At 45.3% G+C, this 71,133-nt stretch overlaps 2 protein-coding genes, 1 long non-coding RNA gene and 3 pseudogenes across 3 annotated transcripts; 4 read left to right on the top strand and 2 right to left on the bottom strand.

The window, feature by feature from the left end:
* The first annotated feature begins 9,646 nt into the window (after positions 1–9,646).
* WEE1 (WEE1 G2 checkpoint kinase) lies at positions 9,647–24,919 on the top strand. The gene is made up of 11 exons (XM_075546091.1): positions 9,647–10,483; positions 11,769–11,974; positions 12,451–12,514; positions 12,729–12,901; positions 13,575–13,696; positions 16,855–17,001; positions 20,989–21,084; positions 21,172–21,257; positions 22,214–22,384; positions 22,472–22,617; positions 24,433–24,919. Exons 1-11 carry the CDS (start codon positions 9,908–9,910, stop codon positions 24,584–24,586), a joined length of 1,941 nt encoding a protein of 646 aa, XP_075402206.1. The 5' UTR covers positions 9,647–9,907; the 3' UTR covers positions 24,587–24,919.
* Positions 24,920–33,840: 8,921 nt separating this feature from the next.
* LOC142446699 (uncharacterized) lies at positions 33,841–46,927 on the top strand. Its single transcript, XR_012784045.1, has 3 exons — positions 33,841–34,521; positions 44,989–45,093; positions 46,053–46,927. It is a non-coding gene; the product is annotated as an uncharacterized LOC142446699 (long non-coding RNA).
* On the top strand, positions 42,294–42,684 carry LOC142446698 (SRA stem-loop-interacting RNA-binding protein, mitochondrial pseudogene; annotated as a pseudogene).
* A 2,418-nt stretch (positions 46,928–49,345) lies between the features above and the next one.
* On the bottom strand, positions 49,346–49,669 carry LOC142446697 (small ribosomal subunit protein eS26-like). The gene has a single exon (XM_075548446.1). It carries the CDS (start codon positions 49,667–49,669, stop codon positions 49,346–49,348), a length of 324 nt encoding a protein of 107 aa, XP_075404561.1.
* Positions 49,670–57,094: 7,425 nt separating this feature from the next.
* On the bottom strand, positions 57,095–57,289 carry LOC142446696 (cyclin-dependent kinase 2-associated protein 2 pseudogene; annotated as a pseudogene).
* Positions 57,290–58,485: 1,196 nt separating this feature from the next.
* Positions 58,486–58,950, top strand: LOC142446695 (sterol carrier protein 2 pseudogene; annotated as a pseudogene).
* The last annotated feature ends 12,183 nt before the right edge of the window (positions 58,951–71,133 follow it).

Below are 71,133 nucleotides of genomic sequence, written 5' to 3'. Positions count from 1 at the left end.
TAGCATGTGATGGACTTTTGATGACGATGCTGCAGGGTAGGTAGAGTAGACTTTCCCGGGAGCCCACCCTTTACAGACTCCAAGGCCAAGGCCATCTCTTTGGAGAGGCTTTCCTTGATCACACCATTTAAAACAGTGCTAATTGTGCTTCCTCCCTCTTAAAACACGTACACTCACACACGCTCATACACACATGTGGTAGTAACATAATCTGGTGTCAATTTGAGGATTAAGAATGAAAGGGTGGAGTCTACCCTGTCAATAGGGTCATAGCCAATGGAACTTCTGTGTGGGCATGGCTTTCCCTTAAGGATTCTGGGAATTCCCGATATTTCCTCCTTGGAGGCGGAGACACTCTCTCTCTGCTCACTTCCTCGAGACATCCCTGAGGAGAAGCCACATGGACCTACTCTGATGCAGCCCACCGTGCTGGAGCAGTCTTGTGGAGACCCCTGCCAGTGCTGCTGAGATGCTTACAACACCACCAAATCCAAAGACTTTCTACCCACTGGCCTGTGATCGTCCTGCCTTGGATGTCATTGCATGTGTTTTGTGAGTCCGAAGATGACTTTATAGATTGGTATTGGACATATGGGTTAATATGGACTTACGGGCTTGGACTGGACTGGGTTGGGATGCGCTCTTATGTACAATTACCCTTTATATGAAACTCTCTGAGGTACAGATGAGTCTCCCTGGATTTGTTTCTCTAGTGTGCCCGGACTCACACACCATAGAAACCAGTTGCCTGGAGCTGATTCTGATGCCAGGTCGCCCAACAGGTCAGGAGAACGGTGCCCCGAGGGTCGTCAGTGGCTGAGTCTTCAGCAGGAGAGCACCAGCTCCTTTATTCCAAGTTGCTTCTGGGTAGACCAGGAATCTTCTGATGAGCAAGTGTGTTCATCTTTTTTGGCACCCCTCCAAACCCCCTATTACTTCTTAACCCTTTATCTGCCTTTCTCCCATCCCATTTACTTTCTATCTATCTATCTATCTATCTATCTATCTATCTCACTGATCGCTACTGGAAGGAGTCCTGGTGGCAAGACCGTTGACAGCACTGGGCTGTTGTGTCAGGTACTGTCAAGTTGGTTCTGGCTCATTGTGACCCTCCATCCAAACACCACCCAGCCCTGTGTCATGCTTGCAATTGTGATGTTGCAGCCACTGTGTCAATCCAACTTGTCCAGGGCTTTTCCTCTTTTCCCACTACCTCTCTCTACCAAACATGATGTCCTTCTGCAGGCACTGGCGTCTCCTATCATCCAAACATGTGAGACACAGTCTCACCATCCTTGCCTCTAAGGAGCATTCTGGCTGTACTTCTTCCAGGACGGATGTGTTCGTTCTTTTGGCAGTCCATGGCAATTTCTTCAGTCTTGCTAATTCAGGGTCCAACTCTCCCGTGTATCTGAGGTGACTGGAAACACCGTGGCTTGGGTCAGGTGCACTTTAGTCCTCGAAGTAACACCCTCGCTTTGGGGCCAGTAACGGACACCTCGGGGGTTCAAGCGCATAGGAGAAGATGAGGCTGTGTGCTCGGGTAGACGTGGAACGCGGTGGACAGCCCGGGAGCAATTCTACTCTGCTCCATAGGGTTGCCATGGAGCAGAGTAGATATGGATGATCATTTTTTGACACTTACTGTCCATGCACTTGCTTCCGAGCGTATTGTCTGTCTTCATCATAGGCCTCAAGCTTCATGAAAGCCATGATTGGTTTTCACTGTGGAGCTGCCCATTCCCAGAAGCGTGCCAGGCCCTCAGGAGATTCTTAGTAAGTACTGACTGACTGAAGCCACCTGGTGATAAGACACTCTTACAGGTTTTTACATCTGCATAAATGTGTCAGTAGGATGGTTGTAGTCAAGGAGTACGGATACTTCAATTGTAACACAAATCATCTTTTTTTTTTTAATTGATCAATTTATTCCCACCTGGTAAGACTTCAGACAGCATTTTCCCATACCTGCCATGAGACTTTCTTCTGGGAATCTTCCTCTGGTTTAGGATTTAAAATACATCCACCAGGGGCTCAAGTGGAAAACAAATGTTTTGAGAATGATGAGGGCAATAAATGTACAAATGTGCTTGACACAATGGATCTATGTATGGCTTGTGATAAGAGTTATACGAGCCCCCAACAAAATGATTAAAAAAATAAATACAATAAAAATAAAATACATCCAGAGATTGAGAACTGTGCCACTGGAAATGGAGCGAGAAGACAAGGAGCAGCAGCAGAAATGGGGCGGCAAAGGCCAAAGACCGCGTGAGACTAAACAGTGGGCTTCTTGGCGTTGTGGGTCAAGGGCCAGAGGTCAAGGGCCAGGAAAAGATGTGCATGTGAGCACTAACAGCAAGTGGCTATCCTGAGTGAAAACTTGTTTCCTGGGTTGCTTTTTACTTTGAATCGTGGTATGTTACTTTCCTAACAAACCAGTGATCTGGGGGGTGGGGGGGGAGAGGAATGGGTGTGCATGTGTGTTGTGATCAAACAGAAAAGAAGAGGGAAGGGAAGCTGGGAAGAGGGAGCTGATAGCATTGATGATTGTGTAACCCCGCCCACTGGGACTGAACAACTGAATTGTATGTGAATGGATATATTAGAATGTGTAACATATGTCAATAAAAATAGTATGTAAAAAAAGAAAGAAAAGCAGAAGCAGGCGCGTCTGTCTGTCTCAGGATCCCCCGTCCCTCCTTAACACTATACACACAGACATGCCTGCTGTGTGCCCTGCTGGCTGGAGGACTAGACATCATGTGACAAGGAATCTGAGCCACCAGTGGGGTGTGGCACCTCCCCCACTCTTTCAGCCCCAACCTGAGTCAACCAGCCCAGTGAGACTGAGTGAGTCCTTGAAACGGGAGCTCTGAATTACACTAGTTCCATGACTAGGACTGGGCGTTCGTAGAACTCTGGGTTTTGTCTGAGGAGGTCTGCTGGCACCCAAGAGTCGGCAGTTCAAACTCTCCTGCTCGTCCGTGGGAGAAAGACATGGCCGTGCACTCGATTTCTGTGAAGTTGACAGCCTTAGAAACCCCGTGGGACAGTTCTACTCCACCCAAGAGGATCTTGCGGGGTCAGAATGGACTTGACCACAACGACAGGCTTTGGCTTTGCGGGTGTGTGTGTGTGTGTGTGTGTGCGTGTGCGTGTGTGTGTGTGATGTTATTTTGTTGGGGGGTGTCATTTTCTTCATCTGTATAATATGGGTAAGAATGCCCTGTACCTGCTCTTCCTCGCTTGCTGTGAAGATTGAATAAGAGCTAATCGCGATGAGAACCAGGAAAAAGAAAATGTTCTAAGATTGATTGTGGTGATGAGTGTACAACTCTTTTTGATATGACTGGACTATTGAATTGGATGATCTGTTAATTGCATGTTGAGAGAACAGTTTCAAGAGAGAGAGAGAGAGACAGACAGACAGACATAAAGCTCCTGACTTGGTGCTACCACCCCAGGGGCTCCAGGAGATTGTGGGAAAACGGAGTGAACAGATAAGGAAGTTTGCCATGAATTTTTTGAAGGCCCTTCCGCCCGCCACTACCAAAACCTAGCTTCTCTTTCCCAGCTCCTGGAACACCACCTCATTTTAGCCCTGGGGACATTTCTCATAGTCTGACTTGTAGCGAAGTCCCCTGGACTGCCGCAGGATGTGGGGGACATTTGCACACCAGAGTCACCCGACAGTTGACTGTCCCGTAGTCTGATTTCTGCAAGTAGGGCCTCATTGTGCTTTGGGGGTAGGTGGTTTTCCCATCCACATCCACACCACCAATCTGCTGATAGTATCTGACTCCTTCCTGCCCAGTCAGCGCCTGGATGAGTTCATCTCTGTCCTGCCTGAGCTGCCCCAGAACTTTAAAACTGACTCACCCCTGAATCATCAGGAGAGCCGTGTCCAAACACGGTTGTTGCTGCGCAAACAACTAGCAAGGGCTCTCTGCCTTCCCTCCCCCATGAGGCAGGCCCCTGACTCACTGCAGAAGTCAGCTGCCTTTTGCGCTTCAGTAATCCACCGGAGCGGCCAACAGAGCTGGTTTGATGATCACATGGTGTCCGCCTGGTCATCCAGGCCGTTTCCTGTATGTGCCACGTCCCCCAGAGGAGAGGCCATCAGTCCTCCTATCACAGTGTTCAGTGCGCGCCTGCATCCTGCTGAGCAGGCACTTAGGGTGCCCTCTGTTTACAACACGGCTGCGGAGGGATCTTTTAAATGACTGACGCTCAGTAGAACTACAGAGAAAAACAGCCTTTTCTTAGTCAAGCAGGGGAGAAAAAAATACTGAAAAAACCCCCAAGAGGGTGGGGTATTCAGTTACACTCGAGTAGCCTTATGAAACAGCGAACTGGCGCAGGCCTTCAGAGCTCGGTTTAAATTTGCCGGGTGAGAAGGACCCTTTTATCTTGCCACTGTGCTCAGTGGTCAGTCCTTTCTCCTGAGAAAGTTCGTGTCATTGCCACAGGTCTGACCGACCCAGTGGACCAAGTCTGTCAAGACCAGGGGCCTTCGGAGAGGCTGAAAGGCCCCAGGGGAGGGCTCCCTTTCACGAAGGCTGGGTAGCAGATGCAAGTTCCTTCAGAGCTAGAGACCCGGGCAAAAATGGAATGAGAATCTTAAATCCCCAAACATTTTGTATTCCCTGCCATTGAGTCAATTCCAGCGCACAGTGGCTCTGTAGCACTGAGCAGAAGGGCCCCTGTGGGCGCCCCGGGCTGTCAGTCTTTGTGGAAGCAGGAAGGTCTCCCTCAGCATGGCTGGTGAGTCTCAGCTGCTGACACGCAGTCCATAATCCACTGTGTCACCAGGGCATCTTCCAACATTTTGTACCTCACTTTGAAATGGACACACGCTTACCCAAAGGGCATGATTAAATTTGCCCTTGTTCTGTCTTCCATAATTGCTAGAACTCCACTGACTTGGAGTGGATTCAGACTCTGACTCTGGCATGACATAGGGCAGACTAGGACTGCTCTTCCCAGATGGGGGACGGGGCCCAGACAGCCTCATCTTTCTCCCTCAGAGCCCCTGGTGAATTTGAACTGCCAACCTTACTGTTAGTAGTCCACTGCCCCACCAGGGCTCCTGTAAGTGTCAGCAGGAAATGATACGTTAGTAGTCTCTTCCACGGGGGCAAAGTTGAAGCTTTCTACTCCTGTCAAGAATTACTGTCTCTGGAAACGGACAGGGGCAGTTAGTTCTATACTGTCCTACAGCGTGGCCAGGAGTTAGGATCATTCAATGGCAGTGAGTTTGCTTTGGGTTCGTCTCTTACCGATGAAGCAGCAGGCATGGCAAGTATAAAAACACACGAACTCATCCTTCTCAAGTTCTTATTCCGCTTGGTACTTCCTCGGCTCCAATCAGATGACCATAGGAAGCCTACTTACCTGTATATGTGTGTGTGTGTGTGTGTGTGTGTGATGGGGTGGCGTGCGCGGGGAGCATCAGGAGTCCGACGTTCATTTACTGGCTGTGAAGCCATTAACAAATGTGGATTCCTCAAAACAACAGCGCCATTCCTGAAAGCACACGTAGCACATGGATTGAACACAGTGCCAGGGACCAAGGGGCCCGGTGGCATCGTGGGTTACCTGCGGGGCTGTAACTGCCAGGTCAGCAGATTGCACCATGAGAGAAAGATGTGGTCTTCTACGCCCTGAAAGAGTTTCAGTCTCTGAAACCCACAGGGCCAGTTCTGCCCTGGTCCTACAGGGTCTGGGTGAGTCGGAAGACAAGGGCAGTGAGTTTGGTTTTGTTGTCTTTCATTTGCCTGGATAATACTAGGCGCCCATTTAAGCCACAGAACAACCAGGGCAGAATTGGATTGAGTTAGACCATTCTCCCAGCATCATCTGATAAACATGGGGTGAAAATGCCAAATGACCAGCGCCACCAGTGACTCTGAAGGCAAGGGACAGAGTCGTCGAGAAATCGAGTCTACACCACATTCCAGTCTGAGATCTGGATTCCCAGAGCCAACCGGCAGTTGGTAACAGTTGGAACTGGGTTGCAGCGAGAGGAGGTTTGCTGAGAGAGCAAGCAGAGGGAAAGGTATCAATTGCAGACGAGGAAAACAAACAAACAACCTAGTTGAACATAAAAAAACAAAGTCCTTTTTAGCATATTTGGTTTTACAGTGGAAACCAGATATGAGCCTGGTGGCTTTCTTCTTCTTCTAATTATAAAACTATCAGAGTGGGTTCTTATTTAGAGAAAAATGACCATTTCTCCAGGAACAAAAGCACGAGTTAGAAAATTCAGCTTTGGGTTACGCTCTGTCGAGTCCATGAAAGTTTCCTGTAGATGACGTCATGGAGAAAAATGAGTGCCTTGTTCTGAAGCATCTTTCATTCAAAAGTGCAAGGGTCAAGTTCATCAGAGTACTCACAGGCACTCATGTGCTGTCTATTAAACATATTGTCAAGGGTGGCTTATAGGAATCATAATTATAAGCCTCCAGGCCGGGTCCCTAATTATATTCTGGCTAAGGTAGGTGCATGATGAGACAACTGTGGTTTAGAAAAAGTCTCTTTCTTATAAGCTATTGGCTAAAGGGGATGCCTGGGTTTTAGTTTGTTCTCCAACAACGATTGGCCACCAGATTTTCCCTGTTATGATAATGTCAACACAAGTGTGTTGGTTCTGTAAAAGTTGCTTAGCAACCTTACAGTGAGAAACAGCAGTGGGTGGGAAAAAGGAACTGGGAATTTGAATGAGATGTCCTGGGGCTGGTGGGTGTGACCAGTCTTCTCAGTACAATGTGTCCTGTACTGGAGGAGCCTGACTTTTAAAAACCAGGACACTCTCTGGTTACAATTGGGTCTTGCTGACCTCAAACCCTAACACTGTGTGCCGTCTCTTTGCAGCCCGAGGAGCCAGGCCTTTGAGTGTCTTCCTCAGCTCGTTGGAAAGCTCACTCGATTTTCACTCAGTTATTCTAGAAATATTAAGCATAGTCTCTGGGCCGGGGCACGGTGCCAGGTACTAAAGTTGTTGGGTGCAGCCCTGGGGAGAGAAAAGCTAGACAAACCAACTCAGAAAGGGTGTTGGGGACTGCTCGTTGGGCAGGGCGGGAAGTCTCCGGCAGGAGTGTTGATTTTACCTGGATGTGGAGAAAACCAAGGAAAGTTTCGTGTAGGAAGTTGCTGGTTTCGTGAAGGAAGTTGCTGTAATGCTGAGACTTGTTTGGGGCTTTTCCTTGATTCCTTCTTTCTCCCAGTCATTCTATCCACTTGCTGGGAATTTCCCTCCCCCCTTATGTGGTTCTGTGTGAGGGCCTGTTTGCTGGGGAGAACTTAACATTTTGGGGCTGTGGAGCCTCTTCCCTTTCCTCCCAGAATCCAGGCCTCTTTGCTCTTGCAAATACCTCATGGAGTTTCCAGTTTAGGGAAGCAGACAGGTGGCAGAGTAAAAGTTCAACTCAAACAAAAACAAACAAAGAAAACCAGTCGAGAGGGTTTACCTCAGGAGAAGGGAATGTGGATTGGGCGGGAGAGTGAAAGGGTAACTGGGACACTCTGGGCCCATTTGAATTTAGAGCATTTGAGAGCAAACGGTAATCTTTAACTAGACCTTGGAAGAAAAAAGTGATAGAAACATGCACACTGCTGACTTCTACAAACTTCCGATGAAGGCAATGGTAATCTTCCGTTCAGAATCTCCAGCAGGTGGGGACTTATCTGCAAATGTGTCAATTTAGGAAGCAAATTGGAAGCTATTTAAATGAGGACCTATTTGTCATTGAACAGTTATGGGACACCTAAAATACTGTCATAGCCCCCCAATAAACAAGCCAGAAATGCTCTCTACCCTCAGGGACCTCCTTTCCTAGAAGGGGGTAGTAATAAAACTACAGATATACTCTTAAGACCAAGCCTGTGAAGGAAATAAAGCAGGTGGTGTGAAAGGGGTGGGGGTGAGGGACAATGTGAGATTGCCAGGCAATAAAGAGAGGCTTCAGGAGTCCCCCAGGGCAGCAATCTCCTTGGGGAAAGGTGCCGGAGGGGCCTTGAAGTTGGAGTGCACTTAGGAAATACACTTTTCCATACAACTCATGATACAGACCAAGAGAAACGTTTGCCAGTTATTTTTATTTACACTTCACATGAAATTGAGAAAATGACAAATGTTCATATCAAAGACTCAGGGGTGACAGCCAGAGGAGGGACTCAGAGGGCAAGTGCTAACTAAAATCCTCTCCTTGGTTTTTAAGAAAGCGCCAATGGCCAATGTCAGTCTTTCGTTAAAATGAGCAAAAGGGCAGAGTTCTTGTCTTCCAAGAGCTACAAATGAAACTTGGAATGATGTACAAAAAGGACACAGTTTTACACCTGTTAGGAAATAAGACATATGGATCACTGAGTCTTCTGTTAATGTGTTTCCCTTAAAAAAAAAAAATCAAGTTTCTAACTGGTGGGAGACAAAGTTAATATCCATAAAAGCGCTACAATTAGAGACAATAGAAATAAAGGTATGTCCATTAAAGCCCATAAATACTAATCCTACATTAATAAACATCAAAAACACCCATGTCCAGAACTTAACAAGAACATAATCCAATCCACGGCCAGTTAGACATTTTTTTTTCTCCCCTACCCACTCATGGAGTTTACAGTTCATTTCCTTAGGACAAATGTCACTTTTAGGAATTTATCCTAAGGAGAAGAGGGAAGAAAAACAACCAAAAAACCACAACATGGGGAAAACCTGCAGGATAAGGTTAGCCCTGGTGAAATTACAATGGGAAAATTGGGGGCAAAACTCCCACAGTTGGGATTGATTAGAGAACGTGGTTTTACCGAATGCTAGGGTTTTTGTTTTTTTTCTCACGTTGCATTTAAATTTACAGTGAGCTGTGCCAATCGGTTTTTGCCAATGCTTGCCCACGTGCTGGCAAACAAATATCAACACCGTGGTCGCGTGGTGGGCACTTGGCTTTGTGTCCGGGCCGAGGGTGGTGCTGTTCACTGTGGACCCGTCTGCGGTGCGGCCCCGAGGGAGGGGGCGTCGGACAGGGCGAGTGCACCCATCTGCAGGCCGGCCCCGGCGTGTGCTCGCTCTAGCACATGTCCATGTTTGGTCTCACAGTCGGGGACAGTCCCGGGCCTGACTCATCGTTCGGCCTCCAGCGGGCCTGTCCGTGGCCACGCCCACGACGCCCGGCGGCCCCGGCCTAGGGGCTCCCTCCTCCCGCGGGCCTCCCAGGGGCAGGGCCCGGCGCACCGTAGCACCCCGCACCGCAGCACCCCGTCCCAGGCTGCAGAGACTCCGAGACGCCCCAAGCCCCGGCGGAGCAACGAGGAAGCCGCTCGGTTTGGGCACGGCCCGAGCGAACATGGCCCCCTTCATCCCTCCTGTAAGGTTGCTCCCGCGGCTCGGCCGGCCCCAGTCCCGGCGGCCCCGGCCCCACCCCCACGACCCCCCGGTTCACCCTTCGGTCCGCAACGCCCCGCCCGCCCTGGGCCTCGCCCCGCGCCGAGCGGGGCGGGGCCAGCAAGTTCGCGCCAAAATCGCGTAGCTAGTCCCGCCCTCGCGGGCTACGTCGCGCCCTCCTTTTTTTTCAAACCCGGGGCTGGGCGGGGATTGGTGGGCTGGGCGCTCACGTGATTAACGGTCGCGGGAAGCCGCGGTGCCCGAACCTGAGACTAGACCTGCGGAGACCCCAGCCTCGCCGCCCGGGCCGCCCCGCCTCTGCCGGACGCTCCGCGCCGCCGCCGCCGCCGCCCGCAGCCCGCAGCCCGGAGCGCCTCGGAGCCGCCGCCGGGCGCGGCGCAGGCCTGCAGCCGCGGAGACCGGGCGCGCCCAGCGCACGTGGCAGACCCGCCCCCTGCTCCAGCCCGTGTCCGGCTCTCGGTGGGCAGCCGCGCTCGGCCGCGCAGCCCCGGCGCCTGGACGGCCATGAGCTTCCTGAGCCGGCAGCAGCCTCCGCCGCCCGGCCGCGCCGGCGTCTCGTGCACCTTGCGGCAGAAGCTCATCTTCTCCCCCTGCAGCGACTGTGAGGAGGAGGAGGAAGAGGAGGAGGAGGAGGGCAGCGGCCACAGCACCGGGGAGGACTCGGCCTTCCAGGAGCCCGACTCGCCGCTGCCGCCCGCCCGCAGCCCCACGGAGCCGGGGCCCGAGTGCCGCCGCTCGCCCGGCCTGGGCCCCGGCAGCCCCGGGGAGCTGGAGGAGGACATGCTGCTGCGGGGCGCCTGCCCGGGCGCCGGCGGGGCCGGCGGCGCGGCCGAGGGCGACTCGTGGGAGGAGGAGGGCTTCGGCTCCTCGTCGCCCGTCAAGTCGCCGCCGTCCGCCTACTTCCTGGGCAGCTCCTTCTCGCCCGTGCGCTGCGGCGGCCCCGGGGACTCGCCCCCGCGGGGCTGCGGGCCGCCCCGGGCGGGCGAGGGCCCCTGTTCGCCGCTGCCCGACCACCCGGGCACCCCGCCGCACAAGACCTTCCGCAAGCTGCGGCTCTTCGACACGCCGCACACCCCCAAGGTGAGGACGCCCGTCCGGGGGCGCCCGGGCCCCGCGCCAGCCGAGCCTTTTAAACAGGCCGCGGCGCCCAGCGGGGCCCCCGCCGCCGGGTTCGGTTACATAACCGCCCGGCCGCGCCCCCGCTCGCCTTCCTGCCGCAGCCCAAAGTTGGCAGCCCCTGGCTGGGGCCCTGCCCAGGAGTTGGCCGTTGAGATTATGTAACTGAACCATGCGCCTCGTCTGGAACTTCTTCTGCTCTCCTAGGGGCTGCTCGGCGCCGCCCAGGTGGCCGCCCCTGCAGCGCCCGCGGAGTCGGGGCCGCCCCGGGGGGGGGTCCCCCAGCAGCGGCTTGGGGAGGATGCCGGGGTGGTGCTGGCCTGGCCACCTGACAACCCCGGCGCCGCAGCCAGATGGTGCCTTTTCAACGCCGGGGTCGGCCCTGTAATTTGGGCGGCGCACGCAAAAGGAATTCGGTTAAGGTTTTTATTAATCTTAACCCCGCGTGTCGTTTTATGTCATATGGCGATAAAGGGCACAGTTGTGCTCCTTGAGCGATAAGGCCGAGCTTCCAAGCACTTAACAGCCCTAAAGCCTCATGAATAACGCACAGTAGCATTTAAACGTCTCTGGACCTAGTATTGGGTAAGCGTTTGTGGATCCCTGGGGTGTAGGGCCCAAGTGTGGTCGCCCCAAGGGTAATGTTTTCGTCTGCTGCTGCTGCGGCCTGGAGGAGAGGTGTTAAGCACCTATTTGTCCCTATCTTAAAACGGACACTGCCCCAAATAAAGACAAGTAGAAGAGCTGATAAGAGTAACAGGAAGATGTTACTACCACCCGTGTTAGAGAGCCGACTTTCTTATTCATAAACCTCCGGGATAGTTTGCGTCTGAGCTGACATGACTGATTTGCCCTGGCTAAACCCACTGGCAGTGAAGGAATGGGGGAGCCCAGCGGACAGTGTTGGTGGCTTTCAAAGCCCTATTGAGATGGAAGGGGCGGGGCATGCCGACAGACTGCTCCCTATTTTTAGTTGTATTGAAAGGGTTTCCTTGTTAACTGCTAGCCACTATAAAGAATTTCAGTTTGCATATTATTTGGGGTGGAAACCCATTTTACTTGCTTGTCCTGTTGGTTAGCTTAAAACTTCAGGACCCTTAGCCATTGTTTATTTTGCTTGAGATAACAACAAAAGTTTGTGTGTTGTGTTTTGACCCACAATCAGCCAGGTGGAAGGCTTGTTGATTGTGAGGTTGAGAAAGCTGACCACAAAGCCTAAAAACTCCTTTCTCCGCCCTCCCTTCCTTAGAGTTTGCTTTCCAAATCTCGAGGAATCGATTCGAGCTTTGGTAAACTCCGGGGTGGATCGCTATTCATGAGTTCAGAAAGATCAGGAAAAAGGGAATTTGACATGCGACAGACGCCTCAAGTGAATATCAATCCTTTTACTCCGGATTCTTTGCTGCTTCATTCCTCAGGACAGTGTCGTCGAAGAAAGAGAACATATTGGAATGAGTAAGTCATTTCTTCCTATCCCACAGTTTGCCTCCACCCAGCCACTCACAATTGGCTTCTCAGGCTTCTGAAACTTTAGTTTTGCTGGAATGGCACGGAAGTTTGCACTCTGAAATGGGGTCTGCTGCTAGCACTAACTTCTAAGAGCTGGGCGAGGGAAGTAGTCAGCTGTGGAAAAGAAGGAATAAAAAGTCTGACAGCTTGCAGGAAAGCTGCTGTTGGAAAACGAGGCCAGGCCGGGAGCCTACACCTAGAAACTGGTGGGAGGGGTTGCTGTTGGTAGTGCCTCCCTCTGGTCAGTGACTGATTGCAACATGATGTTTTCCTCATCTGGGCCTAGTCTTGTGATTGCACAAGTAACAGTGCTTTTCTGTTTTTATCATTGACAGTCTGTTTTCTGTATATCAGATAAAAGTTTTATTTCTCTCCTTGATATGCATGTCAGACATTGATGGAGCAATATTTTCCCTTCCCAGTTCCTGTGGTGAAGACATGGAAGCCAGTGATTATGAGTTGGAAGATGAAACAAGACCTGCCAAAGTAAATAGCTAGCTTCTCTCACCCCCACCCCCACCCCCGCCTTTATGCTTTTGAAACTTGGCTTTTTTTTTTTACATCTTAACAAGTTCACCATATTAAAAGCATTAAGTGTAAACACAAGGTAGAGTGGTTTTTAAATTTCACACACAGACCTGTCAAACGGCAAGAAAATCATGTCTTTGCATTGTGCACATGGATGTACTTTTTATTACAGAGAATTACAATTACTGAAAGCAACATGAAGTCACGGTATACAACAGAATTTCATGAGCTAGAGAAAATTGGCTCTGGAGAGTTTGGCTCAGTGTTCAAGTGTGTGAAGAGATTGGATGGGTGCATTTATGCCATTAAGCGGTCCAAAAAGCCATTGGCTGGCTCTGTTGACGAGTACGTATTACAGTTGGTCCCTTTCGGTGTTCTAGACGTGAAATCTGTAGGTGCGCTAATACTGAATGTTATCCTCTTAATGTTTTCTTTTTTAACCATTTTAGTGGGGCTCTTATAGCTCTTAAAACAATCCATACATCAATTGTGTCAAGCACATTTGTACATATGTTGCCATCATCATTTTCGAAACATTTTCTTTCTACTTGAGCCCTTGGTGTCAGCGCCTCATTTTTCCCTCCCTCCCCTACTCTTCCACCCTCATGACCCCTTGATAAATTACAAATTATTATTATTTTCCTATATTAAACCGTCTGCTGCCCCCTTTACCCACGTTTCTATTTTACATTAGTGGTTCTTAGTAGACTGGGTAAAATAATTAATAATCTTATGTGGGGAGCCTACTTAAAAATGTGTTTTTATCAGCACCCATGAGTTCATAATAAAGTGGACCTTAATCTTGAGTTTAGAGCCAACAAGATTCTTGCTTTCAATGTTGTCCTATCATGGAAATCTTTACAGAAATCTCCGTTTGAGTCCCCTCCTGCAACCTGTAATTTAAGCAAGTTCTTCAGCATAAATGTCAACAATGTAGAAGTTAGTTAAATTTATCTTAAAGCTGGTAGAAGGTTAAACAGAAAGGACATGACCATTGTGTTGATCTCATTCCCACCAGGCAGAATGCTTTGAGAGAAGTCTATGCTCATGCAGTGCTTGGCCAGCATTTTCATGTGGTGCGGTATTTCTCTGCCTGGGCAGAGGATGACCATATGCTTATACAGAATGAATATTGTAATGGTAAGTCATGGAATGAAATGTTCTCTAAACTTGTACACTTGAGAAAATAAATGCTGAGGAAATGTTGATCATCATTTAATGGCTTTATTTAGTTTTTATATTGTTAATGCAAGCATTAGAGGCCTAAGGTGATTTCAAGTACAAACAGTGCCTACCTGTATGATTAAAAATGGAAAATCCTGTCTCTCCTGAAGCACTTTGTACATGCATACACCTCAGTAGTACTGTGCATATTACTTAGGTGTCTGTAAACTGGACTTTTTGAGACGACGTGAACCTTGCTGTATATAATTTGGTGTACTTTTATCACCTCATGTAAGGAGTCCTGTGGTGTAGTGGGTTACATGTTTGGGCTGCTAACTGCAAGATCAGCAGTTCAAAACCACCAGCTGCTCTGAGGGAGAAAGATGAGGCTTTCTGCTCCCATAGTTGTACAGTCTCAAAAAAATTAATAAAAACGTGCAGTTTCAGAAGCCTCAAAGGGCAGCTTTCTGTCTTCTTGGGTAGCTCTGACTCTGAATCAACTCGATGGCAGTGGGTTTGGGTTTTAGCACCTCACATAGTGTTGTGGGGAGCACATAATTGTTCAGATGGTTTAGTTGAATTCTTCCTGCCCCTAACCTTTTCCATTCTACTTTGTGCATTGCTGGTGCAGATGTTGATTGTTCATAAAATGGCAGTGGGCCTTTTTGCTGCTAAATTCAACCGGTCATTCAAGGCATCTCAGCCCACCCAACCTAGTTTACCACTAGAACCCACTAAGTAGTTAGGCTTTTCAGTTCACTAGGTGGTTGGTTGTTCCCTTCCCTCAATCCATCAATTAACCCGTCAAAACAAACGAAAAAAAACGCAAAGAATGTGTAGGTTCAATTTCAACCAGCTCTTCTGTGGTCAGTTAGATATCTCTCTGCCCGTGAAACCTTTACCAAAGTTGTCTGAATTCAATGCTTTTAGAGGTCTGATCTCTATATACCATATATACTCAAGTATAAGCTGACCCGAATATCAGCTGAGGCACCTAATTTTACCACAAAAACTGTGTTTAAAAAGTGCTGGAAAGCTCAGCTTATACACAAGTTGAGTACATATGGTATGTAAATCTTTGTTTAATATATAATGAATATCACGACTGTCTCCTCTGGAATTTAGAATATAATGAACAGTTGAGACAGGAAAGGTGATTTTGTTGATTCTCATTTTTTCCTTAGATAAACAAAAGCAACTCAACCCCAATCCACACCCACTGTGTTGAGTTGATACCGACTCTGTGAGCCTACACCTAGCTCGTGAATAAATAAGGAGTGTAGGTATTGGATATTTTCATATCGCCCCCTCTGACAGTGTCTCCTAGTGTGGTTCCCACTCTGACTGATGCCCCGGAGGAGGCCTTGTCTTCTTCAGGCCCTTTTTGGTTAACTGGTTTTATCTTATTGTGACTAAATGTCTTTAGTATTTTAAAAGGTATTTTAAGCCTTTGAAACGTGGTGAAAAATGTAATTTTTACCCTAAATAAAGAAGTATAGGAAAAAATGAGATGGGGACAGGGGACGGGAAGCTGAAGTGTTGGGCTCGTCTCACTTGGCCCGTCCTTCCTGCCACTCTGCAAAGGAACGAATGGAGCCAGAGCTGCTGGACCCACGGAGAAGGGAGACTGGGAAAGCCAGACTTGATCTAAAGAGTTAAAGATTTTGTGGGTCAGCTCCCATCCATAACCCTCTTTTCTCCCAGTTGAAGATTTATTTAAGTTGTACAGGGAGAGCATAATTATGCTTAAGAAACCTAGGTGTGTGTTTTTATTTTTAAATACATTTGGCACTTTTGATAGTCAATTTTGCTCAAATTGTAAGACCTCTTTTATTGATTTTATTACCCTGCTGGCTCTGGTTTTTTTAATTCTGAAACTTTAAGCCAAAAGTGTTCTTTTGAGATAACATACCAACTATCTATTATAAAGCATCCTCCTTACCCCCTTGGTATAGAGATTTATAAAACTTTTTAAAGTATAAGCAGATTAGCTGATTGGTTTGATTATTTCTATAAAAGCAGGTTAGTATTTTCTTTTGTTCTGAGAATAGTATAAAATAACTGAGGGTACTCTTTACCTGTATAGACCAGCGCTTCTCAACCTGTGGGTCGAGACCCTTTGGGGGTCGATGACCCTTTCACAGGGATCACCTAAGACCATCGAAAATATGTATTTTCCCATGGTCTTAGGAACCCAGATACTGCTCCTCTGTCTCCAGGTGGGTCCACCCACATGCAGATATGCCCACGGACGAGTACCTGGCGTGAAGACTGTTACTCATACTACACCATGCTTCAAGACAAAATTTCATTTATTTGTAATTAGAAATACATATTTCACAATATAGAATTACGTATTGTTTTTGTGATTAATCACTATGCTTTAGTTCAATTTGTAACAATGGAAATCCATCCTGTAGATCATATGTTTACATTATGATTCATGACTAGCAAAATTACAGTTATGAAGTAGTGACAAATAATTTATGGTTGGGGGTTTACCACAACGTGTGGAACTTCATGAAAAAGTGGCAGCATTAGGGAGGTTGAGAACCATTGGTGTAGACTGTTGTGTAAGGTTGTGGGGAAACAGGTTCTCATACACTGATGATGAAAGTATAAATAAGTACATGTGTCCCTTCACCCAATAATGACATTTCCAGCAGATAAAAATACCTATGAAATGACTGGCGCATAGGCTTATTTATTAGAAATAATTAAAAAATCTCCAACTCTAAGGGCTTGGTTACTACATTATCATTCAATTATATAATGGTCTTCTATGGAGAAAAAAAACGTAGTTCTTTGCATGTTGGTATAGAAGAGCTAAAAGATCATGAAAACCTGTTCTCACTCGGGGGAAAGATGTAAAACTGACAACACAGACTGGCTCTGGGAGGGAGAGCCGGGTGGGTTACAGGATGTACAAGAACGAAAGACTAAATTGTATCTTGTACCATGTTATTACCCACTGAAAGGATAAATGCAATTTTTGTTTGACAAGCCGGTTGAAGGGGGGAGATGGTTTTAGGAATAATAACTTTCTTGGTTGACTTTATGGTCATTTACTAAAGGGGTGAGAAAGAAAAATCATTGAAGAAAGACAATATCTTAACTTATTCTGTCTTTGTAAGGTGGAAGTTTGGCTGATGCCATAAGTGAAAACTATAGACGCATGAGTTACTTTAAAGAAGCAGAGTTAAAGGATCTCCTTTTGCAAGTTGGCAGAGGCTTGAAGTATATTCATTCAATGTCTTTGGTTCATATGGACATTAAACCTAGTAAGTATCGCGGATCTTTTAACAGTTTTTTATTTTTAAGTTCCAAAATAAGTTCCTTTTTTTTTTTTTTTAACACTTTCACATGTATACAATCTGTAGTGACGTAGTATTTTACATGCTGGGCTGCTAGCCCTAACGGAAGAAGGATGAGACATTCTGTTCCTAGGAAGAATTACACTCGGAAACCCACAGGGGCAGTTCTGCTTTGTTCTCTAGGGTTGCTGTGGGTTGTTTTTTTATTAGGTTTATTGTTAGGCGAATGACTCATTTATTGTTAACATTTTGTGATCTCTATTTGCCTCTTCCCCCAAATGATTTGGAATGTTAATTATTTGTTTTATTTTTAATCATTTTATTGGGGGCTTGTACAATTCTTATCACAATCCATGCATACATCCATTGTGTCAAGCACATTTGTACATTTGTTACCATCATCATTCTTAGAACGTTTGCCTTCTACTTGAGCCCTGGAATGTTAGTTTTTATTAAAAATTAAAGTTGGAAAGAATTATTGCATGCCACAGTCTCAAAATGGCACTCGGCTGGCTACTGAGCACCTTTCCACTTGGCTACTGAACCATAGTTAATGCTGGTGTCACCAATGATCACTGTCGGAAGATGAGAGCGGTGAAAATGTTTCTGAAGTAACCCAAAACCACACCCACTGCCATTGAAGTTGATTCTGACTCTTACAGACTCTAGATCAGGCTTCTGAGACTGGGCATCTTCACGGAGTGGCCAACTTGTCTTGTCTGCTTGGAGCAGCGCATGTAGTTGTCATTTAGGACCTTGCTGTTAGCAGCCCAGCGCCTAACTCACAGTGTCGTCACAGTGCTGTCTATACAAATGGGACATTGTTTCCATCCGCACAGAAACAAATGTTACATGACTCAGAACACGAAATGGTGCATATACTGTGACCACTGCATACAACAGACTGGAAGTGAATTGAGACTGGAGGGCATAGGCATGTAGTAGTTTTAATTTACTGTTACATCATTTTTCAGCTAAAAATGCCTAATGATTGATATCTATATATAACTAAGTTTGGTAGGCATTATGCTCTGGCTTAGGACAACTTTAGTCTATTAAAATTTATTCAAAGTTTAGGAGATGAAGGAGCAGTAGTGCTGCAAGGTAGAGGCTAAGTGGAAGCAAACATTTAGTGCTGAAACAATAACAGACCAGATTTGAAAAAGAAGAAAACCCCACTCTATGAAACTGTGCTGATAGACTCACTCGATCTGCCGAAGGTGCAGAATACTTGGGAAATTAAATATTGCGCAAAAAGTGGTATTTCTAGCCTGTAAAAGTTGATAAAGTTACTATATAGTGCACAAAAAGTCACATGCATTATGACTATAGCTGCATTTTAAAAAATTATTTTACAGGGGCTCTGACAGCTCTTATAACAACCCATACCTCCATTGTGTCAGCACATTTGTACATATGTTGCCATCACCTTTTCAAAACATTTTCTTCTACTTGAGCCCTTTGGTATCAGCTCTTTTTTTTTTCCTCCCCACCCTCCCATCCTCAAGAACCCTTTGTACATTATAAATTTTTACTATTTTCATATCTTATAGCAACTGCTGTCTCCCTTCACCCATGTTTCTGTTTGTCCCTTCTCTCATTTTATAAAATTAACAGTGTACATGCTATTTTACTACCCAGTTTATTATAGTCAGTTCTCCCTGCTTTTCCATTTCAGAACGTAATCACCCTTTCCCTGCTCTCTAAAAATGAGACTTGTTGTCTTATACAATGTTCTGGCTTCTGGATTTCACTGCTCTCTGCCTTGTGCTGTCATTTAGCGTTTTTCCTTTTGTACTGAGTTTTCCTATAAACAAATTCAGGCTTAACATTTGTAAGTTGAATTTAATCAATATTTTTAATAAAAATGTTGATTCATAGAAATTTAGATCATTTTATGAGGTTCCAAAGGGACTAGTTACCAGGCATCAAAGAACAAAAAATCATCATTGGCTGCACACCTCCACGATAAACGATTGCTGAGGACAAACGGGTGCATAAGCAAATGTGGTGAAGAAAGCTGATGGTGCCCGGCTATCAAAAGGGATAGTGTCTGGGGTCTTAAAGGCTTGAAGGTGAACAAGCGGCCATCTAGCTCAGAAGCAACAAAGCCCACATGGAAGAAGCACACCAGCCTGTGCGATCATGAGGTGTCAAAGGGATCAGGTATAAGGCATCATCCGAACAAAAAAAATCTTACAATAGTGAATGAAGGGGGAAGTGCAGGGTGGAGACCCAAAGCCCATTTGTCAGCCACTGGAGATCCCCTCGGAGAGGGGTCTAGGGGAGAAGATGAAGTTAGTTAGGGTGCGGTGTAGCACCAATGAAGAATACAGCTTTCCTCTAGTTCTTTAAATGCTCCCCCCTTCACTATCATGATCCGAATTCTACCTTGCAAGTCTGGATAGAGCAGAGGATGTACACTGGTGCAGATAGGAGCTGGAGGCACAGGGAATCCAGGGTGGATGATACCTTCTGGATCAGGGGTGTGAGTGGTGATGCTGGGAGGGTAGAGGGAGGAGAGTGGGTTAGAAAGAGGGAACTGATTACAAGGATCCACATGTGACCTCATCCCTGGGGGATGAACAACAGAAAAGGGGTGAAGGGAGACGTCGGACAGGGCAAGATATGACAAGATAATTTATAAATCATCAAGGGCTCGTGAGGGAGGAGAGGGGGGAATAGAAGAGGACCTGATGCAAAGGGCTTAAGTGGAGAGAGCAAATGCTTTGAAAATGATTAGGGCAAAGAATGTACAGATGTGCTTTACACAATTGATGTATGGATGGATTGTGATAAAAGTTGTATGAGCCCCTAATAAAATGTTATAAAAAATTTAGATAATTTTACTCAATTTGTCTTAATCCAATGAAGAATTTATCCATATATGAATTGAAGTTTATGGTTTTACAAAGGAAAAGACTATTTGAACTGATAGTGATAAATGTGAATGCACTTGCTCATAGCTGTGTTAAAAATGCCTGTCACAGATCGTAGTGTTTGACATGTAAGGTACAGGCAGTGCCCACATTGAATGAGATCTGTTTCTAAGTGTGTCTCTAAGCTGCACGTGTAGGTAGGTAAGTCAGAACAGATGCCTTCTTTTTATGCAAGAAAAGTCTCAAAGCCTTTTAAATTATTTAAAAATTGCCTGTGCAGCAAGTGAAGACAAGTGTAATGAACAATTTGTTGCTAGTAGGGGTGGTCCAGTCATTCCTTTTAAAAATAGGAGCAAGTTTCCCTGAGGGCAAGTATGAGTTGTTAATAAGTTGGATGATTGCAACCTGGGAACTGCCTGTTCAAAATTTGAAAAACTTAGGAGATAAATTAATTTTCAAATCTTAAACTGATAAATGTCACCATAAGATCCATGAGCCAATGAATAAACTATCCCTGGGACAAGAATGTCCATAAATATGACATTTGTATAGTTAGTACTATATTGATAAAACTATTGACAGGAAATCTGGTATGAAAACTGTTAAATCATGAGCTTGCTTGGGTTTGAGTGAAAAAGATGAAATGTGTAATAAGCAGACAGCCATCTCTGGATGTCAACGTGTACGGCCAACTGAACTCACTAGTTAGGTGACTGCTTTTTCACTATTAAGCTTGCAAGAGAAGATTAAAAATTGTATGTTAGCAACATCACAAATGATTAATTTGTGACTTCTGTATTGTTCATAAGTCACTAAATGTTGAAGGGCAATTTGGAAAGAGGGTCTGACTCAGTGGGTTCTAAATGCCCAGGGATCAGAGCTGCTCTAGGAAATACCTGCAGATAGGAGGACCACATCAAGCAGAATGATAAAATTGCTATCAGTTTCCAAATATAGGATTTTTTTTAAACTTATACTTTTAAAAGCTTTGCAGGTGATTCAGGTTTTTGGGTTTCTTTGTGAACTGTGCTTCTGTTAATATTTAGTGTGACTTACATGATTAACTATTTAACAGGTAATATCTTCATATCTCGAACCTCAATTCCAAATGCTGCCTCTGAAGAAGGGGATGAAGATGACTGGGCAGCCAACAAGATTATGTTTAAAATAGGTAAGAAAGGTAACTTGTAATTTCTTACAATAAAATGAGAAGGTGGCTTTTCTTTTAACGCTGCCGTCATGTTTTCAACACTTTTAGGTGATCTCGGACACGTCACAAGGATAGCGAGTCCACAAGTGGAAGAGGGTGATAGTCGTTTTCTTGCGAACGAAGTTTTGCAGGAGGTAATTTTTCTCTTTCAATAATAGGATTTGCTTGATACACCACTTGGTCAGAGAATGTCAATTCAGGTATATTAACAATTTCAAGTTAATGATAAGTAGAATGGTAATATAAAGTAGAAATTAAACAAATTGAGAGCATTTAACAAGAGTTAGTAAAGGCAAAGATTTAGAAAACTCATAGTGTTAGGGTTTGATTCTTATGCAGAACTACTGATGTAAATTTAAAAGGAGCAGGTCCTTTTCTGAGATAAAAGATTCCGTATGTTATGAACATGTTAAAATTACATACGCTTCTGACTCAATTTCCACTTGTAGGATTCTTCCTTACAAAAATGTTCACACAAGTTGAGAACAGCATAAATAAGAATTTACTATTAATGAAATGATTAAAAAGTGAACAGGGGAGCTGATATCAGGGGCTCAAGTGGGAAGAGAATGCTTTGAAAACGATGATGGCGGCATATGTGCAAATGTGCTTGACACTGGAGGAATGTATGGATTGTGTTAAGAGATGGAAGAGCCCCCAGTAAAATTTTTTTTTTAAGTGTAACAGTGAGAATGGAATTAGTAAACTAAATGGTATAGCCCAATTGTTCTTTTTATGTGTTTTATTGTGTATATATACATTAGAAACTTGCTTGGGTTTTTAAAAAGGTTTGCATATGAATGTCCCTAGAGGGATAGCCATTTCTACTGAAAATTGAATAGGGTTGGTGAGGAAAGAAAAGGCTTTCACTTCCTTCAGGGTGTATTTTACTTAGTAATTTTTTTTAACTTAGTAATTAAAATACAAATTTCCCCATAGCTATTATTTTGATTCTTTGACTACATCTTAAATATAGATGGTTGTAGAATGTTTTACTTAGTCCCATTTGCCATCTACATTCATACTGTCTTGAGATCATATTCACAGCGCCTTTAAAAATGGTTGGCTGGTTGGTGTTTTGGTCTTGCAGAACTATACCCATCTACCCAAAGCGGATATTTTTGCCCTCGCCCTCACGGTTGTATGTGCTGCTGGTGCCGAACCCCTGCCCAGGAATGGAGACCAGTGGCATGACATCCGGCAGGGGAGGTTACCCCGCGTACCGCAGGTGCTTTCCCAAGAATTTACGGAATTGCTCAAAGTAAGCCTTTTATATATGAAATGTTTTACTAAAATGCCAATATCTGATGAAGTTGCATGTTTTTACCTTGACTTTACTTGTTGTCAGGTTATGATTCATCCGGATCCAGAGAGGAGGCCGTCAGCAGCTGCACTAGTAAAGCATTCGGTTTTACTTTCTGCATCCAGAAAGAGTGCAGAACAATTGCGAAAAGAATTGAATGCTGAAAAGTTCAAAAACTCACTTCTGCAGAAGTAAGAGTTGGTTGATTTTGTTTTCACTTTCTCATTCTTTTTTTTTTTTTTGAGAGACTTCGGTTTTCTTTCAGCAAAGGGTGGGTGTGGTGGGTTTAGCATGTTGTGTTGTTAGGCAATGAAAATTTAAGGACTCAGATTAGTGTTTGACCAGTTTTGTTTTATGTAAATTCTGAAATGATGTGTAGTGATAAATCCCCAAGACCTAAAATCATAGCTAAAGTTAACTGAGCTTACACCAGTGTCCTTTCCCCCATGCTGTTATATAAGCCAACATTTTTCTTACATCCTCCTCTACATGTTTTTTTTTCCTACTCTACATATTTTATGAAAGGATGATAACTGAATATTATTAAGCTGGTTCTTATTTTATCTGAATGACCTTTGACATTAGGGGAAGCCAGTTGGAGTGCCATAGTTTATCAAAAGGGGGAAATATTGGCAGGGGTTAAGCAAATGCAGATCAAACTTCTAATTATTTTGCTTTATTGCTATCATTTTCATTTTAGCAAATGAAAAACTATCTTGAAATATTTAAAAGTTCAGTTGTTAGTAACAGCATCCGCCTTGTTCATGCAAAGAAGTCAAATTTTCTTTTACTTTTTTTTTCCCCCTCCTCCGCCCCCTCCTTTTTGTCCCTTATTTTACTCTTTTTATATAGCTCTTTGAATTTTTTCTGATGCTAGGAATAAACAGCATACGTCAATTTAATAGTTTCTTTTTAATTAATAAATACTTTCATTGGGGACTCTAAACATCTCTGTCAAGCACATTTGTACATTTGTTGCCCTCATCATTCTCAAAGCATTTTCTTTGTATATGAGCCCTTCATATCATTTCCTCTTTTTCCCCACTGCTTCCTCTGCCCTCCCCTTATGAACCCTTGTAAGTTACAGATTATTTCATATCTTAAATTGTCCAATTTAATAGTTTCTACATGTAAAGTTAATTCAATGACATTGATTGCAGTGTTTTCAAAAACATGTGATTAAGCTCAACACTGCCGTTGAGTGACTCGATTCATAGAGAGAATTGCCTTGTGTTTCCTATTTATGGGAATAGACAGCCTCATCTTTATCCCGCAGAACAAACTGATGGGTTCAAACTATTGCTCTTTCAGTTAGTGACTTAAAGGTATAACCGACTCTGTCACTGGGACTCTTTTTGTATGTGTGTGAATTGGGTGAGGGTTCATAGAGCCGATAATCACTTTTACATTCAACAATTCATACACATTTTGTTTGAACTCATCCACTGAAATCCCCTCATATCCATTCCTCCCTCTTAATGCCTCTGACCTTTGTTCCTGGGTAAATGCTGTCCTTTGAGCTTAGTGATTGATTCCAGGGCCACGGTTTAGGTGATTTCCCCCCATCTTCTAGCCAGCTAATAAACATGGTCTCTGATCGTGACATTGGTGATTCAATTCCTGTGAGCTGTGCGGCCATTGTATATATCTATTATGTAAAGCCAAACTGAAGGATGAATTGTAGTTTCAGCTGAAAATTTTTGTTGTTATGACCCTATCGTTACTTTTTTTTTTTAACCTTTCATTACTTTTATGTGTAACACTGTAGTCAGGGATATGTGGGGTTTTAATCCTAAAAACGCAGAGTAAAATGTTTTCATAAATTTGTTCATAAAGTTTTGAGGAGACGCTGGCATTTCCTGTTGTAATTTCCTTCCTTTACTTCGTCTGCACCTTAGGATAGTGGCTAAGATCTCCTGTCTGGTAATATAGTTTGACGTCTTAGGATTTCTTCCTAGGTTTAATACAGTAAGCAAAAAGTCTTGTTTCCTACTTTTATGTTCCAGAGAACTCAAGAAAGCTCAGATGGCCAAAGCTGCAGCTGAGGAGCGGGCACTCTTCACTGACCGCATGGCCACCAGGTCTACCACCCAGAGTAATAGAACATCTCGACTTATTGGGAAGAAGATGAACCGCTCTGTCAGCCTTACTATATACTGAACTACTCATGTCCCACCACCCCAAAAAACTGATGAGGAAGCGAGGTGGAAAGCACTGCTAGAAGCCAGTTTGCAATGACTTTGTTGATTGCTGTCAGTAGTTTTACTGAGATGCCATCTAGGACTTTGATTTGTGAATTACAGTTGGAAGCTGTATTTGGGCTGTGGTTTACCAGGCTTGCTTCGCCTTGTCTTACCAGGTGGTCTGTCTCGGTAGGTTGTCAGTCACTGTTGGATGTTCCACCAGCCTTTCCAAGGCTAACCGCTGTGGTGGTTGTGCTGCGTAGTGTTTCCTGCCGCAGTGTAATAAAACATCTTTCCCTTTGGTGACTCATCACAAGGACTCAAGGGCTTTATTGCAAACATCACCTCCCTTAGAAAAGGGCGGTGCTAAGAGACTCAGTACTACCCAGCCTTCTGTGTGTTGGTCTTCTGTTCTCCTTTTGTAATCGTGAACTTGTCTATCCAACTGGGAGCACTTTGTAGGCATTGCGTGAACCGTGGAATGGTAATTCTGTGGACATATGCCTTGTGAATTTGCTGCTATTTTAGTTTTGTCTTTGCTGTAAAATTGTAGCATTAAACAATCATCGTTGTTAATAGGCTTTCTTTGGAAACAATTATGTGAAATATATAAGCTGCTCTTGACAAGCAGCCATTTGCCTTTTTTTCCTTTGAAGCTAGTGCATTGGAAAAATGCACCTCCCATCCCCCTGCCCCTTTGGAACTCTGTATTGTAGTATAATTATTACTGGTTTTGTAATTTTTTTTATAATGTCCTTCCCTGACTCTTTTTAAAAATGTCTTGTCTCCTCCCAAGTTTTGTACTTGATTGTATTATTACTCTGTTTTTAAATGTTTTGCTTGTTTTTCCTTCAATATTTGTGTATATAAACTGATACTGTATATAGTTTGAAATGCCAGAATGACTTCTGACTATTCCAAGTTTTTCATAAAATATATTTTTTAATCTGTGATTAGCCATTTGACATAAATATTGGCTAACAGATGTTGAAAAAGTAAAATTTGACTTATTGCTTGTTTCCCCATTAATTTCTGGTTTAAAACATGTTTGCACTTGTCGGTTTGACTTGTGTTCTATTAACATTGATTGGCATATTAAAAGTCACTCTGAGCTTAGCTCCATTGTCTCAGTCTTTGTAGTATCTGTATATTTTTTAACTTGATAGCATCTCCATTTTCACCACTTTATAAAATGTAGGGTATAGTGTGTATAAAGTACAAGAGCACCAGGCACTTTTTTCATATATATGAAACTTAGTGTGAATGGTGGGCTTAGTCCATGTGAGGTCTTACATTCAAGAATTTATTCAACAAACTTTGATATTTAAAATTTGCCGCTGTAAATATTTAATACTTATACATCTTGCGTTTTATGCACGTGACTTACTAGGAATGTGCTCAAAGTAATTCTAAAAGTGGCTATAATAGACGTAACTCTCACCTAGTTGGGTGTTGTAGTGGGTTTAACGTTGGACTGCTCCTAGGTCAGAAGTTCAAGCTCAACAGCTAGCTTCTCTGCAAGAGAAAGATGAGGTTTTCTGCGCCTGGAAAGGTTCACAGTCTTGGAAACCCACAGGAGCAGTTCTATCCTATAGGGATGGCTCCTGAGTTGGAATTAATTTTTTTTAATGAGTTGGAATTAATTTTTTTTAATGAGTTGGAATTAATTTGATGGCAGTGAGATAGCAATGAAGCTTTGAAAGTAACTGCTAATTCTGTGCTATCTTGGCAGTTGGGCACCACAGTACACAGTCCTGGAACAGAAAACCAGAGTGTTTGAACTTGGACTATGGGTTTTTCATTGGTTTTTGATTGGAGTCTTCCTGCTATAGACATTCTTAACCAGTTGGATAATTTTAGCTTGTTAGCTTCAATAGGCAGGGGTGGGGAACCCTTGTACTCCCAAGGGCCAGATAATATTTGCAGGCCGTACTGGTCAGACAATTAGTGAGCCACCGCTAATGTGATGGCCGGAACTACTGCTCTGGTAAAGGTGTGCAGTGTCAGCTGGAATTGATTTTACAGACCTTAAATGGCCTGTGACTGGACATTTCCCCACCCCGGACTTATTGGCAAAAAGATGTGGTGTGTAAACCCACACAGTACATACAGAAGCTGGTAAGTTTCGGTGATAGGTTCAAAACCTGCCTCTGTGGGAGCGGGTAAACATGCACACGTCAGTCGCCACTGGAGACAACTCTAAAAAGTGTGGTCACCTGTTCATTATGATCACCTCAAGTCTGTTTGCATTTTTCAGTGCACTAGCTTCAAAGAAAAGTTCATTTTTTCTTAAAATTTGCAGTAAATTTGTCACTAGAATAGACTCCTGGTATTCAAAGGGTTAAGCCATCTGAAAGCTGGTAATGAGACTTCAACTTATGATGAACCCAGCATACTTAAACGGAGAACAAAAGCCAGTACTAAGTAGTCCTTGCTAGCGAAAGACTAAGAAAACAGAAGAGCACTTACTGTATAAACAATGGCAACAAACACGGTAAGTGTTGGAGACATTGTGTAAGGCAGAGTGGTGGCTAAGAACAGTTGGGGAAGATAACTTGGTGGTAGTCTGCAGGGAAACGATCCAGGATTGTGCAGAGTGCTTCAAGGTCATTGTAGGAGTGCACAGGAAGAGTAAGGGCCTGTGCAGAGACATCAGAAAAAGCAAGGACACTTGGTAGTACTGGAACTGTGTGAGAGAGAAGCTGAAGTGGAGGCTTCATCTTGAATCTGAGGAGGGACACATTTGCGGAAGCAGGAGGTAGGTAGGCGATAGTGGGTTCAAGTCGGGTGTTTCATCGGAGCTTATTGGTGTTTCCTCTGAGAGTCTATGTATTAAATTGGAGGGAGAGCATCTTCGGAGATCAAGTAGGGGATTGGAATAAGACCAGAGAGAACAGGAACCTCCACCTTGGAAAAACCACCTCATTGCTATACATTAGCAGTCCTAAAGAACTGGGGAGCCCAAGAGGAGCATAGAGATGTCTACAGTCTACTTCCCACCAACTGTTTTAGTAAAAGCATGCTTATTTAAATAAAATTGCAAAGGTGGCCAAAAAAAGGGCCAGAACTAGAGGGTCTGGGAAAGAGGAAGACCAACAAGAAGACGGATTATAGCGGATGCAGCTCCGGGCTCAGACATTGTGAGGATGACTCGGAGCAGTGTTTTTTTTCTCTTGTGTACAGGGTTGATATATGAGTTGGAAATGACCCAGCAACACCTAATGAGAGTAAGCAGGGCTGAACTAGGTTTCTTTGATGGGAACACAATAGGATGGGGCAGAGGTGCAAGTGCAAATACTGTATTGAGGCATTGAAGAATTCCTCAGAAAGTTTGAATATAAAATTACTAAGGAAAATATTAATTATGTCTTTGGAGTGACTACAGGATGCAACTGTTGCTTTAATTTTCTGCCAGGAGTTGCACTGGAGGCATAGTGGGGTACACTTTGGGCTGCTAACCACAAGGTCAGCAGTTCAAACCCATCGGCTGCTCTGTTGGAGAAAGACAAGGCTTTCTGCCCTATAAAGATGTACAGCCTGAATTGTATGATATGTGGATTATATGCCAATAAGTCCTTAAAAAAAAGATGTACAGTTTCAGAACGTCATTGGGGCCATTCTACTCTTGATTCTGGGTTGGCAGTGAGTTTAGGGTTTTCGAGGTTAAGAACCTGGGAGCACCCTCTCTTTACGAACGAGCAAGTGTCTTAAAGAGCATGTTCTCAGATTTTTATTTTAGTGTCAAGAAACTATGTCTTTAAAAAAATTTCCTGAAGGCTGAGTTAGGTAATGTTTCAGGTTACTCCCAGCGCAGCACACTGACATCTGCCTAGTTTTTCTCCCCAGTTTCTCTCTACAAAGCACCTCACTATGTGTATCTCATCAAAGAAATTGCTGCATCTCTTATGGGCAATTAGCTTGTGAACATGTCAATGGCCCCTTAAAGCAGAGAGGGTGGATCCACTGAGAACGGCAAAACTGCTGTGGATGCTCTCAGTGCAGCCTAGTACTAGGAACTTAGAGGGAACGCCTCAGTGCTTTGAAGGCACTTATGTAACTCATGGAGCTTCACTGATGGATGATGGCCTGGCAAACCAGGGTGCTCAAGCCATAGGGCTCTTGGTATGTGCATGTGGCTCTGAAGTAAAATGGAAACCTTTATAAGAATATTATTCAGAAATGGTGATTTCACTTGTAAAAATAAATGTATGGCTCTAGAGTAACTTTTAAATTGTGAGGGACAGGTTCGCCCTTCCATCTCAAAAGTTTGCCAACCCTTGATCTAGAAGGTTATGCAAATTTAGTTCCCTCATTGGGATTTCTCAGAGTCCAGCAGAGTAGATTTTTAGAAATATGGAACATTAAAAAACACTGAAACTGTCCTCCCAATGTGTATCTTTCAAAAATTCTAGCAGTATCCAGCTGAATAATTTTGAAAATTATTTTTTTTTATATGTCAGATGACCCCAATTTTCAGTGCCGCTCAGAGATGTCTGGAGTAAGAAAAAAAATACGTTACAGACGTACCAGAAAAAGATGGCATGCCACATCCGAACTTCATTCGACTAAAACCTCAACCAGGCCATAAAGAAACATTTATAGCATAGTTCCTATTGTTTAGCTAGACAGAGTTAATAAGTACTTTGAAGAGTATGCATTTGAGTAGTAACATTTCTATGGTATGAGATGAGTTCCCAGACCAGGAGTTCCAATTTTTACATAATCCATGATGCATCTGAGAAATATAGGGCCAGTGAACATGCCTGAATTTAGGATGACTAGCCACATGAGATAGGGATTGACTAAGAACTCGGTACGTAGTATAGCCAGTATTCCAACTCACATCTTATAGCAAAGAACCATGTTTTTCTTTTGAGACACGTGAACCAGAACCCACTGCAATCCAGTCAATTCTGATTCACAGAGACCCAAAAGTACAGAGTTAGAGTTTGGGTTCAAGCCCTTTTGGGTTTCCGAAGTTTTAAATCTTTATGGGAGCAGAAAGCCTCATCTTTCTCCTGAGGAGTGGCTGGAAGGTTTAAACTACTGACCTTGTGGTTAGCAATCCAGTGTTTATCCACAGCATCCCCAAGACTCCTTTAAACATATGAGAGTGTAGGGTAAATACTAAAGGACAGACTGTGTGGGCAGCAAAAGGATGGAGCTGTCAGTCATGAAAACTTGAAAGGACTTGACATCATGGGCACCAAAAAAAAAAAATTGAAGAAGGTATTGTTCACATGTGTGATAGGTAGATTTATCGTGCCAACCTGGCTAATAGGAACACATGGGCTTAATAAGGTCGCAGTTTGATTGGAAGGTAAAGAGATAAATGGCTCTGCAAGGCTCGCCCCCCTCGCTCTTGCTCTGTTTCTGGTGTTCAGAGTTTGCTGGAGGGTGCTTCTGCTTTAGCTAGTTCTTTACCTCAACCTGTGAGCTACACTACCTGTGGGACAGTAAACCTGTGGGTTATGTGTCCAGAGCTTGGGGTTCCTTCGAGACCTGCTACACCACGCTACTGGTGTGTACATCGCTTGAGCTTGAGGCTGACAGATCCTGTCATCTTGTATTGGCTGAGTTTGATATTCCATCTGTGCCTGCTTCCTTAAGCTCCTGAGCTGCTGGCTATTGGTGACCTGCCCTGCTGTTTGCTGCTTGTGGCCAGGGGAAAACTCAGCTCTCTGCTTCCTTCCTCTGTTTTCTTTTTTAAAATAGTTGGTTAGTTTTCTGTTTCTTGTACCATGTATTAATCAGTCACTTACACAGATGACCAGAGTAGATTACATTAATATGAACTAAAGCTTGGTTCATCCTGAAAATCTCAGATTACTCGAACCCCTGGATCTCAGTGGTACCCAAGAGAAACCAAGACAATAGGGGCTAGTTTGCTCCTAGCCGGGTTGGCTCACCAGAGCTGGAATCTCCTGTTCCCGAAAAATTTCAGTCCATTGATATAAAACCCAGTGCCTGTCTCAAGGAGCCCACTGAGAAGTCTAGGCACTTTCCTAACTTATCTTTGGAGGACATCTATTTTTAGTTTTCTACACATGGTCTGGAGTTTTCCTGTACTAAGCTCAATACCTGCGATAAAGCAAAACCCAGCTCTAAACTCACAGATAAGCACACACCAACTGCCTAACTAGACTCTGCTCCGTGCTCCATGACTCATGTCAGCTCTGCCAGGCTGGGCCCCTGGCCAGGCTCAGCATTTCCTCCTGAGCCTCTGGGGGAGGAGAATTGATGCTTGAGCAACTCAGGACCTTCAGGGGAAAATAGGATTATAAATGTTTTTACATCCACCAACTTGCTGAACAAAAGGAATGCTTGAGACATTTCAGTGCGTCTTAAAACTGGGACTTAAATAAGTCCCGTTCACGTTTCTTCTCTCCAGGGGAGCGGCAGCATCTGCTAGACTTGTACAGACACTGCCATCTACGGAAGGACATGGTGCTTTCGTGAAGAGCGTGCAGGCTAGGTAACAGAAAGTTCCATTTTAGATACGCTGTGATTAAGGTCCCCAGAGACACACGGATGGCAATACCCAGAGGTCAATCAGGTGTACATCAAAGGGGCTTGGCATTTGGGTGACGGTTTGAAGCCTGCTTGTGGGATGAGGTAATCCAAGAGGAATTTGTAAAGTGACAGGAGCAGTAAATCCGGATAGAACCCTGGGAACAGCAACATTTATGGGGGGCGAGAGAGGAGGGATAGAGGAAAAGGAATCTGGAAGGTAGGTGAAGAAAAAGTTCTCCAAGGAGATGGAAGAAAACGAGGGATGATGAGGATGTGGCCAAACTCAAACACATCTCCATCGAGTTGACGCTGACTCATAGCGACACTACAGGACGATAGAACGGCCCCTGTGAGTTTTTAAGACTGTAACTCTTTATGGGAATAGAAAGTCCCATCTTTCTCCCACAAAGCAGCTGATGGTTTCGAACTGCTGACCTTGGGGTTAGTAGCCTAACTTGTTACCACAATGCCACCAGCGTCTCTTAAGTGGTCAATGGAGAGGCTTAATGAGACCTTGACAAGAGTACTTTAGGTTTGTTTGGTTAATTAATTAATTAAGCACTTTAGTCTTAACTCCCTAGTGTTGCTATAACAAGGAGCCCTGGAGGTGTAGTAGTTACATGTTGACATACAATCCTTAAGGTCAGCAGTTCAAAACCACCAGTTGCTCTGTGGGAGAAGACAGGCCTTTCTAGTGCTGTGAACAGTTACAGTCTCGGAAACTCCCAGGGGAAGTTGTACCCTATCCTATAAGATCACCATGAGTTTCAGTTGCTGTAACACAACCACATCACAGTTTTTCACAGCATGTTGTGAATTCCTAGTGTGGCTTTCAGGGGACTTCTTTGTCTATTTCAGCTCTAATAGCTGCCAACAATCCTTGGTTCTCCTGGGTGCTGTAGCCTCATTTGTCTCTATCGTGATCAGACAGAGCCTGACTGCTCCTGGAGTCTTCAAACCTGTGCCTAATTTGCTCGTTTGTATCTCAGAAATGATTTAGATTAGGACATACCTTACCTGATAAGGATCTCATTAACATAACCAAGGAAACCGGATTTCCAAATTGGATGACATCCACAGAGATGAGCTACTATGATCCCAACAAAATTTGGGGAATACACAATTCAATTCATAACAAGTGACATTAAGCATATGCCAGTGGTGCAGTGGTTTCACCCCTGCTTCTACAGCATGACAAGTGGTGTGACAAAGGCTGGAGGTGCCAAAGGACTGAAGTTGGAGACCTTGGCACCCTAGCTGTTCAGAAGCATGTGGTAAAGAGCAGGTGGGAGAATAAACAGGATGTATAGTAAAATATGGAAGGGAGAGTTGCGAGGACAGGAGGCTGTGTTTGGAGACTGGAATTTTGTAGAGTGTTGTTTTAGGGGACAACAAGGGCCAGAGTGTGGCTCCGGGGTTGAGAGGCCACAGTGGTAAGGAGTCATTGGAGACCAGGAGTCCAAAGACTTTAAGATTAAGATGTTGAATGTGTTATCCACAAAGATGGCTGTGGTGTTCTACTCAAGGCAGCCCTGTACGATTTCTGAGATTACAAATCTTTCTGTGAGCAGAAAGCCTCCTCTTTCCCCTGCGGATAGGCAGGTGGTTTCCAACGCCCCCCAAAGCTTACCCACAGGGACACCAGGGCTCAGCTCCTTCTCGACACCCATATATACAAACATATGTGTGGAGCTATAGCTGCACGTGTCACTGCCATCGAGTCGATTCCGGCGCACAGCGACCCTATTACACAGGGTGGAGTTGCCCTGGTGGGTTTCGGTCACTGTATCTTTTTCTGGGAGTAGAAAACTTCTGCTCTCCCCCTGAGCAGGGGCTGGTGGTTTCGAATTGCTGACCTTGCACAACACGTCACCACTGCTACCAGGGCTTGCTGGGGGCATGGACATATATGTAGAAAAACTTTTACCGAGAGAGGAAGAGGGGGTGCAGCGACAGGGAGCGGAGCGAGAGAGCTTTGTTTGCTCAGTCTCATTCCTTTTCGTTGAGCTCAGCTTCTATTTTTGGCTCTTGGTCCGTGTGCAGTCCAGCCCCGAGCGAGCAGGGAGCAGCTCCCCCACTGCAGGCCCCCGCGGCTCCCGCACCCGGAAAGCCTCTGGTTTAAGGCGCAGGGGAGCAGCGGGCCTCTGCGGGCAAGGAGGACTGGGAAACCGGGGCTAGGGGGTCCCCTTGGGCTGGCCCCCTCCTGCTCAGGTCTCCAGTTTCCCCGGCCCCACGTCTCAAGTATCGGCTAGCGCCAAGCCGGTACCCCAGCCCAGGGGATGGTATTCGCCCGCCCCGTCGTCGTCTCTCCCTCCCTGCACGCTGCCTGCCCACCGCTGCTTGCACACGCACGCACACACAGATAGTATTCACCCGCCCCTTCGTCTCCCCCCCCCACGCTGCCTGCCCACCGCTGCTTGAACACGCACGCACACGCACACATACACACGTGCGCGCTGCCTGCACACACACACAGATAGGATCCACCCGCCCCTTCGTCTCCCCCCCCACGCTGCCTGCCCACCGCTAGTTGCACACGCGCGCACACGCACACATACACACGTGCGCGCTGCCTGCACACACGCACACACACACACAGATAGTATCCACCCGCCCCTTCGTCTCCCTCTCCGCACGCTGCCCACCGCTTCTAGCACGCGCACGCGCGCACGCACGCACGCCCCGCAGATGGGGTCTGGGCGCCGGGCGGGCGTCTTGCCCGCAGGAAGCCGGGGGCCGCGCGGCCGGCAGAGGGCGCTCGCCGGCAGGCAGCCCTCCCCTGGGGCGCGCCCTGAGCCGCGGCCTCGGCGGCGCCGCGCCGCGCCTTTCTGGAGACGCGCTGTGAGCCGGAGTCCGGGAACCCCCGGCCGCGGTAGAGACTAAAACTTGAAAGCCCGCGAGGCAAGCAGCAGCTGCAGCGTTTCCGTGGAAAAACCCGAAGAGCCGACGTCGGTCGAAGGCCCGCACCCTCTAGGGACTGACCTCGCGCAGGGGAACAGCGACTTCCGGCTCCGGAAGCCCCGGCCCGGGGGGTGTGAAGTGGCTCCGGCCCCCGGGCGCCTGCCTGCCTCGCGCAGGGCCGAGGACCCCCCCTCCACCCACTCCCGCCCCACCCCCACCCTCACCCTTCGCCCGAGACCCCCTCGCAGGCGCTCAGGCGGCCCAGAGACCCGCTGGCAGAGCCGACCCTGGCTCAGGGACCCCTCTTCCTCGGCTCCTTGGACCCTCTCCAGCGTTTGCTGCCCCCCTAGGGGAACAAACATCACGGCAACAAAAAGTCCCCCAATTCAGTTTTCTTTCAAATGAGTGTGTGTTTATTCCTCAAAATCCTAACCACCACAGGAGACATGGGCCACCCATCCCGATCCAGCAGGGGCTCTTCCTCTGGCACAAGGAAAAGTGAGTTGGATTCCAGAGTTCCAGGAAATTCCTGAAATTTTTTCTAATTGTTGGATTTCTGTGCGTTTGGGGAGCGGGACTGTAGCTTGTGTTTTTGATTACCAAAGAGTTCAGAACCGGAGTTCGCTTAAGAAACACTGGTCTAAAGATAACACTCAGTGGGTTCGAGTTTCAGAACCATTTGCGCCAACGTCGACGCCCCCTCAGGAGCCCCACCCCGGCCTCTGACAGGGTGGCTCTCGGATCAGGGTCCCTAGGGTCTGCCTCTAGCCGAAGGCTCATCTCACCAAAACTGCAGCTCCACGACCTGGTTTCAGTTTAGCGCCAAGTTAGGGTCAAATAGATTGACTTCTGCATTTCTCTGAGCTGAAATAGAAATAACTCCGTGGTGGGTTTTCCCCAGGCCAGTCATGCAGAGGCGCTATGCCTCACCTACCACAGTTTCAGCCGCGGGCAGTTCTGCACAGGCCTGCTGCAGGCACTCTCTGCGCTGGCTGCCCTTCTCTGGGGGGACTTGGCTTGCGATTTTCCTCTGCAGATGTGCTCAGGGGATGAAACGTGCTTATTTTACCGGGGGTGGGGTGGGGGATAATACAGCACATAGATGTTCACTATGCCATCAGGGTGCCTTATCGCAGTTTTCCAAAGACGACAACTCACTACCATCAAGGCAATTCTGACTCATAGCAACCTCATAGGACAGGGTAGAATGACTGTAACTCCTTACCGGAGCAGTCTCTTCCTCCAGCGGGAGCAGCTTGTGATTTCAAAGTGCTGACCTTGCTGTTCCCAACCCGGAACCACTAGGCCACCAGGGCTCCTCTATAGTCATATAGTAATTATGTAATAATAGTAATAACTAATAAATATATATCTTGTATTATTTTACCCATAAAGGAAAAACATTTTAAAATATAATATATAGATTGTGAAAGAAAAATAAAGAGTTGAAAACCACCTAGAATCCCATTAGTAAGCTTAGGAAAACTAATTTGATTCTAATATTTTTCCTGGGTGTATTCATTTTGTATTGCTACATTATAGCCACTGTAGGAGTCAACTGCAATTCTTAGTGACTCTTGAGAACAGTCGAGCTGTTCCCTAGGACAGTGGTTCTCAACCTGTGGGTCGTGACCCTTTTAGGGATTGGCTGACCCTTTCACAGGGTCGCCCGATTCAAAACAGTAGCAAACTTATAGTGATGAAGTAGCAAGGAAAATAATTTTATGATTGGTGGGTCACCCCAACATGAGGAGCTGTATTAAGCGTCACGGCATGAGGAAGGTTGAGAACCCCTGCCCTAGGGTTTTCAAGACTAGAAATCTTTACAGGAACAGCCAGCCTCAACTTTCTCCTGGCTGAGCGACTAGTGGCTTTGTACAGCTGACCTTGTGGCTAGCAGCTCCATGCACAACCTGTGAAACCACTAGGTTCGCCTCTGTTGTGATTATAGCAGAACCAAAGCAAAGAGCCAAACGCACTGACTTTTAGTCTCATATTCACTGTATACGACAGAGTAGAGCTGCCCCTGTAGGCCTCCCCGGCTGTAAATCTGTCCGGGAGCAGAAGCAGAGCTGCTACTGACTTTGTGGTTCGCAACCCACTATGCCTCCAGGCTCCATCGAGGAGTCATCATATCAAAGGAACTGTTCTATTTTACAACCTATGACTTTTCCTTAACATGCCATAGCATTTTACAGCCTTTATAACTCATGTTTTTAGCGGAGCATACTTTCCCACCCTGCAGGCATACATCATCATTTTCCTTTGCTGGATGCGTGACCGATCTCCTCATTATCCCTGACACAGAGTGGTCTATCAGTAAATTAAACAAACAAACAAATGAGTGAACTATGGCAACAACCTCCTATAAGCCTTACTGCCTATCATCTCATGCTTGCTTTCTTTTTTTTTAAACATTTTATTAGGGTCTCATGCAACTCATCACAATACATACCTACATCAATTGTGTAAAGCATATCTGTACATTCTTTGCCCTCATCATTTTCAAAGCATTTTCTCTCCACTTAAGCCTGTTGCATCAGGTCCTCTTTTTCTGACCTTCCCTCCCTGTTCCCCCCTCCCTCATGAACCCTTGATAATTTATAAATTATTATTTTGTCATATCTTGCCCTGTCCGATGCCTCCCTTCACCCCCTTTTCTGTTGTCCATCCCCCCAAGGAGGAGGTCACTCATAGATCCTTGTAATCGGTTCCCTCTTTCCAACCCCTCTCCCTCTACCCTCCAGTATCGCCACTCACACCCCTGGTCCTGAAGGTATCATCCGCCCTGGATTCCCTGTGGCTCTAGCTCCTATCTGCACCAGTGTACATCCTCTGCTCTATCCAGACTTGCAAGGTAGAATTTGGATCATGATAGTTGGGGGTTGGGGGGGGCATTTAGGAGCTGGAGGAAAGCTGTATTCTTCATTGGTGCTACATCGCACCCTGACTAACTGATCTCCTCCCCTAGACCCCTCTGCAAGGGGATCTCCAGTGGCCGACAAATGGGCTTTGGGTCTCCACTCTGCACTCCCCCCTTCATTCACTCTGGTAAGATATTTTTTGTTCGGATGGTGCCTTATACCTTATCCCTTTGACACCTCGTGATCGCACAGGCTGGTGTGCTTCTTCCATGTGGGCTTTGTTGCTTCTGAGCTAGATGGCCGCTTGTTTACCTTTAAGACCCTAGACCCTATCTCTTTTGATAGCCAGGCACCATCAGCTTTCTTCACATCTACTTGTTCACCCGTTTTGTCTTCAGTGGTTGTGTAGGGACGGTGAGCATCATAGAATGCTAATTTAATAGAACAAAATATTCTTGCATTGAGGGAGTACTTGAGTGGAGGCCCAATGTCCTTCCGCCATCTTAATACTAAACCTATATATATAGGCACATAGATCTATTTCCCCATCCTCATATATATATTTGCATATGTACATGTTTTTGTCTAGACCTCTATAAATGCCCTTTACCTCCCAGCTCTTTCCTCTATTTCCCTTGACTTTCCTCCTGCCCCACTATCATGCTCAGTCCCCACCTGGGTTTCAGCAATACGTCTTAGTTACATTACCCTTGATCATGCCCTACCATGCCTGCCACCCCCACCTCACCACCAATTTGGATCACTCGTTGTTCCCTTGTCCCTGGGCTTGTTAACACCATTCCCTTTCTCCCCACCTCCCACTATTCCATGTCTCCCCCATCTCATGCTTTTTAAAAACCAAACTTAGCCATCGATTCTGACTCATAGTGGTCCTGTAACGCAGAATAGAACTGCCCCTGTTGGTTTCCGAGACTGTAAATCTTCCCACCAGCAGACCGCCACATCTTTCCTCTAGAGGAACGGCTGGTGGTTTCTAACTGCTGACCTCGCTGTTAGTGGTCTCATGTGTAACCTACTATGCCACTAGCACACCTTCTAGTTAAATTCAGAAACAATTCATTGATGCATCTACTATAAGCCAGTATTTTTGGCTATTGTCTTCAAGCAAGTCTTCAAACGGTTATATTGCTAAACCGAAAGCCCACCACTTATCTGTCAGTTTGTTGTACTGCGGTGGCTCGTGTGTGGCTGTGATGCTGGAAGTGATGTCACTGGTATTTCAAGTGCCAGCAGGGTCACCCAGAGTGAACAGGCTTCAGTGGCGCTTCCAGTCTAAGAACAGACTATGAAGAAGGAATGGATTGTTCACTTCAGGGGAGTTAACCCCCGAAAATCTGATGGGTAACATCGAACCATTGTCAGCTACTGAAACTCTAATAAACAGAAGCAGAACATGACCAGAGACAGTGACTGAAGATGAGCCCCAGGTCAGAACACTGCTTCCACGAGCATCAATTGTGGTTCCAAGCAAGACGAAATCCTCGACACCTTCAACCTCTCCTGTATTCCCTCCTTTAGATTTGGATTTTATTATTTACAGACCTTGGATCACACAAGCTGGTGTGCTGCTTCCATGTAGACTTAGTTGATGCCTCACTTAGATGACTCCTTGTTTGAAGACAAGCCTTTAAAGACCCATATACTATTCTTTATGATAGTTGGTACAGCCCCCTTTTAGAATCAACTCACTGGTAACTAATAATAACAATGGAATCTAAACACCATGGCAATTTCATACTCACCATTATCCATGAAAAAAAAACCCCTCAGTAGACAAATCAACTTTTTTAAAATTGAAATTTTATCTTATTTTTATCTCTTTGAATGTGTAAAATCCATTACATTTTTCCCCTTAGAGCATTATCTGATGTAACATTTTTAATCTTGAAAGTAGTTTTTTAACTGCTTTCTTATTCATTTTGCAACTATAATATATATAATTTTAATTGATTTCCTATGGTTAATAAGTTGTAGGCATTAAATGTCTTCTGGGCTGGTTTATCATTGTAATCATTAGTGGAAATTGATCAAAATAATATAGGTATGCCCTATATTGTGACAATTTTTAACTATGAGAAATAAAATCATATTAGAAATGTCTCTCTTAATCAGATGGATAGGTGTGTGCTTTTGCTCATCTGTGTCTCACTGGATCAGACGAGTACCGAAGGCGTTTTGTTATTGCTGACTATCTTAATTATTTGAATTCCTTCTGCGTTATGTGCTCAAATCAGATATCAATCTATTATCAAAATATTTTAATAACTTATCAACTGACCATTTATTTTCAGCTCCTCCCAGTTTTTTTTCTGAGCTCCATTTGTAGCTTCTACATTTTATTCAAGTCATCCTCCTCGCAACCCTGTGGGCGGGAGACAGGTTGTTGAGCTTTTACAAGGCTGGCAAAATGTTGGAAGAGGGGACTTTGCAGGAGGGAGAGGGGGCATTAGAGCTGATTGTGATGAGGTGTACACAATTTTTAAATTAATAAATCATTTTATTGGGGGCTCCTTCAGCTCTTATTACAATTCATACATCAGTTGTATCAAACATATTTGTACATAGGTTGCCTTCATCATTTTCAAAACATTTTCTTTCTGCTTGAGCCCTTGGTATCAGCTTCTCTTTGTTCCCTCCCTTATAACTCTTTTCAGAAGCAGTTTAACTATGGAAGTGTATGATATGTGACTGTTATCTAAAAAACTACCACAAAAGAAAGAAAGAACCAAACTTGACCTATGGTTACCATGGGTGAAAGAGGAAGAGTTTTTGCTTAGGGGTATTGAGTTTATTTTAGTGCTGATGGAACAATTTGGAGAGGAATATCAATAATTATTATATAATACAAAGTATAATCTTTGAGTTATACAAATAGAAGTTGTTGAATTGGGTAATATTTTGTTGTGTATACTTTTGCCAGAATTGAAAAAAAAACGACAAGAATAACATTGAGCATGGGGGCAAAGAAAATGCTCTAACATGGATTGCGAAAGAGACTGTTCAATCTTCTTGATACGGTTGAACTATTGAATTGTATGACATGTGGATGAAGTGCCAATAAAACTGTAAAAAAAAGGACACCGATGCATTTCATCTCTAGGGTTGTTCTCCATGAATTCATTTAGAATTGGAAATAAAGCATTTCAGAGTCACCTTTAGGCTAGCTCAGAACAGTTTGTTTTTGCTTTTCACCTTGTAGTGTGAATTGAGTAAAGGTCTAGAGCAGTGGTTTCACCCTTCTGCATGCCCCAACCCTTTATTTTTACTTATTTATTTTTTGTCTTTTAAAATTTTATTTCATTTAAAAAATAATTTTATTGGGGCTCATACAACTCTTATCACAATCCATCCATCCATTGTGTCAAGCACATTTGTACATTTGTTGCCCTCATCATTCTCAAAATATTTGCTCTCCATTTAAGCCCTTGGTATCAACTCTTCATTTCTTTTGCCCCCTCCCTCCCCACTTCCCCCATGCCCTGACCCTTTAATACAGTTCCTGATGTTGTGGTGAACCCCCAACCACAAGATTATTTTCATTGCTACTTCATAACTGTAATTTTGCTACTGTTATGAATCAGGCAATTCCTGTGAAAGGATTGGTGAACCCCTAAAGGGGTCACGACCCCCAGGTTGGGAACAGCTGGTCTATAGAGTAGATCAATTTTCCATTGAACAGTTAATACACATTTTGTTTCATTTCATTGATTGCAGACCCCACAGTGTCCCATCACTTATCCCCCTTCCTCCCTGTGTTCCCTGTTGAGCCCTTCATCTTTCTTAATCCTTCTGAACTTTGTCCTTGGTTAAATGCTGCCCTTTTCATCTCAATGACTGGTTATTCTAAGATATACCTACCCTTCTACAGTTTTTTTTTTTAACTTCCTTCTTATAGACCTACCTATTGTTTCGCTGAAAATTGAGCCAAACTGAGCTCATTTTCAGGGTTTTTAAAATGTTTTTTGTTGTTGTTGTTGTAGTTATATATATCTTTCTTTTTAAAATTCATTTTCAGTTTTATTGAAAATGAAAGAATTGGAAACCACCTGGCTTTCAAAAGGAATTTCTATTCAGTTCTTAGATTCTTTCACTTTTCAATTTCTAGGGTCAGTGGCTCCTTGATGGCAGCTAAAGACAACATTGGTGAAAGGCATATGGTAGAGACGGCTTCAGGTGGGGTGAATTCTAGCCCCAAAGGCTCTCAATAGGGCTGTGTCTGGCCTTCTCTCAGCTTTCCTTTTGCTCAGGTGCCTGCAGGCTCAGGCTCAAAGAGTGTCATCAAGGTCAGCAGCCAAAGGTGAGGACATCTTTCTTAGAATTCCCCACTAAATTCTCATTGGCTCTCATTTGGTCATACGCTTATCCACGAGGGACTCACTGTGGCCAGAAGCTGACGCATGGATTGCCTGGATCTGGGAGTTGGGATGCAGCCCTGAGAAGGATGGAATAGGGGGGCTTCCACCAGGAGAAGTCAGGGTCATTGAGCAGAGTGGTGAAAAAATGCTGAGAGACAATCATTGCAGATGGCCATCAGTAGAATGCTGAGGACCAAATGAGATAATAGAAGCCAACTGACTTCAGAAAATTCCACTCGACATTGGTGTCGTTCGGTGCAGTGGAATCAGCGCTGACTCACAGTGACCCTACGGTACGACAGAATGAAACACTACCAGCTTCTGCGCCATCCCTGTCACTGCTGCTGTGTTTGAGCCCATTGTTACTTCCAGCACGTCAATCCATGGCCTCGAGTGCTTCCTCTTTTTCGCTGACTCTCTACTTCACAAAGGGTGATGATGTCCTTCTTCAGGGACTGCTCCCTCTGATAACATGCCCAAAATACTCGAGACTGAGCCTTGTCGCCTTCGCCATCAAAAGGAGCCTTCTGGCTCTCCTTTTTCTACAAAAGCTTTGTTCTTTCTTCCAGCAGTCTGTGATAGAGTCAATATTCTTTGCCAACACAATAATCCAAAGGCATTCATTCTTCTTTAGCTTTCCGTATTCATTGTCCAGCTTTCCCGTGCCCATGAGTCAATGGAAAATACCCCATCTCGGGACAGACTCGCCTCGGTCCTCAAAGCACCATCTGTGCTTTTTACCATGTTAAAGAGGTCTCTGGCAGAAGATTTGCCCAATGCAATACGTCTTTTTTGATTTATTTTATAAATATTTTTCTTTAACCATTTTATCTATCTATCTATCTATCTATTATCTTGGCTGTTTCTTCCTTGGGAGTTGATTGTGGATTTAAGTACAATGAAATCTTTGACAACGTCAGTATTTTCTGTTTCCCGTGATGTTGCTTTTATTGATTCCATTGTGAAGATTTTTGTTAAGACAAAATCTATACTAAAGATTGTATAGTCGAAAAAGTCCCGCAGAGTGAAGATGGCGGCCTTGGCGGTGAGGAACGCCACGGCCCTCCGGACGAGTGTTAGCCAACCCATTGCTTTCATCCGGAAAGTCCCCTGGACGGCGGCCTTGGGTGAATTGAGAAAACACTTCGCCCAGTTTGGCCACGTCCGAAGGTGCAGTCTGCCTTTTAACAGAGACACTGGCTTCCACAAAGGAATGGCTTGGATTGTGTTTTCTTCAGAGGAGGAGCTTCAGAATGCACTACAGCAGGAAAATCACATTATTGCTGGAGTAAAGCTCCAGGTTCAAGCTCAAAGACGGAAAGCTCTTCAAGGGGATCAAACGTCTGACGAAGAGAAAGACTTTTGAGAATACCACTCCCTATTAGATAAAATAAATCAATGTAACCCCCCCAAAAAAAAAATTGTATAGTCTTTGATCTCTATCAGGAGGCAGTGAGCACTTCAAGTCCTCTTTGCTTTCACTAAACAAGGTTGTCATCTGCAGGTTATTAATGAATCTTTCAATCCTGCTGCTGTTTTCTTTATGCAGTTCAGGTTTGAAACATACAAACATGTTGTGCTGTAGTCTTAGTGATGGGCTTATAACCACAAGGTTGTTAGTTCGAACCCACCATCTATTCCTCATGAGAAAAATGAGGTTATTGTGTTAGTCTGGGTAGACTAGAGAAACAAATCCATGGACACACATATGCGTATAAGAAAGAGGTTTATATACCAGAGCAATTGAACATTGAGAAAACATCCCAACCCAGTCCAATATAAAGCCATAAGTCTGATATTAGCCCGTATGTCTGGTACCGACCTATAAAGTCCTCTTTGACTCATGAAGCACATGCAGGACGATCACAAGCCAGTTGGTAGAAAGTCTTTGGGTCCAGTGGTGTAAGCATTTCAGTGCTCGCAGGGGTCTCTCTGTGGTTTCTCCGGCTTCTGAGGTCTGGTTGCATCCATGTGGCTTGTCCGGCTCAGGGCACTAGGGTAGTTCCATGTGTCTTGCCAGCTGCGATGTCTCCCACCTCCAAGAAGGAAATACCAGAATTCCCAGAATCTTAGGGGAAGGCCGTGCCCACATGGAAGTCTCATTGGCTATGACCTGATTGACAGGCCAGACTCCACCCCTACATGCTTAATCTTTAAATCGACAATTATATAACTATCACAGTTATATTAAAGGTTTAGAGTCTGAGAAGCCCTATGTAGTCATGAGTCAGAATGAACTTGAAAGCAGTAGGCTTGTGCTTTTCTCAGCACACAGATGGAATAAGTATGGTGAGAGGATAGATACAGCCCTGACCGTCACCTTTCCTGATTTTGAAGTGTGCAGTTTACTGTTTCAGCGACTGCCTCTCGTGTGGTCCATGCACAGGTTCCCCATGAGCACAGCGAAGTGTCCTGGGATCCCTATTTCCACAGCGCGTCCATAATTTGCTACGATCCACACAGCTCAATGTCTTTGCACAGTGAGTGAAGCATAAATGGATATCTTTGTTCTCAGCTTTTAGTAAGAAATCCATCTGCTATCAGCAATGATATCTCTTATTGCTTGTCATCTCCTCAATCTGACCTGGATTTTAGGCAGCTCCCTGTCAATGTATGGCTCCAACCTTTTAAAAATGGTCTTCAGTAAAAATTTACTTGCGAATTATTTTCTGGCACTGTGTGATCATTTCTGTAACCTTGCATTGGGATGAGACCCAATATGGATCTCTTCCAGGCAGTCGGCCAGATTGCTGTCTTCCACATTTCTTGGCATAGATGAGTGAGTAGTCGAGCACTTCCAGCGCCACATTTGTTGGTTGAGATAGTTGCATTGGTATTCTGTCAGTTCCTGGATCCTAGTAGGTTTGAGGGTCTTGGTTTGTTTTTGTTTTTTTAGGGTCTTTTCACTACCGCCTTCAGTTCGCCTTTGACGTCTTCAACTTATTGATCCTGTGCTACCTCCTAACATGGTTGAATGTCAGTCAGTTGCTTTGGGCACAGTGACTGTGTCTTCCCTGTGTCCTCTCTTGATGCTTCCTGCAGTGTTTAGTGTTTTGCCCATAGTCGCCTTCAGTATTCCAACTTGAGGCTTGATTTTTCCCTTCAGTTCTTTCAGCTTGAGAAATGCTGAGTATGCTTTTCCCTTTTGATCTTCTAACTCCAGGTCTTTGCACATTTCGTGATGACGGTTTACTTTATCTTTTTTGAGCTACCCTTTGACATTTTCTATTTAGCTCCATTTTGGTTCAAATATAAGTGAGGCCCTAGTGCCTAGTGGCTCTGTGGGGGTAAGCCTGATTACTAATCACCAAGTCAGTGGTTGAAACCCACCAGCTGCTCTGAGGGAGCAAGATGAGGTCTGGGTTCTGTAAAGATCGACAGCCTTGGAAACCTTGCGTAGTTCACTAGGAGTTGGAATCGAGCTGATGGCAGTGGGTTTTTTGGTTGTTATTTTGAGAGTTTTGTTTCACTCTCTTGTGGCACTTGGCATTTTCTTCTTTCTATCTCTAGTAATTTAGTGCATATTTTAACCTTCCCTACTAGACCCTGGAATGCTCATATGGTTAAGTGTTTAGCCTCTAGTCCCAAGGTTGCTGGTTCAAATCTACTAAGAGGTACCTTGGAAGAAAGGCCTGGCAATCTACTTTCCAAAATCAGTCACTGAACACCTTATGGGCCCTCCATTTCTCCGCCATCCTGAGTGTGCTGGTTTTCTGTCTTTACAGTGTCATCTCATAAGACTCTCAGGATTAGGAGAGTCCTGGCCAAGACACAGAAGCTGAATTGGCGCATTCCCAATGGACTCCAATGAAAGCTGGTAATAAGAGCAGGTACAACTCCAAGAGAAGACACTGGAGAAGCAAGCTGGGTCCGGAAGGGGTGCCCCAAAGGATGGCACACACACGGCCAGACTTGCCTGGCTCACTAGCAGCCTGTCATGCCGAGGCAAATGAAGATTTTTACCACCATCCGATCAACTGAACTTGCAGTGCAGCTGTCTGGTTCCTTCCTTGGTGTTTAAGCTTCCGCTCGAGAGTTTAACAATAAATAGGGTCAGGCCGTGGTTTGAAAAATAGAAAACCTTTTGGAGCACAATTCTACCCTGACAGTCAGGTCTCCAGGAGATAGAGTTGATTGACTATCAGCATCTTTTTTGTCCTGTCTTCACGAGACCCTGAGGTCCCATGGCGTTGCTATACTTAGGGCTCTTGCAAGGTCAGTAGTTCGAAGCCCCCAGCTGCTCTGCAAGAAAAAGATGAGGCGTTTTAATCCAGTAAAGATTCACAGTCTCAGAAACCCTACGTCTCGTCTGCCCTATAGGGTTGCTGTGAGTCGGGATTGATTGAATGGCAGTGGTGTTTTGTGGGGAGAAAGGAAAGCTTTGTGAGCAGGCTCTGCTTTCCGGAGCTCCACCACGTCTAACTCAGGATCTCAAGAAGGTCCCCAGTTAAGGACGTGAAGTTTAGTGGACGAATTCCCCAGGGCTTCCCCTTCTAACAGAAGGGCAGAGTTCTGTTAATCCCCAGACCAAAGTCACAGAAGGCCTTGGGGAATTGTACCCTTTCAGTGGAGTCTCCCATAGTGCGCTTGGGCTTTTCCCGAAGTGGGTGTGGGCTGGGAGTGAGGTCTGTAAGCAGGAAGAGTCTTTGCTTAGTTTTGTTGAGCTGGTTAATTTAGGGGTACACAGAGAGAGAAATGTTCTTCTCCTTTGTTTATTTGCTCATTTCTGTATCTCTCAGTGCATTTTTTCTTAATCTCTGCTTTGGTTTTCAACTCTTCCTTTCCTCAGGACAAGAGATGAGCTTCGGAGACACACAGACAGAAGGAAATCTCTCCCTGAAGGCCCTGATCAGTGGAGCAGGTGTGGGGGTCACTCTGATTCCTCGAGGCCTGAATGTCCTGGAAGTTCCAGTTTGCTAGATGTCAGTTCTAGTGGAACTGCTGCAGAGCCCAGCGCCAGGAGTCTGTGTTCTTGTGTCTCTGAGGGTGTTTATTTTCTTAGACTTCCTGCCTGAGCAGGGCCTGCTGCTGTGTGGACTAACTGAAGGTGGGTAGGAAACAATGTTTTAGAAGTTCCCCAAGGGGAGCCCAGGTGGCGTCGTGGTCATGCGCTGAGTTGGGATCCCCATGGTCAGCAGTTGAAAACCTACAGCTGCTCCTTGGGAGAAAGACGGGGCTTTCTACTCCTGTAAAGAGTTGCAGTCTCAGCAGTTCCATGCTGTCTGATATAGTTAAAGTTTATTGTGCCAACCTGGCCAATAAACACATGTGGCGTCAATTGAAGGGCAGAGAGATAAATGGCTTGGTGAGCCTCGCATTTCTAGTTCTCGGGTCTCTTGCTTTCTGATGATTCAGACCAGGGTGCAGCTGCCTTAACCAGTTCTCTGCCTCAGCTGGCAAGCCTCACTTCCTACAAGACATCTCCAAGGAGAAGCTGCATGAACCTACCCCGATGCAGCCCTGGGTGCTGGAGCAGCTGTGTGGAGACCCCTGCCAGCGCTGAGATGCTTACACATTCACTGACTCAGCTTTCCTCCTGCAGTTGGCATCATTGCATGTGTTTTGTGAGATGGAGGACTTTATGGATTGGTGTTGGACAAATGGGCTAATGTTGGACTTGTGGACTTGGGCAGCACTGGGTTGGGATGCTTTCTTGATGCGCACTTACCCTTTATATAAAACTCTCTCTTATACATATGAGTTTGTGTGGATTTGTTTCTCTAATGAACCCAGACTAACACACTGTCCTATTGGGTCACTCTGAGTTGGTGTCCACTTGATGGCAGTGTGGGTGAAGAAGGGAACTGAGGGAGTAAAGGGCCTCTGAGAATAACCCACAGGTGGTCCCAGTGCAGAGATGCCCTTAACAATGGAGACATTAACATTTGGGGGCCAGTAGGAAAAGTAATGTGGGTGAATTTATACTCTACTGGGCCTGTAGGGGGAGCCTTGGTGGGTTAGTGGGTTACGAGTTAGGCTGCTAACCACAGGCCTGCAGTTCACACCCACCAAGATGAAGCTCTTGGCTCCATATAGATTTACCGCAGGGCTGGGGAACCTCTTTGCTGCTAAGGTCTTTTTGGGTTTTTTTTAGTCGTTTTATTGGAGCTCATACAACTCTTTATCACAATCCACACGTACATCACTTGTGTAAAGCACCTTTGTACATTCATTGCCCTCATCATTCTCAAAACATTAGCTTTCCACTTAAGCCCTTGGCATCAGGTCCTCATTTTTTCCCCTCCTTTCCCGTTTTCCCCTCCCTCATGAGCCCTTGATAATTTATAAATTATTATTTTGTCATATCTTGCCCTGCCCAACGTCTCCCTTCACCCACTTTTCTGTTGTCCGTCCCCCAGGGAGGAAGTCACATGTAGATCCTTGTAATCGGTTCCCTCTTTCCAAACCCCTCTCCCTCTACCTTCCGAGTATTGCCACTCACACCCCTGGCCCTGAAGGGGTCATCCGCCCTGGACTCCCTGTGCCTCCAGCTCCTATCTGCACCAGTGTCCATTCTCTGCTCTATCCAGACTTGCAAGGTGCCACTGAGGTCTTTCAGATATTTATAACATCGTTCGTGGCCCAGATAAAAGGATCAACTGAAAATGATTCTGCTAGATTTGGTCGAATGTAGTGGGCGGTACTTTGGGCTCTTGCCTGCAAGGTCAGCAGTTTGAACCACCAGCCACTCTGCAGGAGAAAGACGAAGCTTTCTTTCACGAGTGAAGAGTTACAGTCTCAGAAACCCAGAGGAGCAGTCTACCTTGTTCTAGAGCAGGGGTCCTCAAACTTTTTATTTATTTATTTATTTATGATTTAAAAAATTTTTTAAAACAATTTATTAGGGGCTCATACAATTCTTATCACAGTTCATACATATACATACATCAATTGTATAAAGCACATCTGTACAGTCTTTGCCCTAATCATTTTTTTCTCCTTTTTTCTTTTTTTACATTTTATTAGGGACGGGTCCTCAAACTTTTTAAACGGGGCCAGTTCACTGTCCCTCAGACCTTTGGAGAGTCAGACTATAGTTAAAAAAAAAAAAACTATGAACAAATTCCTATGCACACTGTACATATCTTATTTTGAAGTTAAAAAACAAACAGGGCAAAAACACTTTGTGGGCCGCATGTGGCCCGCGGGCTGTAGTTTGAGGACCCCTGTCCTGGAGGGTAGCCATCAGTCACAATGGCCTCGATGGCAGTAAGTTTTAGAGTTTTAATGTGGCTGGATGTCTGGAATTGCTTCTCTTTGGTGAGGCACGTGATGTTAGTTATGGAGACCTGGTGGAATGGTGGTTATGCACCTGGCTATGATCCCCATGGTTGGCAGTTTAAAAGCACTAGCAGCTCCTCAAGAGAAAGGCTGGGTTTGGCTTTCTATTCACAGTCTCAGGAACCCATAGAGGGTTGTTATGAGTCAGCATTGATTCGGTGGCAGTGGGAGTGATGTTAGCTGATATTAATTTCTCAGGTCTTGTATGGTACATGGGCTGGATGTTCCCTACCCCTGAGGTACAGCCTCAGAAAGCCTATATAGGAACCCACTGCAGTGGGTTCTCTGGTTTGGGGCTTCAGGGACCCACTAGTTTTCAACTGGCGCTCGTTTATTTTGTAGCAATCATACATTTCACATCACTGGGCCTCCTCATTACAGTCCGGTCTTTCTTTGTCCTCAAAGCTTCTTTAGTCTGTTGTTGAGGATATACACAACACAGGGCCATCGATTCAACAGTTTCTACGGACACAGCTTAGCTTAGCGACACTGGAGACATACTTTGAGTTGTGCATTCACACCCTTCTGGTCTCATGTACGTGAACTCTTTGGTCCCTGACATTCCTGCCTAATCTTTTGAGTTGTCACATCAATTTAATTCCATATACATAGTTTTTAAAAGCACATCAGGTTCAAGGCAGACTTAATCTACTAATTAAACTAAACTGTTATTTGGTTTTACAGACTTCAGGAGATATATTTGGTTTCAGATTTTTTTTTGCCATGAAAAATATTCATTCTATTTCCTTTCAGGTTTTTTTCTTCAGCTTCTAATCTTTACATAGGCTTTGGAGGAGGTGATCAGGCAGCACCTGCAGGTCTAAATTGAGGTGGTGGGGTTCGGTCCTTCCGGGCTTCCCGTGACCGGTTCCGGACCACCTTGCTGTGAACGGCACAGCTCACACAGGAATGCAGTGTCACGTACAGCTTGGGAAGCACGGAGGTGTCGAAGACACTCGCTTTGGAAATGTCTCTGACAGCCGCGGCCTCCACTATGTTTCTTATGACGAACTTCTTAATGGCCTTGTCTTTGGGCACGCAGCGGGCGCAGTTCCTGCAGCGAATGGGCTGCACATGACCGTGGCCTTTCTTGGCACAGCCATTGTTACGCCTTTTCTTTGTCATCTTGGAAGCTAGGACGCGAGAGAGGTTTAAGATTTAAACATCATCTCAGGGCTATAATTTCAGCCATTCATCTGCCTACCATGGTTCCAGAAAGTCTAGCGTCTATGAGAATTTAAAATTCTGTTCTATGTGGCTCCCCCTTTTGATCAGAATTCTTCTAAGGAATCTTTGATTAAAATGTAAAGTAATGGTAGCCAGCCACCATCCACTTTTGGTCACATGGTAAAGGAGACAATTGTTCATGGAGACAGTTAGCCACACGTTCCAATTCCTCCTCGATTTCCTGATTCTCCTTCTTCCTCTTATTCCAGGTGAATAGAGGCCCAACTGTTGTGCCTGGATGACCACTTGCAAGCTTTTAAGATCCCGGACACTATGCAAAAACTAAGAGGAGGACAGAGCCCATGAAACCATGACCCCAAATCTTCAAACCACAGAACCACATTCCACGCGATGCTTCATCATAGAATTTTCTGTGGCTGATTTTTTGGAAGTAAATGGTCCAACCTTCCTCTCAAGGTTAGCAGCCGAGCATATTAACTATTCTCATCTCCCGGCCCCACAGAGCAGAAACAGCAGGACCACAGTTTTAGAGAAGGAAGGCCACAGAGTACAGGTATTCTGAGGGTGGACTAGGCCTTCTAAGCACATAAGTAAACTGCAGGGCCATTGTTGGAAGCCGTGATTCCTTTTTCTACAGCAAAAACAATGGCTGGTGGCAGAGGAGTAGTTTTTGAAGTGTTGCTTGGTCAGATGGCAACAAGAAAAATGGGGCTGGGTAATCAGCAGTGCCCAGTCTGGGCCTTTCCAGGTTCCTCAGCACCAGCTGAATGTTCAAAGGCTTCTCTCAGTCCATCAACATCCCTCCCTGCATTGTCCCTTGTCACTCTGAACTCATTTCTGGAAAGATAACCTTTGCCTTCCAGGTTCAAGGGAGCCCCGGGGGTGTCCTGCTGACTCGTTGGGCTGCTAAACACAAGGGCAGCTGTGTGGAACCATCAGCTGCTCTGCGGGAGAGCGACAAAGCCTTCTACTCCTGTCAACAGGCTTCCAGTCTCAGGCCCACGGGGGTCGTTCTAGCCCCTCCTGTAGGGTTGCTGAGTTTGGTTTTTGTAAATCATTTTATCAGGGGCTCTTATAGCTCATATAACAATCCTGACATCCACTGCGTCCAGCATATTTCCACATACGTTGCCATCTATGTAGTTTGGTTTTTGGGTCCAGGTTCAGACCTTGTCTTTCCTTCATGTCTCTCTTTCCCTCCTGGATTCTTCTCTGTCTTTTTGACATGGACGTCTACTTTGGGTCTCAGCAAGGCCCTCATAAACCTCTCTGGGTAACAGATGTTGGACTGCTAACCACAAAGTCAGTGGTTCCATTACGCCCGCTGCTCCTCGGGAGAAAGAGGAGACTGCTCCCGCAGAGATCAGCCTCAGAGACCCTCGATAGGGACGCTGGGAGTTGGGATCTACCAGATGGCAGGGGCTCTGGTTGGGTTTTGACTGAACCTGCCCTTTGGTTTTGCTTCCCCACATGCAGTAACAGGTGCTTTGTCCCAGGCACCTACTTCACAGGTGTGGCTTCTACTCCTCCACCAGTTATTAACAGGGGGACCTGAGTATCATTTCATCTCTGAAGCGGAATGTCTTCATCTGTAAAATAGGAATCATTTTTCTTATTGGACTTTTAGGAGAATTTGAGAAGGTACCTAGGCTAGGAAGCAGGTTGATCCTCTGTAAAGGAAGGGTGTGTATTACTTGTGCCCTGTAGTTTCTGCGCCGGCAGTGTCATGCCACCAGCTGGGAAGCAGTGGGCTGTTTGCCATTGGTGGGAGTGGGCCGTTCCTGGTCCGGTACCAGTTGTCTGGCTGGGTACGTATGCAGAGTCTTGTCTTCCCGTGTGAAGAGATCACGCAGCCAGGCCGGCATTGTGGGGGGCTGAGCCTTCTCTCGGTTGATCGGGAGCTGCCCAACAAGGAGCTGCAATGTGTGGCTGGATGGGTGCCACGACCTTCTGCATGCCTGGCTGCTCTACTACATGGTGCTCTTTGCTGAACTCACTGGACTGCAGCGGCCACGTTGGGCGTTAGTGGGCTGAGATCTCAGACACCATCATCTCTGGCACCATCCACAGTGGAGAGAGGGCACCACCACCACCAGGAGGTCTTCTGTCTAGGTAGATAGTGATGCACGGACCAGGCTGTCGTCCTACGGATCCTACTTCTCCTTTGTTCTGGCTGACAGTCTTCAGCACCCAGGATTTCCTCACCATCTAGAGCAGGGTTCCTCAAACTTTTTAAACAGGGGCCAGTTCACTGACCCTCAGACCCATTGGAGGGCTGGACTATAGTTTTTAAAAAAAAACTATGAACAAATTCCTATGCACACTGCACATATCTTGTTTTGAAGTAAAAACACAAATGGGGCAAAAATACCTGGTGGGCCTGATAAATGTCCTAGGCGGGACGTATGTGGCCCGCGGGCCATAGTTTGAGGATGCCTGATAGAGTCTGTGAGTCTATGCTGGGAGCCTCTGGCTTGTGCTCACCAGCGTGTTTGGAGGAGGCCCTGTGGCTGGGCAGGCGCATGTAGGCCTGCTGGCAGGCCCTTTCTGGAGCCCTTGTGTACAGACAGGAACGCACTCCTGCCATTTGAATCCTGAGTTCCTGGAGTACAGCGGGGGCTTCTATGCTTGTCTTATCAAACGCAGAGACCCGTCTGTGAGATCCTATGAAACAGAGATACCAAGAGCGGAGTGTTTGGCAGCAGTGCTGCCCTCGTGTCCACCTAGAGAAGGGGGCAGTCATATTCAAACCCATTGGCCATTGCTTGACTCACTAACTCAGACCCTAATGCCCTTTACCTCCCCCCGCCCCCCATCCCCGCCTTGCCCTCAGTATATGCCTCCTCCCCATTCTGTTCCCTTGCTAAGCTAGTGCCCCTCAGACTGCCTCTCCCCCCAGCAACCAAACCAGCTGGGGAACCAGAGGAACTTGGAGAATAGAAAGGTTGGGACCCTACCTCCCAGAAGGACTCCACTCTCCTTCCCCTTGAGGGTGTGACAGGCGGCTTCAGCCAGGGTCCACTTTTGGGGAGAGTACCTGAAGAGGTGGGCCCTCCCTGCCTACAGAAGGCCTGTTCTGCTCACTCCCCGCCCCTCCCTGCCCCCTCCAGACACTGCTCCTGATGTGTTCCTTGTCCCTCTATGACAATAAAGACCTGTAAACAGTTTAAAAAGTTACTATTAGTATTATTATATGAATATTTTAATTGGCATATACTTCACATATAATTCACTCAATCATATTGTTATACAATCATACCACAATTAATATCAGAACATTTTTTTCTCATAGTCATTGTTGTTAGATTCCTGTTTCCCCAATCTCTCCTACCATGTCCCTCCAAGACCAGTCTCACCATTATCAAGTCATGCTGACTCATGGAGACCCTATAGGACAGGGGACAATGTCCCTGTGAGTTTCTAAGATTTAAGCTCTTTACAGGAGTAGAACACCCTGTCTTTCTTCCAGGGATGGCTGGTGGTTTCAAGCTACTGACCTTTCAGGTCACAGCCCACTACCAGGACTCCTAGGTAATTATTACTCCAGTTAAAATTAAGGTAACAGTAATTAATGTAATTACTCTGAGATAATTATTAATCCAGTTATAGCTTGACCTATTCTGGATTTCATATACAGAAAATTATACAAAATTCACACTGGAAGCAAAAAACAAAACCAAACAACATTGACTAGATAAAACAGAAAACCCTCAATCAAAAAGAAAGCAAATATTAAAAATGGAAACAATTAAAAATATGTCAACAGGGAGATCCAATGATAAGATATTACATTTTAACCTAACAGCACCTGCCCCAATTAACTTTCCAGTGTTCTCTGTTTGATAACAGGGCTATTCCACCCCTCAACTATGTTGGAGGGGATTCACCGGAGGCTCTGACCATGTGTGGACCCTGCACATGGACCACTGTCATGTATAGCCTTCTGCAAACCAAGCGTTCACAATTTAAGCTCTTATAACATTCTCTCCTTAGGATTGTTATTTTATTATTTACAATCCTTGTATCACACAGGCTGGTGTGCTTCTTGCATGGAGACTTAGTTGATGCCTCACTTAGATGGCTGTCTGCTTGAAGACAAGCCTTTAAGACTTCAGACACTATTCTTTTTAATAGCTGGGCACCATCTGGTTTCTTTACTTTAGCACCCATGTCTTCAGTGATCTCTTCATGAGGGTAAGTATCAAGTAGGTCATAGGGTGACTGTTGTTAAGTGTGAAGCGTAAAGTGGAGCAAATCCATCACAATCACATCAGCTTCTTACCTCACCTGTGATATGTGATAGCATCTAACCAACAGAGGAACCCTTTACCCTACCCTAAAAGGTCCTAGGTAGATGGAGACTTCACTTCCTCATTTGTAATGTGCTCTAACGTTTCACAATCTGTGCAGCCAGAAAATTGTTCTCAATAGCTAACCTAAGTTCCTCCTGCAGCCATGTGTCAGACCATACTTATTTTAACAACATACCCGTCAGCTCATGAAAATGAGCAGATTTTTCTGTGAGTCAGTGGCATTCACTTGCCCTGAGTTTACTGGTATCACCAAGCCAACCCACTTCTCTTCCTTCCAGGCTGATCCAATGCGGAAGCCAGTGAATAAGCACACACTACTGAAGACCAGGGCTGTGCTGCGCGCTAAGGAAAAGCTCCAGAAAAGGATGATAAGACTCCAGTTCTGGGACTCATGGCTGTTAGGACCAGCCTTAAAGGCTCTCTCAATTTTTAGTTGCAAATGAATGACCATGCTGAGTTATGAAATTGAGAAAGATAGTAGGGTTGGTCACACTGGTAGTGATTCACCAATTAAATAGACCAAGAGACTCCAGTCAGAAATAACATTTAAGCAGACGGCATTGAACAGTTCTACGTAGTAGGTAATTTCCTTCTTCTATGCAGGTGCGTCTTCTGTCCAATTCCTGCTGGGCTTGGACTAGGCTTCAAAAAAAATGAAATTGAAAAATAACAAGATTGTGTATATATATACATATACATATATATATATAGACACTCAGGTCATAAGTCAAAAAAGAAAAGAAAATTAAGTTTTTCCCCACAAAGTTTTTGAAGCGCTCTCATCTTAAAATTAGGCGCATCTGGACTATGTGCCCCAGAACAGAAGGGTCTCAGCAAATCCTTAGACTTGGAGGGAGGGAACTGCTTGCTCTGCTTGGCAGCACAGGGCAGATCTTTCACGGAGGTCCACTCTGAGCCCAGCGCTAGGCCTGTGGGCTGAGTTTACAAATTGGCCATCTATGGACCACAAACAGCCTGGAGATGTTTTCTTTGACTCCACAATGAATTTTTTTTCTTTTCTTTTCAAGTTGAATTGGTTGCCCAAATCTAAAAATTAATAGACAAAATTCAGGTCTTTGACTTTTCTTTTAAAAAAAAGGGGCGTGGGGTGTGGTTGGGGGGAGATCTGGTGACATTGAAGGAATGGTTAACATTAGTCCATCTGAACAGAGGACTCTATTTATTTATTTATTTATTAGTATTGTTTTTTAAAGATAATTTTAGTGGAAGGTGAATTATGAGAATGACGAGTACAACGAATGTATAAGGGTGCTTTGCTCAATTTATGTATGTACAGACTGATAAGAGCCTTATGAGCCCCAATAAAAAGATTTTAAAAAAGATAATTTTATTGGGGGACCTTACAGCTCTTACAACAATCCACACATCGATTGTAGCATGCATATTTGTACATATGTTGCCATCATCATTTTCATTTGAGCCCTTGGTATCAGCTCCTCTTTTTTCCCCTCCCTCGCCCCTCCCACCCTTGTGACCCCTTGGTAAACTATAACTTATTATTTTCATATCTTACAGCAACCGCTGTCTCCCTTCCACCACAGTTTCTGTTGTTCCTCCCCCTAGGGGTATGTGTGGCTGTGTCAATCACTGTGATCGGTTCCCCCTTGCTCCCCTAATTTCCCAACCTTCACCCTACCCCCCTAGTATTGCTACTCCCATTTCTGTTCCTGTGGGTTTATGTGACCTGGATTCCCTATGTCCTGAGATCTTATCTGTACCAGTGTACATGCTCTGGTCCAGCCAGAACTGAAAGACAAGGGTCATGATAGTGGGGGGTGAGGAAGCCTCAAGGAACCAGAGGAATATTGTGTGTTTTATCAGAATTATAGTGTGCCCTGGTTCACTCATCCCTTCCTTGTGACCCTTCTATGAGGGGATGTCCCATTGTCTACAGATAGGTTGAGTCTTTGCTCCATCCCCGCCCCCCCCCCATTCTCAACAATATGTTTTTTTGGTTTGTTTGTATGTTTTGGATCTTCTGATGCCTATTACCTGATCCCATCGACACCTCATGATTGAGCAGACTGGTGGGCTTCTTCCATGTGGGCTTCTTGCTTCCCAGCTAGGTGGCCGCTCGTTTAACTTCAAGCCTTTGAGACCCCGGATGCTATATCTTTTGATAGCCAGGCACCATCAGCTTTCTTCACCACATTTGTTTATGTACCCATTTGTCTTCAGCAATCATGCTGGAAGGTGAGCATCACAGAATGCCAGGTTGTTAGAACAAAGTGTTCTTGCGTTGAGGGAGGGCTTGAGCAGAGGCCCGAAGTGCATCTACTACCTCAATGTATTTCAATATAAATATATGTACATAGGCCAATACATCTATTTTTATAAATTAATATATTTCATATGTACACACCTGTTTATTCCTCTATCCATAGCTTTGCTTTCTAGATCTTTCCTCTGTTGTTTTTTTTTACCTTCCTCCTGCTCCACCAACGTGCTCACCCTTCTTCTGCCTCTTAGTAATTCCTCTCAGCTAGATTGCTGTTGATTCTAATACCTTCAGGGCCTCTATGTCCTCCTCATTGTTGATTTTATTTTTATTTATTTATTTTTTTGGGAATAACTCCAAATCAGCTTTATTTTATACAAAAAGGGCATATTTAGCAAAAGATACACTGAGAAAAGAGTCGCTGTGGCTCAGGGGGACAAGGCAGGGAGGTGACCAGCCTTCCAGGCGCCTGCTGGGGACAAGGGATTGGAAAGGAAGTAGTCCTCAGTGCTGGCTAGGTGCTGAGGGGGGGAGGGGGCACTGGAAGGTGAAGGCTCCCGGTGGATCAGCACTGATGGCAGGTCATGGGGAGGGGGATTCACAGTGACCTGGTGGCTGACACTGGGAGGACCCTCAACCAGTGCTGCAGGTTGGAGTGAGCTGGTTCCTGAAGGGTGCCCACCCAGGGACACAGGGCTGGAAGTGCGACTCTGGGTGGAGGACGGGGAGAGGTCAGTGCTTTGCGGTGGCCGGCAAGGTCCAGGAGAGGAAGTAAGGGCACTTTCGTTATGTACTGGCGTTGCGCTCTGTCTAGGCCAGGCACTCTCTGACCAGGGCCCGGGCGTGGATGATGCCTCTCTTCAGGCGCTCCATAGCACTCTTGCTTCCGGCATAGGTGGGCCGGATCTCCTTGCCCATTTCCTCTATTGCAGACAGTAGGTCCGTGTAGGTGCTCTGGGAGCCCTGAGTGCCGGGCGGCGGCTTCATGGCCTGCACATAGCCCATGGAGGGCGGTCCAAAGTCGTTAAACAGTGGCCTGAAAGGGGCAGCGGTTTCCGGCCCGGAGCCTGGCGAGGGGACGCTTCTGGCTGCGACAGCGTGGGGAAGGGGTCAGCCTCATTGTTGTTTTTAATTCCCTAGTTGTTCCCATCTGTGGCATTGTTTGCTCACTGCTCCCTTCTCCCATAAGTCCCTACAGAACCTTTGGTCCAGTTGCTTTCTCCTCAGCTTCCTTCCCATGCCTATCTTACATAGGTAGGCAAACGAACAATAATGGAGGCAAGACAAAAAGAACACAAAAGATTTAATAAAAAGGTGAGTGGGGGAAACTAGCCAAAAAAAAAAAAAAACCTAGCTGAAAAAGTATACATAGTCCCAGGTCTGTCCACTAACCTTTATGACTATCTCCCTATTGATCCTGGGGTATTCCAGGAAACTGTCCCTCCTAGCCTGAAGTCTCTTTTGGGGGCTTTGTGGCTTGGCTTTGCTCCTATTGCTGATCTGTTTTGTTCCCTTCTTGGTGTGGCCCATAGTGGGGGGTTCCGACCAGACACACTCCCCGGGAGAAGCTCTCTTTAGATAGGACCAATGTTTCCTCTGCTCTCCTTCTAGCCAGCGTTGTGCTGTGTGTAACTTGTCCTCTGCCTGAAGGCACTTTGATTTGGAATGCTATAGTTCTTTCTGCTAATGACGTGAGGAGGCTGTGCACGTGGGTCCTTGCCATTCTAGAGTTAATCACAGAGTTAATCGAGCAGCTGCCCCTCCCTTCCCACATTCTCCACCTGTCCCACATCTAACCCTTTATATACCATCGTTAGGTGTAACATTTCCATCACTTACACAAACTTTTCCACTCATGTTTAATGATCTTATCAACGCATCAACAACTCATGAAATATGTTTTAATGGTTTTGTCAATAAGTTTCACTTGATTACAACACTAAACTCTTCATTTATTTAATATTTATTCTTATATTCTTAAAAAAAGATGAAAATGAAATAACATAGATTAGCTATAAAAAGTCATGAAATAGTATTAACAGCCAACTGAAAAATCTAATTTCTTACCGTTGAGTGCTAAAATGATTCTGGAACTAAAAAAAAATTGCGAACAAATTTGCATCTGTAAAGAGACTTCAGGGAGAGGGGAAGCAGGAAAGAGGCAAGTGCCTGGCGCAAAGGTTGCGCCGCAGCACAATTTAGGCCTTGGAGGAGCCGTCGTCCATAACACTGTACAGGATGGGTTTTCCCGAAGCTGTCAGTTCCCTTAGAACTCATGACATGGAGGCTGCTCTGACGGCTCTGCATCTGATGGTTTTTAGTCAGATCGTCTCTTTAAAGAGACGGAGAAGAAGCTTGAAGAGGAAGGAGAACAGTTTGTGAAGGAGATCGGTGGTGTGTTTGCCTTCAAGGTGAGGGATGGCCCCGGGGTAAAGAGGCCACCTGGGTGGTGGACGAAGAACGGCAAAGGCTCAGTGCGCCTTAACTCAGGGAAGAAGGCTGACCGCACCTTCACCATCGCAGACTCGGACTTACAGGCTCTAATGACGGGCAGGATGAATCCCCAGTCAGCCTTCTTTCAAGGCAAATTGAAAATCACTGGTAACATGGGGCTGGCTATGAAGTCACAGAATTTCCAGCTTCACCTGGACAAAGCTAAGCTGTGAAGAGCCCCACCTCTGGCCGGCCGCCTTTGAAAATCATCTTGAGATGCGAAAGAAAGAGAGAGAGAGAGAAAGAAAGAAAGAAAGAAAATCAGCCTGAGATGTATCGAAATAAATCCATGTATTTCCTTGTCAGAAATTAGACAGAAGGTAGGCATTGACAAATAACCCGGGGTAGGTTTATTCTTAAATGAGACCGAAGCTGGTTGGTTGGTTGTTTTTGCTCTTAAACTCTGGGTGGATGGAGTCCGCCCCCGGCTTGCTGCTTTGCTCAACTGTGCGCAGCTGTGCATTACAAAGTTAATATGGTAATTGTGGTGTGAGGTAATGCTGAGCTGCAGGAAAAAATCAGAAACAGTAACATCACAAAACTGGGTAAACAAAGGCTCTCATTTTGCTTACAAAGGATCTGTAAGGATCATCCTGCTGCATATTCAGTTTCGGAGTTTTCCTTGGGAGAACTCCGAAGAAACACCCCCCAACCCCCACCCCCTGTGTAGCAGCCCAGGAATGAGTGCTGAGCACTCAGGGTCTGAATCTGATTTCCAGCGATCGTTTTCAAAATTCTCAATCGGGGTTAAAAAATAAGGATTTTTAATTTTGCAGTTCTGTGCACTCAAAATGATGTTTTTCTGCTCAGAGCCACTAAATATCAGTAGGCCTTGGGAGGGGAGAAAACAAAAGAAATCTATAGCTTAGCATTGTCCTTGTGTTTAAATAAAGAAAACTGTTTTCAAGATGGTTTAATTTTTTAAAAAACTCAGTGTATTTAAATCATCAAACAACCGTGGGGGGAAGTCACTGCACAGAGGAAATTTCCCTTGAGATGCACAGTTTTCAAATGATAATCGGTTTGTTTAAACCTGTGAAGCTCTCAGCTCTTTGTTATAGTTTCCTTTTTTCATTGACATTTCATTTAATTGATGATCCTTATTTAATTAATCTTTTCCCCTAATTTTTCTAATGCTGATGTTACTATCTCCTATAACGAGATATGTGGTAAAATAATGTTCTGGAAAGAATCTTTAATAAAAACTAAAACAGCTTCCCTGGGGAGGGGGGTGGAAGAGACTTCAGAATGGTGATGGGTGGTTCAAATAAAGACGGTAAAAGAGATTCTAAATATTGATTTGGTGAGGGTGTTAAAATGAGGAAGTATGCTGTGATAAAGATTATTTAAATCTTCATATTGGAACACAAATAGTATAAAGTTGGGTAAAAATGGGAAGTTTTCATGTAAACTAATGGGCTTAAAAAGAAAATGATTTTCTGGTCTAGCACCTGGAGACAATGTCTTTCTGTTGACTCCCAGATTGATTTACTCTCCTAACTTTGAGATATTCCCTTCTACTATGCTCCTCTAAAAAAGAAAACTTCTAAAAGCATAATAAAAATTTCATGTGTTGGAACATGGAAACATCAAGAGGGGCTTATATTGTTCAAGGAAAGGATGCTTTTAAAAACACCTGAAATGGTGTCTGAGAACATGACATGGAGTCACACTTGACCTCCTCCGACTAACAAGGCAAGAAGGAGAATCCATCTCTGCACCAGTTCAAGGCCAATTGTCTCAAGGCCGAGGTTAGGTATGCCTCCCTCCCCCTCCATCTTTCTTTTTCCTTTAGCAGCCTGGTGTTGTAGTGGCGACACATTCAGCTGCTACCACAAGGTCAGCAGTTTGAAGCCACCACCAGCCACTCCTTGGGAGAAAGACGAGACTTTCTATTCCCATAAAGAATTACAGTTTCAGAAACCCACAGGGGCAGTTCTGCCGTGTCCTAGAGGATTGCTGTGATTCGGATTTGACTCTGACAGTGAGTTTGGTTTTGGTTTCGTATTCTGACACTACCACTCTATTTTTCTGCTGGGCTTAATAATCCATTGCAATACCACATAGAACTCACTGACAGAACTCATAATTAGGGGTTTGTTTGTTTTCAAAGGGAAGTTAACGGGCTATCACAGCTGGGATCATAAAACTTTAGGGATATATAGTCTTTGGTCTAAAGCAGTACCTCTCCTTAGAGCCAGCATCGAAGTCTCTCTCTGGTCCTCATTCTCTCAGCCATGTGGTCCCTTGGCTTCTGCCTCTGCAGACCAGGAAACCCATCCGCCCCTCCATTTCAGTCTCACAGTCTCAAGGGTTCAATCCCTCGCTCTGTCCCAGCAGGCCCCCTGTGCTCTGTCCCCTGGTCTCCATGCTGCACCTTCTGGAGCCTCTGGTCAGAGTCAGCCCTCTGGCAGGGATCTCAAACAGGCTCCGCTCGTCCTTTTTCTTCCTGGATGGTCTTAAGGATTTTCTCTGTTCCGGCTCCCGTGATGTCTCTTACACACAGGGGAATGTCAACCCAAACGGACCAATCATTTTTTTTTAATTTAATAAATCATTTTATTGGGGGCTCTTACAACAATCCATACACCAATTGTATCAAGCACATTTGTTCATATGCTGCCAGCATCATTTTCAAAACATTTTCTTTTTACTTGAGCTCTTGGTATCAGCTCCTCTTTCTTTCCTCCCTCCCCCACCAGCCCACCCTCATGGATCCTTAATAAATTATTATTATTTTCATATCTTACACTGTCGGCTGTCTCCCTTCACCCGCATTTCTGTTGTTCGTTCCCCGGGGGTGGAGGGGCATTGTACATTGATCATTGTACGTGATCAAACCCCATCAGACATTCTACTCCCTCCTCACCATCGATTTTAGATCTCTTGTTCCCTTATCCCTGGGTTTGTTGGCTTTCCCTTCCCTTTCCCCAACCTCCCTGTCTCCTCTCTCCCTCTGGACCCATCAGTATCATTGTTTTCTCAGGATTGTTTATCCTGCCTATCACATAGATAGACATGAAAAAACTAGATAGAGAAGTAAAAAAAGGGCCTAAAATAGTTCCTGGTTTGTCTACTGATCCTTATCTATGTTTTCTGATGGAGCCTGAGAGGTGCCACGCCCTGCCCTCAAGAGTCTGAAGTCTATTTTCGGGATTCCTCAGGGACTTCATTGCTTTGCTCCCCTTGCTGCTCTGTTGTGCAGCCTTAGCCCTGTGTGTGGGCTGACCAATCCTCTTGATTAGTGTTTTGCACACACTATTTGCTGCATCTCACCCTCACTTGATGGGAGTTACAGAGCTATGCATAAAAGAGCCATATTAAGAATTTTTACTTAAAAAAAAAGAATTTTTATTGCACCGTAGTGTTGATTTGGCAACAGAGCTTTGAGGCTGCCTTCCCCAGAGAAGCAAAGCACTAAAGCTTTTATATTAAGGAAATGGCTCATGCAGTTGCAGATGTGAGACAAATCCAAGTCTGGGCAAGCTTTAAGTCAATGGGCCCAAAGTTAGGCTAGACGCTTTTCTGTTCATATCATTGTGGGGGTTGATGAGCTCAAGGTTGGTAGGAAGGTGACAAAATCTGGTAGCTCCAGAGGTGAATGGATCCAAGGGCAGCAGTGGTTTGCAGAAGCGAATGGGTGAATCCACCATCAGCAGGTCAGATGGCAGGCTGCCGCTGACTCCTAGGATTGGAAAGCAATAGGGTGAGCCTTTGGTTTAAGTTTGAAGAACCAGGGACTGAGGAGCTGGATGCAAGATCCAAGTCTAGCAAAAAGCAAACCATGCTTTTCCATAACATCTACTTATATCGGAATAGGACATACCCTCAAGGAAGCATCAGGGCTGTGCCTTGAGGAATGGTGGGTGTTAAGTCCCATGCTAATCTTTTACAACTGATTGGTTGCTCATAGCTGATCCCATGATGAAGTTGATTACATGATGTTAGGTCACATTTTGGGAGATAACTAGGTCTTAGCTGCCAAACCACTGAGAATCCTGACCTAGCCAAGTTGACACAAAATCTAACTATAACAGGAACTAATTTAAGAGAGCTCCTACTGACCACACTGATAATTTTGGTATCAAAAAAAGAACAACATAGTTCATTGCAATATCTATCCAATAGTCAGCAAAAAGTTTAAAAGAATATATAAAATGTAATTATAATATAAAAGAAGGATAAATAGACTAAATTTAAATCTTATTAATTTAAGAAGTAGGTGCTAATATATATTTTTATTTTTTCTCTTCCTAATTATATTATAAGGAGACTGGTGGTGCAGTGGGTTACAAGTTGGGCTGCTAACTGAAAGGTCAGAAATTCAAAACCACCAGTCATTCCTTGGGAGAAAGATGGGGGTTTCTGCTTCCTTAAATATTTATAGCTTCAAAAATCTACATGGGCAGTTAGTTCTATGGCATTGCTATGAATTAGAACAGACTTTTAAAAAAGTATATAATATGAATCAAGTGTGGATATATATTTGTGCTAGTTACACAATTTTATGACAACTTGATAATAGAAAGAAGGGGTGGAGACTAGCCTGTCAATCGGGTCACAGCCTGATCCATCCCTACTTGTGGGCATGGCTTTCTCACGAGGATTCTGGGAACCTCTTCCTCCCTGGAGGTGGGACACACACTTTCTCTCTGCTTCACATTGCTGTTGACAAGCCACATGGAACTATGTTGATGGCAGCCAGAGCCCTGGAGCTGGAGGAGCCACCTGGAGACCTATGCCAGCGCTGAGAGCCTTCCACCACCACTGGGTCCACAAGACTTTCCACCCACTGGCCTGTGATCTTCCTGCTTTTGGCATCATTGCATATATGTGCTGCATGAGTTGGAAGAGGAATTTCTGGACTGGTATCGGACATATGGGCTATTAGACTTAGGGACTTGATCTCAACTGGGCTGGGATCTTTTCTTAGTATACAATTAGTCTTTGATATAAAGCTCTTTCTTATACATACACGAGTATCCCTGGATTTGTTTCTCTAGTCAACCTGGACTAACATGGTGTTTGTCTCTCTAGCAGAGGAACGATGTAGTAGGAACTATAAGTAAGACAAAGAGTTATGTAAAGAGCAGGGATTGTATCAAGAGCAGGAAAAACTGATGAACTTGGATGCTTTCATAGAATAACACAGTACAAGGAGGGCTGATTATATGTTACAAGATGATGTATGGATCAAATTTAAAATCACTAGCTTCCTCTGCAGATTCACTCTTTTGTTTTCTGGGAGAAACAATTTTTAGATTATTCTACTTATTATGGGTTAGATGGCTACTTATTACGAAGAGATGGGGAGGAGCAAGAAGCTCCTCAGAGAGTACACTGTAGAAGCTCCTCAGAGAGTACACTGTAGGATTCTGAAATGGTAGTTCCACAGGCCCCCGCATGATCTCCTCAAGTCATCAGTGGGACCTCCAGCAACCCGTAAATCCCTGCAGGAATGGCCCTAGCTACATGCTCATTCTTGGATCCCCAGTAACTGGCACAATACCTCACTCAGAGAAGATGCTCTGTACATATTTGTGCAAGGAGGGAAGGAAGCCAGGAAGGAAGCACAGAGTGATAGGAAAGATGTTGGTGTTTCTCCTACAGGAAGCAGATGGACGGGAAGAGATGACTTCTTTTCTACTCTCTCCATCAGTGTCCTGTGTGAAGCCTGAGGTCTGAGTTGTCCTGCCCTTGTTGAGAATCAATAAAGGGGCATAGGGAAGGGGGATATTCAGTCTATAGCCAAGCTGGACCTAGGACACCAGCATTGGCCCCTGCCTAATTCCCAGTGTTGATAGCCTGTCAGAGGCTCTCAGTAGATTTAAGCTAGGAGTGAGTCCACTGGAGTGGGAGAGTGCCCCTGAACTATACCTCAGAGGGATTTCTTAACTACTCACTACCCTCCTGTGCTCCCTTCTCCCAAGCTGGACTGAATGAATGATCAGGCAAGCCAGCGTAAGCCCTCCTCACCCCTCTTAGGTCAAATTGGCCTGATTTCATCCATTAGAGATTAGTTTGCAATTACATGCTTGCTTTAACTTAGCTTTCCTACGATTAGGGGAATGGGAATTATGATGGGGTGGGTAGACGGGAAATATCAAGAATTAACTCAGGAATAAGAGGCACTTTGAAGGAGAGTGGGACTGAGATGCCGGCACCTAGAGAGACTGTGGATCCCTCTGGCTGTATTTTCTTAGGTTCTTTCACGAATTTCTCTTCAATCCATACTTGCATATTGATATTGCCTGGGATTGAGCCCTAGACCCTCATCTCTTCCTCCTTTCGACTCTCTTTGCCAGATCTCATACACTCCTCTACGTCTATCTCCGCTCTGGGCTGGACATTCCAGACAAGTTCTCTGGTCACACCCTTGACTTTGATCATGGGAACCATGTACAAATCATGGGCCCTTCTTCAGGCTCTGCATTCCATCCTTAGCTTTAATGCCACTCACTTTATACAAGATTCTCCCGGTCCTGCTGTTCACTTTGAGGCTCTGAGTGGCTTTGGGATGGAAGAAGTACTATCTCGTGGGATCCCCGTTCTGGCTGCAAACTTCAAAGCGTCTAAGCCCCAGCACCGTTCTTCATGATGTCTCCTCTGTCCTCTCCCACATGTTCCTTTTTCGGTCTAACTCCCACGTCAGCACAGGCAGCGATGGCTTCTTAGAGTGCCTGTCTGTCCCCTCTACAGCTGTCTATGACCAGACTCGGCTTCCAACCTCTGACAACTGTGCTTTGACGCGTCGCTCATCCCCGCCCCGAAGGAGTCAGCCTGAGAGAGCTTTTCACGCTCTTGGTGAGGCACTAGATCTGCCCTTCAGCTTAGTGGAAGATTATGAAATCGAGTTGTTGTTGTTTTTCGTAGAATGCTGGGCTCAGCCTTAACTCCAGCTCGGGAGAACTCTTTAAAAGTTAGCCGAATCCCACAGTTCTTATCATGAAAAGATCAGCTTGCGCTGCCTTTGCAAAGGGCCAAACCACTCACCCTAAGGCCTCAGAAGTCTTGGTCCTGGTTGGCAACAGACCCTTCTATGCTTATCCTCCTTGTTCCTCGCTGTCATTTCAATGTTTTACAGTAATTACAGTTCTTTCATGATTGCTATTTTACATGTTCCTCATCTTGTTTTCCTGTATTTGGAAAACTGATTTCACCTGACTCCCTAAGGCCCTGCTCCCGACTTGAGTCAGGTTTAGGAAGCTACCGTTGAACCAGAAAGCCTCCTCCCCTCCAGGAGCGCCGGGGAGGTAATTACACCAATGAAGACTGTTGAGCGGCCAGGGCTGCCTTCTAGTCCCACACCTGCTGACTTGTCCGGTTTTCAGGATTTCTAGCTAAGTGCTGCCAGGTTGCGGCCCGGATGACAGGGCATCTGGACCTTGGGGGAAGTGAAAGGCTGTGTAGGGGTCACCAACAGGCCTGGTCTCCTGACTAACGGCCTCACAGGCTGACCTCCCAATGTCTCCTCCCACAGGGCTCTGGCTTGTTTCCCACACTGGCCTCACTCGGTCACTTGACGAAAATCCCCATCGGCGCAGTTCTTCTGTCTGAAAGGCTCATCGGCCACCTTTGTAGCCAGGTCACTGCAACGCCTCACTGTGGCCTCAGGTGCATTGTCCCTTTCTCATCTGAAACCTTCCCTGTTCCCCACAGACTAGTGCTATCCACCTGCCTACACGCTCAGGTACTTGGTGCTACTTCGTAGCTCTTGGCGGGAAGAGTCAGCAGGGTCTAGGACACAGTGCCAGGGGAGGGCATGGCTACTTACCTATCCTCGTGTGAGGTGCCGCTGCACTGTCAGAGCCACCCTGTCCCCACCTGGTCCCACAGCACCCTCATACTTGTCCCGTTTGAGGCCTGTGTCAGTGCTTCTTGATGAGGCCCTTCCTGTCTTTCTGATGCCCCTTCACTCAGCATGATGCCCTTCTCCTGATAACATGTATAACACACGTGAGATGCGGTCGCCTTCCCCTCGCTTCTAAGGAGCTTTCCGGCTGTATTTCTTCCAACACAGATTAGTGCGTTCTTGGGGCACCCTTCAATCCTTTCCATATGCTTCTCCAGCACCGTCATGCAAATGCAGCGGTGATTCTCGGGTCTTCCTTTGTGAATGTTCAACTTTCACATGCAGAGGAGGTGAGTGAAAAGACCATTGCTTGGGTCAAGTGCATCTTCGTCCTCAAAGTACTTGCTGTCAGCAGATTTACCCAATGCGGTGTGTCTTTTAATCTCATGACTGCTACTTCCATGAGCACCGATCAGGATGAGATCCCTGACAACTTTAATTTTTCTGTTTGCCACGATGTTACCTATGGGTCCAGTTGTGAGGATTTTGGTTTTCTTTACATCAAGTTGCCATTCTTGATCCTCATGAGCAAATGCTTCAAGTCCTTGTCACTTTCAGCAAGTAAGTTTGTATCATCTGCCTACTGAGGATGCCGAGTTGGTTGCTCTGATTATTTGCTCAATATACAGTTTAAATAAGTGACACACACCTCTCTGGATTTTAAGCTATGTGGTTGTCCCTTGTTCTGTTTGTATAACTGATTCTTCTTGATCCGTGCACGTTTCCTCCTGAGCGTAATGGAGTGTTCTGGAATTCCCGTTCTTCTCAAGGCTGTCCACAGTTCATGACTTCTTTCCCTCCTACTGCCTTCACACATGACAACTGCTTCTCTGTTCTTCTCCACAACGGTTCCTTCCTTCAAGACTCTTGAATGGTAGTTTTCTTTCCTTCTTCCTGATTCTAGCCAACCAACCAACCAAATCAGCTCAAGACTTGGTCTGGGAAGTCAGGAACTTTCTTGGAAGGCAAGGGAGGGAAAGAACCTGAATTGGCCAAATCAGAATCCTCTTTGTTGGTCAGGGGAAGGAAATATCATATTGGGAACATTATCTCATCACTGTTACTCTAGTTACCTAATGTTAGGTGTCATTATAAAACTGAGGTGGTAGAGACATCTGACCTACTTTAACTTTGTGAGGGGGAGCGAGAGGCAAGATCAACAGCCCATGAAATGAAAAATCTTTTAATACCATTTCTTTTTAAAATACCATTTCTAATACCAGCTGCCCTTCTATGACACTCTCTACTCTTACGGGCTCAGTAATTTGTTGCAATGACCACACAGGACTCAGCTGATACTCATGATTATAAGGCTCACTAAGAAAGTCACAGGAGTGCAGGAGCAGGAAGAACCCAGTCTCTTCTCAGCTGTATTCCAGGCAGGCCTCTCTGACCCTTTGCCTCTTGGCCCCTCAGGCCTCTTGGGCTTGTATGACATCTGCCCTGCTTGAGGAAGTGTTATTAAATTATTTAGCTCTGTCAAGTGTCTGAAGGCAACCTATTCCACCAGTAAACCTTGACCTGAAGATACTTAACTCTTGCTCTGTGGGTCTTGGAGCCTCGCTCCCACAGAACCTGGAAGCAACACACTTTGCCAGTACATCTCTCTTTTAAATTTAATAAATCATTTTATAAGGCTTTTATAGCTCTTATCACAATCTATACATCCATCCATTGTGTCAATCCCACTTGTACATATGTTGCCATCATCAGTTTTGAAACATTTTCTTTCTATTTGAGCCTTTGGTATCAGCTCCTCATTTTGTTTCTCCCTACCCCACCCAACATCTCCCTCATGAACTCTTGATAATTTATAAATTTTTTTTCATGTCTTACACCAAATGCTGTCTCCCTTCACCCACTTTTCTGTTGTCCATCCCCCTGGGAAGGGGTTATACATAGACCATTGTGATTGGTTCCCCTTTCTCCCCCCACATTCCACCTATCCTCCTGGTATTGGTACTTTAATTATTGGTCCTGAGGGGTTTATCTGTCCTGGATTCCTTGTGTTTTGAGCTCTTACCTGTATCAATGTACATGCTCCAGTCTAGCTGGATTTGTAAGGTAGAATTGGGGTCATACTAGTGGGGAGGGGTGGAAGCATTAAAGAACTAGAGCAGTGGTTCTCAAACTTCCTAATGCTGCGACCCTTTAATAGTTTCTCATGCTGTGGTGACCCCCCCCAACCTTAAAATTATTTTCATTGCTACTTCATAACTGTAATTTTGTTACTGTTATGAATCGTGCGACCCCTGTGAAAGAGCCATTCGACTGCCTCGTCTCTTCCATGTGACCCTTCTGTCAGGGGCCATCATTGTTTTCAAAACCTTTCTTTCTACTTGAGCCCTTGGTATCAGCTCCTCTTTTTCCAACCCTCCCACCCTCGTGAACCCCTGATAAATTAGTATTATTTTCATATCTTACACCGTCCGCTGTGTCCCTTCACCCGTGTTTCTGTTGTTCCTCCCTCTGGTGATGGCGGTGGTGTGTGTGTGGTTATGCGTCTATCACTGCAGTCGGTCCCCATGCAGGTGCATCTCTTACTGGTCAGCATTCAGTTCTTTAGCTTTGTGGGCCAGCAAGCCTACAAAGTCCTCTCTTGTCTGTATCCTGATTCCACCATTATTTCTCTGTCACTGTCAGGGAACTAAGGAATGTTCAGGGCTTTCCTCAAGGAAGGAATTGACATGGTAGACCTGCCCACTGCCATCTAGCTGATTAGGGCGCCTAGCAGCCCTTTGCAGGGTTTCTAAGTCTGTAGCTCTTCATAGGAGCAAATTGTCTTATCTTTCTTCAGCAGAGCAGCTGATGGGTTTGAACCATTGACCTTACAGTGAGCAGTCTTTACACTTACCTGACAACACCCCAGGACTCCTCACAGTGGCACCAGGGCTCTTTACCATGGTACACAGCGGCCCTCGCCCTCGTTTCAACTCTTAGCCTTTAGGACTGCGAGAAAAACAAAGGTCTGTTATTTAAAGTCACTCACTGGTGGTATTTCTTTTAGAGCAGTACTAGAAAACCAAGACACTGTACAGCAACCCCCTCTTAAAGCTCAGTGATGTAAGACAATAACCATTCTCTACGTTCATGACTCAGTGGGTCAGGAATCTGAACAGGGCACAGTAAGGTGGCTTGTCTTTATTCCCCCAGGTCTGGGGCCTCAGCTAGGTTGGCTCAAATGGCTAGTGATCAGGGCAGAGGGACAACTTGACTGGGCCTTGTGTCTAAGGGCTTTGCTCCTCTCCATATACTCTCTTTGGAACCAGAATGTCCATGTGGTTTCCCTGACATTTGTGGTTGTAACGGCTGGGGGCTGCTCAGCCTTGTCCTCCTGTGCCGTTAGCTTCTTTCAGCATGGCAGTGAGGTTCTAACCGGGAGCATTCCAACACAGCCTTAGAAGAATTTGCAGTGGATGTTGCAAGACTTTTTGTGCCAGCCTCGGACACCTTAGGCTTTTATTTTTGCCCACTGGGCAAGGTTCAGCTCAGACCTAAGGGGATGAGAATGAGATGTCGCCTCCTGATATGAGGAGCTGCATGCATCTACAGGGAGACACCGATTAATGACAGCAACCTTGAAGGCCATCCTCCTCAATCCTGACCAACCTCAGTCATCACATTCCATATCTCTTTCAAGGGATCACTGTTGGGAGCCGATAGCCATTAAGACCCTGGCCTCAGACACGTAGCAGAAACTTGGCCGCTTTCTAACAGCAAGGCTTTGTTTCCTGCCCAACTTCGCCCCCACATTCCAAGCTACTGTAGCATGGGCAGTTCCAATAACTGACCTTGTTGCCATTAGTCAAAGTACTGAGCACCCATTGAACTGCAGATATACCATATTAGGAACATAGTGATAAGTTCACCCGGTAAGCCTTGATTTGCATGCGGATGTCACCACGACGTCTTTGAGTACTGTTGCACACCCTTTGTACCTTATTGAGAACATGTGACTGATTGGTTGTTGTACAGTGTGCGGTTGTTACACAGTGTGCTTCATTGGAATATGTGCCTCCCACTTCCTTCTCTGTTATGAATATATACCCAGGGTTTTGGCAAAATAAACGGGCTTGATCAGCACTTGTCTTGCCCCATGTCTCTCTTTTTCCCATCCAGGTTCGTTGTCACCGTGTGAGGGTCTCGCTGGACGAGACCCAAACAGATCACCTTGAAGCCCAGAATGTTATCTAAATGCGACTCAGGGATGAAAGTGCTCCTTGGCTATGGTTCCGCTGGATCTGAAGAATCGTGAGCTAAGTTATTGTTGTTGTCACTGTCAGGTATCATCGATTTGGTCTTGATCCATAGTGGTCCTCTGTGCAATAGAACGAAACACTGCGTATTCCTGCACCATCCTCGCAACTGTTCCTAAAGTTTGAGGCCGCTGTTGAAGCCACTGTGTTACTTCATCTCCTCGAGGGAGGGCTTTCTTCTTCTGCCCTGCCCCTCTACTTCACAAGCATGATGTCCTGCTCCAGCGCCTGGTCTCTCCTCACAATAT

This window comes from Tenrec ecaudatus, chromosome 4 (assembly GCF_050624435.1).
Source record: "Tenrec ecaudatus isolate mTenEca1 chromosome 4, mTenEca1.hap1, whole genome shotgun sequence".
Lineage (NCBI taxonomy): Eukaryota > Metazoa > Chordata > Mammalia > Afrosoricida > Tenrecidae > Tenrec > Tenrec ecaudatus.
The sequence above is the reverse complement of the archived record's forward strand: the minus strand, read 5'-3'. Positions and strand labels throughout refer to the sequence as shown.

Excerpts from the sequence above, each read along its gene's own strand:
- WEE1 (XM_075546091.1), top strand. The coding sequence starts at position 9,908 with ATGAGCTTCCTGAGCCGGCAGCAGCCTCCGCCGCCCGGCCGCGCCGGC. Across the intron at positions 10,484-11,768 it reads ACACGCCGCACACCCCCAAG|AGTTTGCTTTCCAAATCTCG; the intron begins GTGAGGACGCCC and ends TCCCTTCCTTAG. Across the intron at positions 22,618-24,432 it reads AAAAACTCACTTCTGCAGAA|AGAACTCAAGAAAGCTCAGA; the intron begins GTAAGAGTTGGT and ends TTTATGTTCCAG.
- LOC142446697 (XM_075548446.1), bottom strand. The coding sequence starts at position 49,669 with ATGACAAAGAAAAGGCGTAACAATGGCTGTGCCAAGAAAGGCCACGGT.